Raw genomic sequence first — 70,444 nt, forward strand, 5'->3', positions numbered from 1 at the left:
ATGGGCGTGGACATGTCTGAGAAGGAGTAAATGATTGGGAGATGCCTAAAGTTAAAAATCACGTAAGGAAAGAATATAAGAATATAGTCCGAGAAGTATATCATTCTCGGATACAATGAATATCAGTCAAGCAGGTACTTGGGCGGTTTGTGTAACTTTCCAGGAAGTTCCAACGATAAGGATGAACTTTAGGTACGTACAAATGTGATAAAAATAGAGAAATATCTAAAAAAAAAGTTGCTACCACCGCATTAAATGTACTGCAGCAACTTTTCTGGCTACATTTATGTGGAGAAAACCCCTGAACAATGCAGTCTTANCTGTGTGCAATCAAGAGGAGAAGAATCTCAGCTAGAGGAAACTCATTTTTATATTAGCTTCTTGGAAGTACTTTTTTTCTTCCTTGTTAAAAAAAAAAAAAAAGGGCCTGCATTGTTAAGAAAATGGCATTATCAACATCAATGATGGATGCTGGCTATAACCATGGCTGATTAGCTCATTGATGAGATTGTTGTAATATTGCAAACCCTTTGGATAACTGCTCCTCTTCCACTGAAAGTTAGACAATCAGAAGTTTAAGCGTGAGAGAAAGAACAGAAATAACTTATTTTTTTGTTTAGTTAAAGTGAGTGACAGTTATGTGATCATACGTGGGATAAGCCGTGACCATGATATGGAAAACCTATAGGCTTCCAACCCATGTCTTTCATTAGCTGAACATCCTCCTGCAGAATTAAATGAACGTAGTCATACATATAAGATTATAAGGTGTGTTTTTGACAGTTGATTATGCTTGCTTGGTCAGGACATAACCATATAGTTGTTACAAAATATCAGACAGAGAGAATGGTTAGCTTCATGTGTAAACCAAAAGATGATTAATTAAGCTCAATATGTGATCGGTTTATGGTAAAAGACCTTTAAGAAAGGCCCTTACATAGACTGACCTTGTATTTATGGTACCCATCACATGCTATGTCCCCACTGGCTCCGTGCATATTCCCTGAAATATGAGTTGGGCCATTAGGCAGCCGATTCTCAGATATAGCCAGATATGTCTCAACTTATAATGGACAAGTCCATTTGAGGAAAGAGGCTTGCTTTTTCTTCTATGCCGCTACCACAAGTGCAACTGAATCATTCCATTTTTAAGTTCTGACAAAAAGGCATGGTTTGTGACAAGGCAGGCTAGTAATAAGTCTTACATAGTTAAGCCCATCAGACCAATGATCATTCTTTTACTAATTAGTATATTTCACCAAGCTTTATGTTGTTCAAGGATCAAATAAATTACACTTACAACTATCATTTTAGATTATTTTTTAATTGATAGAATTATTAGTTACATCTCATGACGTTCTCTCATAACAATGTGATGTATATATTTCCATGTGTTAAAATTTTCACAATGACGGTTTGTATCAGGTCTTGTAACCAGGTTCTTAATGTACTTTAAACCAAACAGCCCCCCCCCCCCCTCCGCTGCGCTTGTTCATGCCTTAAGTTACTTACAAGATGAGTTGTGTCGCTGCGCTTGTTCATGCCTTAAGTTACTTACAAGATGAGTTGTGTAAGAGAGATTACTCACCCAAAAGAGAGACAGACAGAGAAGCTAATTAAGCTTGACGAAAAAGACAAATTGTACGTTTGTTCTTCATAGAAAAAAGATAAAAAAAAAAAAAAAAAAAAAACAAAATGTAGTTCTCATCTTCATAAATATATAACTATAAGTTCCTCCTAGGGAGCCCCAAGCTTTAAAATAAAGGATAATGGGAGCCCCAAGCTTTAAAATAAAGGATAATGTATTAGAGTTCATTTTTCTTGGACACATTAGGCTATTTGTTTTCCTTTTACTTTTGCAAAACTCTTATTCCAACATGTCATCAGCCACTCCACTCCTTTTACCAACAATTTTTCCTCTTTTTGTAATATTTAATAATAAAAAAAATATCTATGCTACATATGATATGTAGGTTTAGTAATAATTTGTTTAGTTTCCAACTTTTCTCAGTTTCTTAACTCTTACTTCCCGTTGTTCCTCCAACTCTTTATCTCCCTATCTTGACTCTTCTTCTCCCCCATCTTCTTTTCTATAAATTTCCTATTACTTCCTCTACACCTCTCCCCCATTCCATTTTCTTCCCAAAACAAAAAGGCAATTTTTCTTTTCCTCTCTCTTTATTGATTTTTTTGGGTGGATTTATTATTGTTTTTGCCACATTTGTGGTGAATTTCTTATTCTTTCTTGCAGTTTTGTTTTAGGTTGATACATTTTGGCGTTCCGATTCCCCATCACAAGCTCCCTCTCTCTTGAATTTGGTGGGTCCTAAAAGTGTTTGTTTCATTTTTTTTTTCCTTGATTTATATAAATGTTGATAGGCAATTATTTTTGTTTGAATTGAGAAAGTTTGGATTTTAAGAAAATCTGTTTTTGGAAGTAATTGTCAATTCCTAAAGTGCTTTCACGTATGCATAAACTTTTGTAAATAATGTTTGTCTACAAATAAATATTTTCACCTTACTTTTCAATATAAAACATAACAATATTTGAATATAAAAATATATTAACATGTGCTGACCTGCGTGGGCGAATGTATCCCATATGCTGGGGGTCCTTCCATCTACGTTTGCTGCACTTCAACCTTTCACAAACGATTGAAGAAACAAAAATATAAATAATAATAAAAAAGAAGAAGATATTTACTTGTTATTTACATTAGAATGAGTAAACCAAAAAATATATATATCATTAACACATAAAAAGAACCAAAAGGAATTTAAGTGATTACCTGATAAGCTGAGGAAGCAGCACAAACACAAAGTCAGGTGGGAAATCATCTCTGCTAAATGTATCAGTGCCTAAAACTTGTGCTGCTAAACTTGTCAGCAAAACTAGCCTTAACATTTTCCTCCTGTTTTAGTAGAGGAGCCTCGCAGTACTCTCTCTCTCTATATATACATATATGTTGTTAAAGAACGTACGCAACATAGTTTTAGATGCCTATTGGATTCTTTAAAAAAAAGAATCTTATTGGGTTTGTCCATTCATGAGCCCTAAGGTCCTACCGCATACACAGCTTTAATTTATGGCCAATTTTATTTTATTTATTTGACTTTGAGAAAGCATGGTAAAGACAGGATTGAATTGTACTCTATGCTTGGTATTATAAGCCTCTACTTGGATTAACTGCAACCAAGTACTCTATATCTAGTACTCTAAAAAAAAAAAAAAAAAGGTACTCTATATCTATATATTGGGTAAATTCCATTTGGGCTAATCCCAACCAAGTCTAAAACTTTTCAAAACTAACCAATTTAGTCTCTAAAACTAGTTTAATCCCTAAAACAGTTGAGAAAAAAAACTGACTGTTTAGGGACTAAGTTGGCTTTAGGGACCAAACTGGATAGTTTTGAAAAGTCTTGGACTTGGTTGGCATTAGTCAAAACCTCAGAGTATGTCAGTGGAATTTATCTCTCTCAATATTTTTATTAATTGAAACAGTAATTTGAGTGAGAAAAAAAATTTCAGATATATATATATATATATTTTTTTTTTCATAATTTTTGACTTGGTCTATTTGATTGATGCACAATAAAAATGGTGTTAGCAGTGAACTTATGTGAACCATGGTTTGCCAAAAGTGATAAATTTTGTCCAAAAATTTTATTTAGCAACAAAAGCACCATAAAATAAGCCTGTATTTTTTTGGACCAAAACAAGAACTCACAAGAGTTGGTCATCCTCCCTTGCACTACCCAGCGTTGCCATCTTCAGTTTCTGACAAACCGCACAAGAAAATATAAAAAAAGTTCATACTTTTAACCCATTTTGGTTCATTTGCATATTTCATTCAATCCAATACTCCCTCATAAATAAGCTACCAAAATATAAGTTAGCCAAACACACATGGAGAAGGTCTTGTGTAATGCGTTGTACTAGAGCGCTCCACGTATCAAAGTAGATGACTTTTGAAGAAGTGAATAGTTGTTGTCTTTGAAATTGTCGGCAATATCAGAAAGGGCCTCTATCTTTCCCACTTAAACATAGAGAAAACGTTCTATCAGGCTGTGGCGTAAAACTTGTGTATTACTTCAGCCAATAAAATCCTGCCACGTGTATAATAATAAGTTCCCACTAAAATCCAAACCTATCTTCCATCTTTGCTTGCCCAAACCTCCACCACACCACACATCAAAGCTCACCGTCACAGAGGTCGCCGGAGCTGTGCGTGGAGCTTGGAAACATATCGGAGCCGCCGTGAGCCAGGATCCTAAGGTTTGTTTTTCATGATTTTACCTTTTTCCCAATTTGGATTTCGAATTATTGATGGGTTTTTCTGTTTTCTGGGTTTATGGTTTCGGTACAGTTGTGTTTGGGATTTTGGGTTTTGGAATTGGAGTTTAAAGGTTCTAGGTATTGCTAGTTTTGTGCTAATATTGCTCATTACTAATAGCTTGAGGTTTTGTGCTAATTTTGTGCTAATTTTGGGTTTTGTGCTAATATTGTAGTCTTTGAATTGTTATTGCTAGGTGTGATATTGAGAAGAGAAAACATTATTGATGGGTTTTTCTGGGTTTATGGGCTTATCAAACCTGTGGATGTTTAAGGAGGCCAGGGAATATTGGGGATGTTTCTGTGTATGTTCCTGGTTTTCGGATTCCTAAACCTGTTGATTTCTCCCACTCATTGGGTGATCACTTGTCCAAGAATTTAGTGGAGCACCTATCTGCTCTGAGAACTCGTATTGTCATAGAAAAAACTTGATATTGCTTTACTAATTGTGAGACCTCAGTTATTGAAACATTGGATAATTTTGTTGTTTGTAGGAGGTTCAACCTTAGCCGATCTTCAGTAGGCTCTGGAAGATTTCTTGCCTGTTCTTTTAGGACTAGTTAAAGATGGTAAAGTGTGTATTAGTGCCACTATGATTTGAATGTTTTAACTGTTTTGGATAATTCATAATAGTGGCACTTATCTGGTATTTGCAGGAAGCCATCTACAATACAAGGTACAATTTGTATGGGTAAATCAGGAGGATGATGTAGAGGTGGGAGTATAGGACTAATCTATCAAGTTTCAATTTTCTGTTCTGCCTTTCATTTCTAGTTGTCATTACATCCCCCTCCGTTCAGTGGAATTGATATTTTTATATGGATCAATACTTTTGCAGGAAACCGGCATGTCTAATGCTTGGTATGAGGTGTTGTCAGTTTTGCACTTGATGGCAATGCTATCATTATCACAGGCCAACTTATTACTTCTCCCAAGAACATCTTCCGATGGTTACCAGCCAAAGGTATCAGAAGGTAGTTTTACTGCAAAACTTTATGCTTGAGTTATTGTGACCTCTAATTTTGTTATTTTTTTTGTAAAATTTACATTGGCTATCATGTATAAACTTATAATAGAGAAACATCTGGTTCCAAATTTATAATAGAATTATTTTGGGACATTTTTTTTATATATATAAAGTTTTCTCTTTGTTCAACATTTCCGAAGAGTAATATCAAAATTTTGAACGTATTTTTATTCCTAATAGTCTTCAATGGTTTAGGGAAATTTTTTTTCATCTAGTAAGAAAATACCATACCAATTAAATTTCTCCTTATGTGATGGTTGGTCTTTCAAGCTTGGAGGCTGCTTATTCATTTTAATTTGTTTCTCTTCCTTGCCATAGATTTGTGGGAACTATAGTTGGTGTTAAGGGTCCATCTGTTATTTTTTTCCTTTAATTTTTATTTTTGTTTATTGAACCCTTGGATCTCATTTTGTTTCAATTTTGATCTGTCTGATGACTAAGTTTTATTGTTAAGTATGAAGCTTGCTGATTTTGCTTGGGTTTTAAAATTGGGATATTGGCTATGGCCAAATATGCAGTGATTGAACTGAAAGTGACCTGCTTGTAGTTGGTGTGTGTATAGGTCTCTTGGCTTTGGCATTAACCGAGAGTAAGTTCCAAATTTCAGAACATTGGCTGATTTGAATGCCTAATGTGAGTTTGGCAATCATTAGGATCATAGTTGCAACTTGAATGAGCTTTCATATGTAATTGTTTCTTATTAGGATACCCCTTTGCTTATATGGACAATAACGATAGAGATAAGTAACCACACATTTAATGGCTTTGAGTTATCAATTCTTGAGCTAAAATATTTATTTTTGTTGTAATTGTATTAGTATTCTACTAGATTTTGTGGTGTTTGTATCCCTTCCTTTGTAGAGTTTGTTAATAATTTGAATTTTAGCTTGTAATTATTTAGAGTCTTATGTATGTTGCCTTTATATAGATTTTCTTGTTACTAATACAGTTAGTATCACTTGTCAAATAATAAGTTTACTAATATAGTTTGCTGCTGACTTGAGTTTGTATGATCTCATGCTTGAAGGTGACTACTGATCTATTCCTAGCTCTACAAAATCCAGAGAAATGTCTTTGCCCCTTTTGGAACATTGGTTGAAGACATCCAGTGGAGAGCATCACACTTCAAAAAAGTTTTTAGTTTTACAAATTCTTTATGTAATCAAGCAGCTCATGTAATAGCAAAGGAAGCTCTCAAGAGACATTCTAAGGGAATTTGGGTGGAGGAATGCCCCCTTTCCTTCTTAATTCTATATAGATAGACAAATATATGGTAGACTAGGGAGATATTGTATATGCTCTAGAACATGTCTTGTATGCTAGAGATTTGATATTGTTTCAAAAGCCTTTTAGTCGGAGGTATCTTATATTGTACCGAGCAAGTTTGCTCCTAGTGTATAGTTTGCATTGTTTTGAAATTTTTTTTTTTTTAATCTTTGACATAGGTTGTGGACAAATGCTCTAATGATTATTTATATATCAATTGGTTTGATAATGGTGTACTAGTGTTTTGAGTATACTTTGTAGATTTGAATATATGGAATTAGGATACATTTCAGGTTCATAGCTTGTTTTGAAGCAAAAGATCATAAAAAGAAAAATCTCAATGCAAATCATGAATGGAAACAACAGGAGGTTTTTTTTTTTTTTTTTGGGAGATATGACTGAAATTCATTCAACAGCAAAGAAACAGTACAAAACCAGTCAACACAGCAAATTCAGAAGCAAGGAAAAACAAAAGGACTAGCACCAATCTAGACCATAACTAGACTTAATTACAAAGAGACCTTAGAGCTTACAAAAGTTACTACCAAAAATCTCACTTGTTAAATTCATAGACAGGTCATGAATTTAGAAATAATACAAGCCAACTAATACTTCTGTACCATACAAACTAAAATTTGACATAATAACAACTCAATTTAGAATAAAAATTGAAATAAAACCTATCACAATTTAATTATAATAAAACCTGTTATGATTTAGAATACAAAAAGAGAATTATAAGATTACAAAGACATCTGAAATAAAACCTGTCACAATTAATTTTTTTTTTTTTTAGAAAAGTTTATAATTGAGAATACATTCACCTAAAATAAAACCTGTCACAATTCAATTCATAAAAGATCACGTAATTGACCATACATCTTGAAATAAAATTTGTCACAATTCTTTGGGGAAATTTCTAATTGAGAATACATTCATCTAGAATAAAACCTGTCATAGTTCAATATACAAAAAAGAAGACCCTACGTTGGGAATACAAAAAAGAAGATGGCTCTATGTCTATTCACCATAATTTAAACATTATATAACCAAAAAAATATTTGCTTCTCAATCCCTTCTCTTGGACACAAAACTTGTTTGTACATCAACTTTCTTGGAATTGTTGTAATGGATACCAGTTGTGTCCCAGAGGCTAAAGTTGACAGCGGAGAATTCAATAACCACAGTAAGTAAACTTGTTGGGAAGGCACCTGTAAGAAGCAAAATTGAAAGAAATACAAAATCCAAGGAAAAAAAAAAGGAAACAATTCAGTCAAGGTTTAAAAAAACAAAAAAAAGGAAACACAAATTGAAAAATTGAAAGAAATATATATAGGAAACAATTCAGCAATCCTATCATACAATAAGTAACATTCTCTTGAATCTTCTAAAACTGGGTTAGGTAACTACCAACCTAAAAAAAAAGGAAACAATTCAATCAAGGTTTTCTTAAAAAAAAAAAAGGAAACACAAATTGAAAAATTGAAAGAAAAATATATATAGGAAACAAAGCAATCCTATCATACAATAAGTAACATTCTTTTGAATCTTCTAAAATTGGGTTAGGTAATTACCAACCCAAAAAAAAAAAAAAAAAATCAGATTCAATTTGGTCAAGTAAAATTGTGCATAATTAATGTTAAATGACAGTCATCTCCTACACCTTATGCCATGGACTTGAGCATTAAGCTGTCATAGCAAAGCCATACACAACAAACAGGACTAAATAAAGATATAATGATTTGCATAAAAAAATAATCAAACAGGACAACATAAAGATATTTGAGCAAACATACACATGGTATTCATTAGCAGATAATAGAAACTATGGTCAAAATTTTCCCTGCAAAATTTTCATTGGCAGATAATACTCTCTTAGGTATCAAATCAGCTATTACAATTCATTTTTATCAATGTTCTGCATTTGCAGAACATTTTTTTTAGTGAACAGTCTGAAATATGAGTACATTAACAGGCTATGAATTTTGGTGCCAACATTAATATAAAAGTTCCCATTAATAAAACACTATAATTTCCATTCATTGGTAAGTGAAGAAAAGATAGAGAGAGCATGCCTTTGCCATGACAGATACAAAAGCATTTAAAAGAAGATTAGTTGTTACAATTTTGATGGCATGTGAGTACCCCCAACCAAGCATATAAGCTTTATTCATATTATCTTCTAAATTCACAATCCAACTGACTCTTCCTTATCAACATATGTCCTCTAAAGTTATCAATATGGAGTTTCAATTCTAACCCCTCACCACACACACACAGAGACCTTAAACCAGTTTAAGGAATTCATAGAAAGAATAAGATGTGTTAACATATTAGAAATTTTTTTTAACTTAACCAAAAACAATTATAAAAAAAAAAAAAAAAAAAGAAAAGAAAATACAAATGTAACAGAAGGCTAAAACCTAATTTCTTGCACTATCTCTTTCCTCTTTAAATGGGACATGCCAAGAAACTGATTAGATGACAAAGATTGTAACATGCATCACTTCCATTCATACAAGATTTTCCCCAACTAGTTCTCAAAATTTCCTTGAATGTATCCCAATTCTTCATAAATCCAACAAGCAATAATTAATAGACACAACATATATAGTCAATACAATTTCTGAACCAATAAGATGACCGCTAGTTGAAATGTTGCAACATTTGGACCAGAGTCTTGGGTAAGGTATCTAAATTGACACAATAATTCTTGACAGGTCCAGGACCAATTGAAAACTGAAGAAATAAAAAAGCTAACTCTGGAGAGGATTACCTGTACATCTCCAGCAGCAAATAAACCTTCAACTAAAGTTTTTGCAGTACCCTCTACGTACAGCAATCAAAAAGCAATCAGAAAACAGAACCTTTAAACTCCAATCAAAAAGCACAAAATTAGCACAAAACCTCAAGCTATTAGTAATGAGCAATATTAGCACAAAATTAGCAATACCCAGAACCTTTAAACTCCAATTCCAAAACCCAAAATCCCAAACACAACTGTACTAAACCCATAAACCCAAAAAACAGAAAAACCCATCAATAATTCGAAATCCAAATTGGGGAAAAGGTAAAATCATGAAAAACAAACCTTAGGATCGTGGCTCACGGCGGCTTCGGTATGTTTCCAAGCTCCACGCACAGCTCCGGCGACCTCTGTGGCGGTGAGCTTCGGTGTGTGGTGTGGTGGAGGTTTGGGCAAGCAAAGATGGAAGATGGGTTTTCTTAATTCGTTCTCAAGCACAGCTCTGGCGAACTCTGTGGCAGTGAGCTCTGGTGTGTGGTGTGGTGGAGGATTGGGCAAGCAAAGATGGAAGAGGGAGGGCTGTGGCGGTGAGATTTTGTCTGAGTTTTTTCTTCGTTCTCTGTTTTTCAGCCTCTGTTTTCAGTCTGTTTGGAGTTGGATTTCGGGATTTTTTAGAAAATAACTACAAAACCCAAACAATATTATTAGTTAGGCAACGTTTCAAACATATTGCATTTCTAACAATTCGATTTCAGAGGAGTCGATTTTACTGTTCATATCGCCTATTTTTTGTGCCACGTAGATAAAGAAATCGAGTCCTTTGGACTCATTTCAAACACACAGAAAATTACTTCGCTGGAGTCGTTTTCTATACAAAGAAATCGACTCGACTCCAGTGAAGTCGATTTATATAGAAACCGAAATCCCAGGCGACCCAGTACAACTACAAACTGCAAATAGCCTCAATCTCCCTTCGGCGACCAATTCAATTCCAAAAAAAACGAAACCCAAACAGATCTGTGAGGTACAAAACCCAAACGAAACCCAAACAGCTTTCCTCCACGAATGACAAATCTGTTCTGATCTGATCTCGAAATGGAGTCGTCGTCGTCGATGTTTGTGGAACTGGAAGACTTCGGTCAGACTCGGCGGATCCGTGAGGTACGACGGTGCTAAAGGAGCTTATTCAGAACGCCGACGATGCAGGCGCCACCACTGTCCGACTCTGCCTGGACCACTCGTGCCCAGTTCCCAGTAGCTGTAAGTAATGAAGAGGCTCATTTGAAATAATAGACAAAAAAGCTTGATTCAGTGTTTGAATATCTATACAAAGAAATCGACTTCGCTGAAGTCGATTTCTTTGTATAGAAAACGACTCCAGAGAAGTCGGTTTTTGTGTATAAGAAATGAGTCCAAAGGACTTGATTTCTTTATCTACGTGGCGCAAAAAATAGGCGATATGAACAGTAAAATCGACTCCTCTGAAGTCGAATTGTTAGAAATGCAATATGTTTGAAACGTTGCCTAACTAATAATATTGTTTGGGTTTTGTAGTTATTTTCTAAAAAATCCCATTGGATTTCAGTGGGAACTTAATATTATACACGTGTTAGGACTTTATTGGCTGGCATAAAACACAGGTTTTACGCCACAGCTTGATGGAACGTTTTCTCTTAAATATATTGAAGAACATCAAAGATATCTATATACCATTTTTGAAAAATTGCTACAAAGTAGCACACCGTTGGTTCATATACTTTGACAAAAGGAAGAAAAAAAAGAAAAAGAATAATAAACAAACCATTATACAAAGTACATGTACATAGCCTAATCTACTTAAGTAAATAAGGAGAAACTGCAGAGATATTCCTCTGAAGTTCAATATATCCATCTGAACTGATGTTTTTCCCCTTCAAGAAATTGGATTACCAATGAGCAGAGAGCTTAGGTTGTCTTTTTAAATCCGGGTCATCCAAATCCACGAAGTATAGGCCGTAGCTTGATTCATAGCCATCCAACATTTCAAATAAATCCAAGAAAGACCATGTAAAATAACCTCTTGTATTTGATCCATTCCTTCCAAGATTTTAAGAATGGTGAGATAAAAGTAATCACATCAAAATTTAGTAACTATGTATCAATTAAAAAGAAACAACCAGAAATATAATTAAGACCTATCATATGATTTTTTTTGTAGGTATAATAGACTTTGAAACATATGGCATTTACCAATGAGCAGAGAGCTTAGGTTGTCTTTTTAAATCCGGGTCATCCAAATCCACGAAGTATAGGCCGTAGCTTGATTCATAGCCATCCAACATTTCAAATAAATCCAAGAAAGACCATGTAAAATAACCTCTTGTATTTGATCCATTCCTTCCAAGATTTTAAGAATGGTGAGATAAAAGTAATCACATCAAAATTTAGTAACTATGTATCAATTAAAAAGAAACAACCAGAAATATAATTAAGACCTATCATATGATTTTTTTTGTAGGTATAATAGACTTTGAAACATATGGCATCCATCTCATATTGGTTTATTTGACAATAAGAGACTTTACTAGATGAGATCATTGGAATCTACATATCACGATACCCTTTTAATTGATCAAGTGAAGCAACTAATTCCATTTGATTAATTTTTGTAGCACTAATTAGTCACATCAAACTCTCTTTCCAGAAAAGATAATACAAATATTAGGTCATAACATCTACATTAATCTTACTTTTGAATTCAGTATATATGTGAGATGGAATCATCAAATCATGAGCCACTGGTATGCTAATTATCTTCAAAAATAAACTTGGCAAATAAACCTAACAGTAAATAGGAATTTCTGTCAAGGACTGCAAACAAATCAAAGAAAATTATGACAAGACTCTCACATCATCATGTGTTAGGTTTATTTAAGGCCTACAGACATACCTCAATGCATCAAGCAAACTGCCAATATATCCATGCAAATATTTTACCCTAGGCCAATCTTCCAGTGTTGAATTACGTCTTGTTCATTGACCTGCAGAGAGATACATGTCATGTCAGATTTCCTCAATTGGATGACCAACCTAATGCAAGCTCTATACTAGAAAAGTATGCCCAAAGAAAGAATGAGCAATATTTCATCTAGAAATAGGAAGAAAAGTTGAAACTTTTCTATAGTTTTAGTTAATTCTATCAATGCATTGGTTGATTATTTCAAACTGTGCCAAACCATTAGTTTGTGCATTATGGTACTTTTCACTATTCCTACCAATAGATATTTCAATAATCTATTAAAAGTTTGTCACATTTTGCCACAATAGCCTTGTGTATTACAGCGTAATTCCAAATCATACTCTCATATGGCTTTTCATATTTTTTTTTCTTCTTTTCTGCAATTTGATTTCCATTCATCCTATAGAGGATGTTTTCCTGATTCCACACCCAGCTATTGAGTATCTCTATAAAAATTGACATAACTGCTCCAAAAATGAAATTAGAAAAAGAAGTTACAATGGAAGGAAATTTTAATACTTTATATATTTGCAACGCAAGTCTACAGCTTGAGAAAATATACTTTGACAAGTGATTTTGCTGCCCAGTTACAATTTAGTAAAACTTATCATTGATCTTTTTTAAGTGAAACTGTGATCAAATTCAAACCGTGGAATCAGAGGCTAAATATACTAATGCAAAAATTCTTGTAAAGAACTACTTTGACAAGATGAAAAGCAAATTGTCATGTCTTGTAATACTACAATGAAGCTGAAATGATCTGTAGTGCTACTGCAGAGAGAGAGAGAGAGAGAGAGAGAGAGAGAGAGAGACCATTTTCATGAATGTAAACAGGAGGGTTCCCATAAAATTGCTTGATATACTCCAGGATTCCTTGCAGACCCCAGGGTGCAATTGGATACTGAGTCAAACAAACTGATTAGTAATGCACTAAAATAACAAGACAAATCAAACTGGCCTTAAATTTTTATGTTCAGCCTCTCACCTCAAATATGGATGTATCATTTCAAATTCTTGCCACAACCAAAAACTTGTGAGTAATTGCAATTCCATATCTAAACTGGATGAGCATAACTACAACTGCTTAACACATAGGTTACATTGACCAAGACTTCAGTGTGGCATGAAATACAGGACATGTATCCAATGCAGTACAGAGAAGATGGAAGTTTTGTCAATCAAACTAAAAAAAAGTGATGTAATCCAAGACTTCATTTGTTTATCACTATCAACCTATTCTACTAAAATCCCAACAATGTGTCAAAAACATACTTGTAGACTGTACCGCCATGTCTGCCAAAACATCTCTATCTTCCATATTTAGGCTGCTCGGGTTATCACTGACATACATTGTGATGCAATGATTCACTCCAATCAAGTCAAATGAACCCTTAACCTGACTGGACTCAGCATAGGTAAAGGATGGAAGTCTAGAGCCTACAATCTTTTTCATGGTCTGAGGATAGTCTCCAAATACCAAGGGATCCACAAACCTGCAGCACAAAGCCAGGAACGGTTGCCAAAAGTTTGAATAAATTCTGAGATCCAATTCATTTGCAACTTACTAAAGGAAATTGGATAGAAGTAGTTTTTACAGCTCAAAACGAAATCCACAAAAACTTTTATTTTTTGTGCCTTCTCAGAAAGACATTAGACTTGACAGAATCCAAAATAAGATGATGAAAGCCAAATAGATAGAAAATCACACAAACAAATGAAAGAAAATAGATACCACTTCATATACATGATATTAGAACTTACCAACCCAAGTAAAAATTGTTGGCTCTTTGAGTGGCAATTTTATCTTCAGTACTGTTTGTTAAAGGAATGAACCAATAGGAAAAGACATTGAGCCCTATAACACCATGTTGCTTGTCCTGCATTGCCCATAGTTTCTCTAAAATGGCATTTTGATATAGTTATAACGTTCAAATTGATGTTTCCCAAATGAAAAATGAAGGCCTAAATGCTGTACAAAGAAGTAGTGGATTTTTAATCATGCTGGGATGCTCAAGCATGATAATTGTCCTTGAACATCAAATAGTAGGGAAATTTAGAAATTCGCTACATTGGTCAGAACGCTGACAATGAACAGATTGAATCATACCTAGTATCATTTCTTATATAATCTAGCAGCTGATGCATGTGCCAGCAGGATATGATGAGCTGCCATGTACGGCTCAGTTGAGGAGTTTCCTATAGAGCAGTTACCTCCATATAAAGGTGAACATCGCTGAGGAGGAAGAAATCCAGTATCATAACCCTCAAGCACGAAAACATTGGCCTCATTTATAGTAGTCCAATATGATATCCTGTCACCAAACTTCTTGAAGCACACATTTGCATATGTCGTGAAGTCTTTCCTGCATACAAATCTCGTTATTGAGTCACATTCCTAGCAATTATTTGTGCTTAGTGCAGGGAATGTATACACTTTTAAGTGCAAAGGAGTGGTGTATGATGGACAAGGGTTGGGAACCATACACAATCTTCCGACTAACCCATCCTCCATACTCATCTTCAAGTGCTTGAGGAAGATCAGTGTGGTGTAATGTTACGTGTGGTTGTATTCCTGTGTGAAATCAAGAAGTGAAAAACCTCAGCTAAGGGAACACATTTTTATATTAGCTTCTTGGAAGTACCCTTTCTTCTTTTTTTTTCTTTTTTTTTTTAATGAAAAAATGGCTGCATTGTTAAGAAATTGGCATTATGAACATCTATGATAGAAGCTGGCTATAACCATGGCTGATTAGCTCATTGATGAGCTTGTTGTAATATTGCAAACCCTTTGGATTAACAGCTCCTCTTCCATCTGAATGAGAGACAATCAGAAGTTTAAGTGTGAGAGAAAGAACCAAAAATAACTTATGTCTTTTTTAGTTAAAGTGAATGACAGTTATGTGATCATACTTGGGATAAGCCTTGACCAAGATATAGAAAACCTATAGGCTTCTATACCTGTGTCTTCCATGAGCTGGACATCCTCTTGCAGAGTTAAATGAATGTAATCATACATGTAAGGTGTGTTTTCGACAGTGAGTTGATTATGCTTGGTTGGTTAGGACTTAACCATATAATTGTTACAAGAAATATCATATACACAGAATCATTAGCTTCCTATGCAATCAATAAGATGATTAATTGACCTCAAATATGTAATTAGTATTTATGGCAAAAGATATTTTAGAAAGGTTCATTACATAGATTGACCTTATATTTATGATACTCATCACATGCTATGTCCCCATTGGTTCCATGCATATTCCCTGAAATATGAGTTGGGCCAATTAGGCTCCTAATTCTTATATATAGACAGAAATAAGTCTTAGCAATGTTTTATCCACTTATAATGGATAATTCAATTTCAGGAAAAAGGCTTGTTTTTTTTTTTCTTCTATGAATCATTCCATTTTCAAATTCTGACAAAAGGGTAGCAGCAGGCTTGTAATAAGTCTCACATTCCTAAGCCCAACAGACAATGATCGTTCTTTTAGTAATTAGTATATTTCACCAAGCTTAATGTGGTTCATGGATCATATCAATCACACTTACAACTATCATTATAGGTGAAAATTTTTAATTGATATAATTATTAGTTACATCTCATGACTTTCTCTTATAACAAGATCGTTAAGTATATATTTCCATGTGTCAAATTTTCACAATAATGGTTTGTATCGTGTCTTGTAAAATGGTTCATAATGTACTTAAACCAAACAGCCCTCCAACCCCAGAAGGAAGGGAAAAAAAAAAGAAAAAAGAAGAAGGAAAATAGATAGTCTTATGCTTGTTCATTCCTTAAGTTACTTACAAGATGAGATGTGTAAGACTACACACACGAGGAGAGGGGAAAATATTTTAAAGAAACTGATAATGGTGTATATCCAAAATGGCCTAACTCTTAAATACACAGCACATACTTTAAACATCTTTAACTCATTTATTTTTCAATGTGAGATTAATCCATTATTTCTTCTTTTGAGAATACTAAGTATTTTAATACAAATACACACAGGAGAGAGGAGGGAGACAGAGAAGCTAAGCCTGAAGTTATGTTGACAAAAAGATAATGAAAAAGACAAATTGTACTTTTGTCTTCATATATAAAAATAAAAAGACAAACTGTAGTTATCATCTTCATAAATATATAACCAAAAGTGTCCCCAAGCTCCAAAAAATAAGGATAATGTATTAGTATTAGAGTTAGTTTTTCTTGGTCACATTAGGCAATTTTTGGCAATATTAATAAAAAATAATAATATCTATACAGTATATAATAATTTAGGTTTAGTAATTAATTTTAGTTTTTTGGTTTTTTGTCTCCCTATCAGTCTTCCAACTCTTTTCCCTTTCTTTTCGTAGAGGCTTAAACCGGGCCTTTGCCCTCCACATCCCACAAGCACTAATACTTGTGGTGATAAACTTCTTCTCCCGTTCTTAACTCTTATTCTTCCCCATAATTCTTCAGTTTACCATTACTGTTACTCCAACTCTTCATCTCCCTATTTTGACTCTTTTTCTCCCCATCTTCTTTTTTATAAATTCTCTATTTTGACTTTTCTTCATCTCCTTATTTCATGTTTTTCCTACAATAAAAATGTGATTATTCTTTTTATCTATCTTTATTCGATTTTCTTCTTCTTCTTTTTTTGGGTGGATCTGCTATTTTTTTGCCACGTTTGTGGTGAATATCTTATTATTTCTTGCAATTTTGTTTTGGGTTGATACCTTTCGGTGTTTGAATTTCCCGTCACAGGCTCTATTGGATATGGTTTGAATTTAGTTTGGGTTAATGTGTGTGTCTATATATATATATATATATATTAATTGAATTTGGGTTCATATTTAGTTGTTTTAGAAGTGATAATTTGAGTTTAAATCATAACATACTCAACTTGGTTATGTATTAGAATGTGTCTACTGATTATTTGAGTAATTAATTATTGCAAATTCTATCTCTTATGGCTTTAAATTCATTTTGATTTTGGTTTGTCATAAATTATTGAGATACCTTTTCTCTGTTTTGGTTACTGGGGAGAGAGTATTGTACTTTGATGTAATTTTTTTTTTTTTTCGTTTTGAATTGTGTTTTTGTTGGGTTTTGGGTCCTAGAAGTGTTTGTTTCAATTTTTATAAAATGATTTATAAATTTTATTAGATAGGTAATTTTTCTTTTTCTGGATATAGGGCGAGAAAGTTTGGTTTTTAAGAGAAAAAAAATTTTGGGAAGCAATTGTCAATTCCTAAAGTACTTTCGCGATGCATAAACTTTTGTAAATAATGTTGTTTACAAAAGAATATTTTACCTTACTTTTTAATATAAAACATAACAATATTTGAATATAAAAATATGTAATAACATATGGTGACCTACATGGGCAAATGTATCCCATATGCTGGGTGTCTCCCTTCTAGGTTTGCTGCACCTTCAACCTTTCACAAACGATTGAAGAAACTAAATTGTAAAAAAAAAAAAAAAAAAAAAAAAAAAAAAAAAAAAAAAAAAAAAAAAAAGACAATATATATATATATATATAGAAAAGATAAAGAAATTTTGTAATTATCAGAGAAATTTTTTCTTTTTATTTTTTAACTATTATGAAAGATATTTGCTTGTCATTTTGCCTTCTTTTTTTGCTGGAAGCTTGTTATTTTACATTAGAATGAGTAAACCAAAAAAAAACACCATTAACACATATAAAGAAGCAAAAGGAATTTAAGTGATCACCTGATAAGCTGAGGCAGCAGCCCCAAACACAAAGTCAGGTGGGAAATCATCTCTGCTAAATTTATCAGTGCTTAAAACTAGTGCTGCTAAACTTGTCAGCAGAACTAGCCTCAACATTTTCCTCCTGCTTTAGTGGGAGCCGAGCAGAACTCTCTCTGTCTCTCTCTCTCTCTCTCTCTCTCTCTATATATATATATATATATATTGACAAAGAACATAGTTCTAGCTGCTTATTGGATTCCTTAAAAAAGAAACAATCTTATTGGATGTGTCCATTCATGAGTCCTACCACATATATGGCCACAATTTTTTTACTTTTTTTCATTTGACTTTGAGAATGCATGGAAAAGACAAGATTGAACTCATTGCAAGCTTCACCTAGGAAGTTTCTTTCAAGATTTAAGCCCGTTTATGTAATTGAGCTCAAATATGTAATTAGTATTTATTGTAAAAGACCTTTTAGAAAGGCTCATTAGATAGACTAACCTTATATTCCCTGAAATATGAGTTGGGCCAATTAGGTAGCTGGTTCTTAGATATAGATAGAGTTATGCCTCAACAATGTTTTATCTACTTATAATGGATAATTCGATTTCAGGATAAAAGGCTTGTTTTTTCATCCATGCTGCTACCACAAGTGCAACTGAATCATTCCATTTTTAAGCTCTGACAAAAGGGTATGGTTTTGTGACGAGGAGCAGGCTAGTAATAAGTCTCACATATCTAAGCCCAACAGACCAATGATCATTCTTTTACTAATTAGTATATTTTACCAAGATTAATGTTGTTCAAGGATCATATCAACCACACTTACAAGTTACAACTGTCATATAGGTGAAAATTTTTAATTGATATAATTATTAGTTACATCTCATGACTTTCTCTCATAACAAGAACGTTATGTTTATTTTTCCATGTGTTAAATTTTCACAATAACGGTTTGTTTCATGTCTTGTAACAAGGTTCATAATGTACTTAAACCAAACAGTCCCCCAACCCCAGAAGGAAGAAAAAAAACAGAGGAAATAGATTGTCTTATGCTTGTTCATGCCTTAAGTTACTTACAAGATGAGATGTGTAAGATGAGATGTTCATAATGTACTTCGAGAGGGAGGTTTGACACGGTGGGCTGAATGAAATGAGAGTTGTTAAGGGAGATGGAGAGTGGGTTTTCCGGTGAGAGATGGGAGACTTGGTGCAGGAGAGCGAGAGTGAGACTGAAAACAAGATGGGTTCATTACTTATATTACGAAGAAACTCAAGTTTCACGTGAAATTTTTTAATTAAAAAATCTAGTTTAGTGGGTGCCAACGTGGCAGATTTTAATGGAACTTGAGTTCTTGGAACTTGAGTTACATAGTAAACTCGAATTTGAAGAACTCAAGTTTTAAGATAGTGGTAGATTACTAATTATTTCACAAATAGTAGTAGAACACCAATAATTTCGGCCAAAGATAGTATTTGGCCATTTTTGCCTACACATTTATCCTACTTTCTTTGTTCTTTACGTTGTGTGAATATTAAATTTATTGATTTATTGTTAGTCACTTTGTTGATATTCCATATGCTTCTTGTTCCATACAAACTTATAGTGTTTTTTTGTTACCTCCCAACAGGAATGTGTGAATTATCACTTATTGGGCTTTTAGTTCATTATTTTATATATATATATATATATATTTATTTTTTTTCCTTTTCTTTTCAGATCAGTTATTCAGATTTATAGTCATAAGAGGTTGCTAGGACATGATCCCTCTGCTGATGGTGGATATCTATTGAGATTCAAGAACATATATAGTTGTTCTTGAAGAAATTTCTAATGTGTTAAAATTTTTAAATTTAATTTAAAAAATTTACTTTTGTGGAGAATTAATTGGGATTCTTATTTATGTTTGAACCTTGTGGAATTTAAATAATTTGGAGATTAGATGAATTACTGTGTGATTTGATTTTAAGGCTAAATTTATTTCCGTAGGGGATTTCCAATTGCAAGTTAAATATGCACTTTTTAAATGAATTAAAATTTTGGACTTTACTCTTTTGTTCTTTTTCTTTTTTAAAAGAATCATTTTGGGCTGTACTTAAAATATTTTTAAAACTGGGTATTTTCAAATAATTTACTAAAATAGCTATTTTTTCAGAAAAGCCGACCCCTTTCAAATTGATCATTTTTTTCTTATTTATTTTTTTAAATTAGATATTAATATTTATAATTAAAAATAAATATCCAAATAATTAACCATATATAATTATAATTACACTGGATTAGCATCATCAATTGTTGTAAATTTTGATCCAGCCCATATAATTCTAAGAGAACTTCGGCTTTGGCTCCTGTTCTGTACTCTAGAGAGAAGAGTCTCTTTGTCTAATAAACTATCTTGTTTATCACCCCAAAATACCATACAAAAGCTGAGTTTGCTTGTGGAAACACAAAGGATTGTTAGTGTGCAACAAAGTTCAGTATCTCTCTGTTCTTGTACAACATTGAAGAGATATTTGCACTCAGGTATGACCATTTCATTTATGTCAATAGTTAGAGTTAAATCAAAACTCCTCCCACACAGGATTAGCTTTAACATTGTCTGTCTTATGAATAAAGCAGATATATTTCTAAACATTTTAGCTTCAACTAAATGACTGAAAACTGTGTGTGTGCATGTGTGCATGCACATGTGACTAACTAAATGAGGTTGGAAAAACCTGAATTATGTTTTTGAAATTGAAACTGAAGGAGGTTACAGGTTATTTTATCACAGATTTTTTTAAAAATAAGCTCTAAAGTAGCATACTGGTAAATAATATAATTTTAGAAACAATAAACAGCAGCAGCACCAGGTCTACTAGCACACCATTATGCAACAAGGAATGGCAGAACTACCGAGAGAAGTGAGCATGGGAAAATGCAGTCAAATTCTTCTCAAGTTTGATAAACCCATCTGAGCTGACACCTTTAGTCTTCAAGAAATGGGAGTACCAATGAGCAGAAAGCTTTGGTTGCCTTTTTAAATCCGGGTCATCCAAGTCTATGTAGTATAGGCCAAAGCTTGATTCATAGCCATCCAATAACTCTAATACATCCAAGAAGGCCCATTGAAAATAGCCTCTTGTATTTGATCCATTCCTTCCAAAATTAGATTGGAGAAAGAGAAAAAGAAGGCGGAATTATGTCAGAGAAGTAAAAACCATATATCAATGCAAGGAAATATTTAGAAACTTATAATAATTCTCTCCAATGTATAAATTAGCTGATGACTTTTAGTCTCTAGTACAAATAAATTTTGCTAGCTAACTTAGTTTTGAGGAAAACATAAAGGAATATACATATCAGATAATCCATCACTCCTGTTTTACAAGTGTATGAAATGGAATTAATTGTGATGATTATGTATACTAAATTGGTGTGACAACTAATTATACGCCACAACTTGAGACTTTAGGTGATAAATTTGTTAAATTTTGTGTTGGAAAATTAGACAACAGTGAGTTCAGTTTTATGAAATTTTATCTCCTCGCTGCATGTGTTGTGGCAGAAAAATATAAATATCTTGCTGTGTTATTTGTATTAGACAAGAGACAGTTAGAGAACTCTTTTGATGTATTAAGTTTTGGGTTCTGTTAGTATTTCACTATTTTGAGCCACTTTTATGTTCTCCCTAATTTGTGATGTGACCACTGAGATAGGATCAGGATGTTTAGAGTTGCAGACACTCAGATTATAGCGAAAGCAATATTTAAAAGAATTTTAGATTATTTAAAAGATTTAAACAGAAATCAATAGAAAATGGGCATACCTCAGTGCATCAAGCAAAGCCCCAATATGTCCATGCAAGTAGTTCACCCTTGGCTCATCTTCCAATGATGAATTGCGTCGTGTTCTCTGTCCTGCAAAAACATTACAACCAAGATTAAGTTTCTCCCTAACAAAAAAAGAAAAAAAAATTAAGTTTCTCAATTAGAGGATCACATAAAATGAGAATAAAATTGGATTTTGAACTTATCTACCTGCTACCCCAAACATGAACAACAATCATAAGTTAGAACAAATGGTATTTCAGAGGGCAATGGAAGAAAATATGAAAGATTCAATTAGGGGTAAAACATTTGAAAGTGAGAGTAAAACAATTGACGTTCTATCAAACATTTAGTTCATGGATATTGATTCTCTATGCAGGCTACCAATTGAATGTTGTTTCGGATAATGTATTATTAAATGCCACATTGTGATGGTAGTCTGTATATTTCTATGTCCATCTATCAAGTCCATGTACCAAAACTAGCAACAGCTTTTACAAATATTAAAATTGAAGATAATGTAAAAGAAATTCTTCTCATTTGCTACTAAGTCAGTCAATAAAGGCTTATTATGCGCTCTTTAGTTACCTAATATTTTTGTTTCAAAATGAGGAAGCAAGATTCAGTTTTAATATAAAGAAACTTATATTATGAGGACTAAAATCATTAAAAGAAAATTGTGTGTGTTAAAAATAATATTTCTATCGAAATGCCCTCTAGCATTACTTTGATGAATTATTCTTCAGTTCCAAGGGAGGAAGAAGAACACATACAAACAAACTCTTTATGCATGAGGACACGTGTGTTTGTGAGAGAGAGAGAGAGAGAGAGCGAGAGAGAGAGAGAGACCATTCTCATGAATGTATATAGGAGGATTTCCATAAGCTTGCTTGAAATACTCCAGCAGTTCTTGCAAAGCCCAAGGCGTAGTTGGAATCTGAGTCAAATAGGCTAGTTAGTATTACACCGATATGACCTTCACAAGTAAACCATCTCTGCATTTTGTGCTCATGTTCTCACCTCATTTACAGATGTATCATTTTGAATAGCTGCACAGTAGGGAAAGTAGTATTCTACTTCAGTTTCATCTCTAAAGACAGTAACAAAATGGTGAATTTATTAAGGACCATCATGTATAAAACAATAGAATGAATCCCAGATTGGAAAATTCAACAATAGACAAAGAGAGTTGAATTGGTAAGCAAAGAAAGGCTATAAGGTAATCTGATCACTGGTGAAATTAGTCCCCATTTTGATGGGTCTATATATAATAAAACATACCTGACAAGTCTATTGCCATGTCTGCATCAAAGTCTCTGACCTCCATGTTTAGTTTGCTGGAGTCATCCTTGATGTAAAGCATGGCATAGTAATTTAATCCTAGAAAGTCAAATGAGCCCTTAACCAGATTTGATTCAAGATTGGTGAAGGCTGGAAGTCTTGAGCCTACATTTTTTTTCATTACATCGGGATAGTCTCCATAAACCAAGGGATCCGCATACCTGCAAGGCCAAGCAGATCATGATAGCCTAAAACATTATGAATTCTGAACCTGGCTTATATACGACTTATATTCCAAAAATTAAAAAATCAGATGTTTTCACATTAAAAAACAAGCACAAAAAACTAAAACAAAAGAATCTCAAAGTTTGTAATCACTACTTGCTTTAGGGTCATACCATATTCACATTACACTTCATAGATGCCACAATAAGATGACAATGTGCAACGTCAATTTGTTCGTGAATGTGTAACTTACCAACCAATCAGGAAGTCCTTGGCTCTTTGAGTGGCAATAACATCTTTAGTTTTGTTTGTTAGAGGATGAAGCCAGAAAGCAAAGAGATTGATTCCTATAAATCCATGCTGCTGGTCCTGCATTGCCCACACTCAATTTGTTCATAAATACGTTCCCAATTTTACTTTACCTTTTTTCTTTTTTTTTTACATGGTATGTGTTATTCTAAAAATTTAGGACAAAGGCATAAAATTACTAAGAATAGGTTGCTTCTTTCTTCAGGCTGAAAAACCCAAGCATGATCTTCATTTTTGAACATCATATAGTTAAGGCATAACATTGATTAATTCATTAAATTGACCAAGCCACTTGAAATGAATAGCTTCTATAGTACCTGGTACTTTTCCTTGTATAATCTAGCAGCTGATGCATGCGCCAACAAGATATGATGAGTTGCCAAGTATGGCTCGGTTGAGGAGTTGCCTCTGGTGCAATTAATGCCAAATGGAGAAGAACAATGCCCAGGTGGTAAATATCCCCCATTGTAACTCCCAATAGTGAACACATTGGCCTCGTTCATAGTAGTCCAATGTAACACCCTGTCACCAAAATTCCTGAAGCAGACATCTGCATATGCAGTGAAGTCTTTCCTGCATCCACATCTAGATTATTAAATCACATTCCTTGCCAGGTTTTCTGCTTACCACACAGAATGTGGATACATACACTCAAGCATAATAGTTGTCTACAACAGACATGAAGGATGAGAACCATACACCATTTTTCGACTAAGCCATCCTCCATATTTGTCTTCCAGTGCTTGTGGGAAATCACTGTGATGTAATGTAACATGAGGTTGGATTCCTGCTTGATCAAGAAACAAATTAGCATACAGAAGGATTCAATCAATGCCAAGAAAATTGAACTATTGTCATTTATGATGGGAATGGACAGTAAACATTGCTGGATAGTTCATTGATAAGATTGTTGTAATATTGTAGCCCCTTTGGATTGACACGTCCTCTTCCATCTGAAACATTAGAAAATAAGCAGCTTAAGCATGAGAAAAAAATACTAAATCACTTCTTGTTCGGTTAATGAAAGAGATTTGTAATCATACTTGGAATAAGTCTTGACCATGAGATAGAAAATCTATAGGCCTCCAAACCTGTGTCCACCATGAGCTGGACATCATCCTGCAAGAGTGTGATCAACCATACTCCTATTACTAGATGGTTCAAATAAAATGGGCATGTAATTAGTTGGTTATGTCATGGGCCGTATAATTTGTTATCTATCAGGCAGAGCACAGCCAATCAAGGAATGAGTATTTGTCATGCAGAATACCTTCATTTTGTTATAATTAATTATGGTTTACCATTTGCTAACAACTTAAGTTTTGGGACAACTTATAATTTATCATGGTATTATAAAAAGTGGAGCTAAGTTTAAATCATGTTTCCACTCTATCTCAATTTTAAAAAGTTAAAAATACTACGTGTGCAAATATTGGTAATATATTGGAGGATAAATACTGTTACACACATCCTGTAACACACAAAGAATTAGTGTTAGACTTACCTCAAATACTTTTTTAACTAGACATGTCCTTTTATTTTAAATATACAATGGCAAGTGGTAATGAGTTTTAATTTCTACCTTTTATTTAGTTAGTGAGTGATGTGGTAGCCTCTTAATAAAACAAAAAGAGATTCATTTTTAAAAAGTATTGAAAGTAAGTCAAACTCAAAGAACTATTGTACATACCTTGTATTTGTGATATTGATCACATGCTATGTCACCATTAGCTCCATGCATTTTCCCTGAAAATTTAAAATGTGTTAATCCCCATAGTGGTTTTTCACTTCGTCACTAGTTGACTACATTATTTACTTCACTTCACTTCAATTATTATTGGTGACTTATTTATTGTGGTTACTTAACCGAAAGTAAATTTAAATTCATAATTGGTTAATGTGCAACGTTGGTTAATTTCCGCATTGTGTTAAAGATATTGGGTATATATCTATCTAATGGCCCAAAAGGCCCATTATTGTAAGTCTATGTAGAGCTAATACTAGTTCTTTTATATATCTTACTAGAATTCATTGAAATCAACAATTAAGAACACAATAAAGATGTAGCCCCTCAAGTTTTATCGTATGTCAAGTTGAACTACGTAACTCTTGTATTTTTTTTTTCTCTCTCTCTCTCTCTATTGCTTTTGCTTCTCTAAATTATTTAATCCTTGTCTTTCAACAGGGTCTAAATAGACTTAGCTTAATTATATCTCATCTCAGTTCAAATTTATCAATTCACGTGATATAGTCATTCACTTCATATGGAATAGATGAGATTTTGATTTTCTAGCACTTGAAAAATGGGACTATTATAAGCACTAATAGTACTTTTGATATACTAATCAATTTGAATACAAATAATCTCATTCATATTTAATAAACAAATACCAGGGAATAAACTATTTCATAAAAATGTAACTACTTATTAACCAAGTTAGTTTATATACTTATATTAGAACACTAATATTTACTTTTTGGGGGGGAAAATGTTTAGAATATAACTTTAAAAGACAATACTAATTATAAACAAGCTTACCAGAATGGGAAAAAGAATCCCATATGCTAGGCCCCCTCCCATCTTCATTTGCTGCACCTTCAACCTTTCATATATAAACATTTTTTCAAGGATATGAAGTAATAAAGAGAATATTAATTATCTATTAGAAATCATCAATTCTTTACAACTTTTAGTAATGAAATAACCAAACAAATAGCACTATTTTTTTTCCCTCTTTAATAAAGCTATGTTTAAGAAAAAAATTGAAAAGAATGCATTAAACCATTAATTAATAAACAGACCTGATAAGCCGAGGTCCCAGAACCAAACACAAAGTCAGGTGGGAAGTCATCTCTGCTAAATTTATCAACCCCTAGTACTTCAGTCACTGATATGTTTATCAGAAGAAATAGAAAGAAATAAGAGAGAATCAACATTTTTTTCCCAAAGCAATGCTTTGAAAGCATGCTTGTATATATTATCCTCTAGCTTGACCCAAATCAATGGCTTTAATTTATAGCCAGACAATGAGTGTATCCCAGTAGAAAATCGACATGCAAAGGATTGGTTCTGCATGCATAAGTATATTGAGAAGAGACAAACTTGTCCTTGTTGCTGACTTAGGATAATGGACGTTTTACAAATGTTAAAGGAAAGTTCAAAGGAAAGTTACAGAGTATATTGACACTTGCATTCGTGGAGTTTGTCAGTTTGTTTAGAGCCCGAAAACAATGGTTAACCAATTTTAAGGCCAAACAGCTTTTGGTTAAGTCATGAATAACACCAATATTGTAAAAACAAAAATAAATGTGGTGGAAATATACCACATAATATGGTTCCAAAGTAAAAAACACAAGGAGGGCTTGACCTTACCAACCCTGGAAGCAAAACTGAAACCACTAACCGAATTGAAGTTTTACAAAATAAAATTACCAAATTTTAAATTGCTACAATTTAGTAGTACTTACTAATTTTACCCAACACAGTTTTGAATTCATGGACTCTTCAATTATTGAGTTTGTTGCATGTGAAACTTTGTCCACAACTTCAAACACTTTTGGTTCAGCATTTTAACTTTTGGAATATGCAACAACTTCAACACCACCCGTTTTGAATTTTCTTCAAGCTTGATCACCAATATAGACTTTTGAGAGCAAGAAGTAGTGTACCTTCAAGTTTACAATCAGTAGCTCTCTAAAAGTCTTTTTCACTTGCTCTAGGTTTTTCTTATATACTTTAAGCTTAGATGCATGAAACCGTAGTCACTTGATGGGCTGAATGGACTGAATTCACGATTTTCACCTAACACATTTTGATTGATCCAAAATGAGCTTGATTGATCGAAATCTTGGCTATTCGATCGATTGACTAGCTATCAAAAACTATCAAACTTATAGAAACTGGAATCTTTGATATGCTTGTCTAAAAAAATACACTTCCAAAGCAAATATAAGCCACTTTTGTTCATGATTTGCCAACCTAAAATATAGACTCAACAGTGTCATCTGCCTTGCTGCTTGTTATAAATTATAATATGTTGCTTGAATTTTAGGTGGATGCTATAATATGTGATATGAATTTGAGGTGCACCAAGTTCATATGTTATTTGTTACATAGAATCATTACTTAGAAATCCCACTCCTGTCCTGTGTGCCCGACATTGATTTTTTTTTTTTTTTTTTTTCTTGTGACATTGATTGTGCCATTTACCAACCTTTCGTCTTTTTTATGATAAGGTATGTCAAACCTCACACACAAAAAGACGCGTGGCTTTCTGGTTGTTTTAGAAAGAGAGAGAGAAAAAACAAATTTGGTCCTAGGCACATCAATTATTGGAGAATAAATTATTCTTGTGGAGTGTTAGCTGTGGTGAGAGAGACCCCTATGAGTTGTATTTGGAGTTTTGAGTTTCATGGGATTTTTAGTGATGACTAATTCTATGATATATTTATTTGTAATTGCTGGTTAATATTCCATTGTAATGTCTACAGTATGGTTGTATTACACACAGCAAAATTGAAGGGTAAATAAAGTGTTATGTTTAAAATTTTAGAGGTTTTTTTTTTTTTTTTTTTAGTGAGAAACCACATAGAGGTTTTGTATAGTTTCTCCTTTCTTTTTTTCTTTTTTCCCCGGAATTCAGTTGACGATTAGGCTAGCTCCATATAACTATGTGTGCATGCCGAGTAACTTTTCTCCTCAATCTTCTCATCCATGTCAACCATGATATCTACATTCCTCAATATTCAATGCACCCAACTACCATTTTCCCAAGGATTTTAACATTTAATTGCTTATGTGCTTCAATGCACCCAACTACCTTTTTCCCAAGGATTTTAACATTTATAATTGCTTATGTGCCTTATCGTGGGTCGATTCAACGTCAAATAATCTTTCCTTTGTGGCTAAAACCAAGCATTCATTTCACCTTACTAAGAGCATTCGCATCAATGGATGCAAAATTTTTTTCATTTTACAGATTTAAAACTTACTTTTTCTATTTTACACATTTATTTTTACAAGACACTCACATCAGTTTATCTATTTTACACATTTATTCAATAAAATATACATTATTTTACATTTTTTTTATTATTTTCTCACTTATGGCCTCTCTCTCTCTCTCTCAGACCCAACCACCGTATCATCACCCAACCACCATCAAGCCGAAACCCAGATCTATTACTTGCTTTGTGCTTTTTTTTTTTTTTCTCATTCTCACGGTTGATCGGAGCCGAAACCCAGACCCATTCTCATGGTTGAAGAAAGAAGAACGAAAAAATGAAGACCCATTCCTCCTGCGGCTGCAAAGACCCATTCTCATGGTTGATCAAGCCGAAACCCAGACTCATTCTCATGGTTGATCGAAGCCTCCTTCGACTCTTGCTTTAAGAAAGAAGAACGAAAAAAATGCTTGAAGACCCATTCCTCCTACGGCTGCGAAGACCCATTCCTCTAAAAAAATGCTTGAAGAAAGAAGAGCTTACAGATGAGTGGTTGAAGCAAAGAGTGAATGAGGAGTGAGAGAAACGGAAACCAACTACAGACAAGAGAGAGAGAAAAAATTAATAAAAAAATAAATACACGAGCTATAGTACCCGTGTAAATTTACACGGGTACTGTAGCTTGGAGATAATTTTACACGATTTTAAAAGATTTTAAACAGACTGATGTGAGCTATTTTTGAACAAAAATATGTAAATTTGAACATTTTTTCTATTATACACACTTATACACAAATTGATGTGAATGCTCTAATTAGTAGTTACCCAATTTGAAAAATAAATTTAAGTCAACCACAAAGATCGAGGCAAACCTTAACCCCCTAAGCAAAAGCACTCAGACTAGAGAAAGCACACTTTTAGTAGATAGCAAGCTATGACTAGCAATGCAGAGAAATCAATACTAACAGAGGTTTTTTTTTTTTTTTTTTTTTTTTTTTTTTTTTTAAATCACACACACATGAATAACTGGAGAGAAAACATCATGAGAACGAGGGGAAAAAGCATCAGTGTGCCTTGCCTACCTCACCTAGATTTCAAAAGCATACTGTCAAAGGCCAAACACACATACGTCTGATTATGTAACAAAACCCTATTTGCCCAGAGATGCATTAACAACAAATTAAGAAAATCAGTTAACTTTATTTTCAAAAAAAAGGGAGGTTTTTTTTTTTTTAATACAAAATAGTAGTTACTATCAACTATAACTATTTTGTTTATTTGCAATGGGGCAAATGAATCTTCCAAGCAACAAAAAAATCTTTTACGACAAGAAGCAACTTGCCAGTATAAGTTTGGCCAGTTTCTTCTAGTGACATCCAGACTACTTAATAGTTATTTAAAAATACATATGACAAATTGACAATTAAATAAAACAAATCATCCAGGCTACTTTAAAGTGTTTCTTTTGAGGTCTTTTACTACATTGCTTTTGTTTGAAGTGCCTGCAAAGATGGGGAACTTTACAATAAAAGCATCAGTATCTTAACATGAATACTCTCACCAAAAAAGAAGAGCTTATGACAGAAAATGGAAAACTGAGGACTACAATTGATAAGAAGCACTCAGAAGGGACATATCATACAGGAAGCCTATCGGCTTCACTAAACTTGTAAGACCTTTTGCATTCAGATATCAGCAAAACCTGACCTAACAAAATAATTTTGGCACTAAAGGAGTAGAATCCAAGTCTTTAATCACATACAGTAAGCCCACCGAAAAGTTCCCAGTGCTAATACGCTGTCCTAACTGGCATGAGCAGAAGAGACAACTGCTGGAAGAGTATCTTCAAGTAAGACTCTGCCACCCATCGAGCCATCTGTGGCAGAAGTAGCTCGCTCTGTGAGGGGGACTTCTTTACTACCCTCCTTCATGCGAACAACTTGAGCAAAACTCTTTGACATCTGCTTGATAAAATCACCGGATAAAGCAACAGCATTTCTGTGCTCATTGTCTCCAACTACTCCGACAGCCATCAGGCCAGCTTGCTGTCTGGCCTTCCTTTCTTGCATGGCTTTCTGCCGCTCTTCATAGTTTTTAACAGATTAGAATCTTTTAAATCCACGTTGAAGTCTATTAACATTATTACATGTAGAACACTATAATGAACCTCAGTCTGAAAGATAAGATTGAGGTCATATGACAAGTAGGAAAGAAGCAACAAAACAAAATTTAATCTGGGGAATCATCTACAATCTAAAGTATTAAAATTTCCTTCCATTGTAACTTCTTCTTCTAATTTCATTTTTGGAGCGGTTATGTCAATTTTTATAGAGATACTCAATAGCTGGGTGTGGAATCAGGAAAACATCCTCTATAGGATGAATGGAAATCAAATTGCAGAAAAGAAGAAAAAAATAATTTATAAAAAGCCATATGAGAGTATGATTTGGAATTACGCTGTAATACACAAGGCTATTGTGGCCGAATGTGACAGACTTTTAATAGATTATTGAAATATCTATTGGTAGGAATAGTGAAAAGTACCATAATGCACAAACTAATGGTTTGGCAAAGTTTGAAATAATCAACCAATGCATTGATAGAATTAACTAAAACTATAGAAAAGTTTCAACTTTTCTTCCTGTTTCTAGATGAAATATTGCTCATTCTTTCTTTGGGCATACTTTTCTAGTATAGAGCTTGCATTAGGTTGGTCATCCAATTGAGGAAATCTGACATGACATGTATCTCTCTGCAGGTCAACGAACAAGACGTAATTCAACACTGGAAGTGTGAAAAGTACCATAATGCACAAACTAATGGTTTGGCAAAGTTTGAAATAATCAACCAATGCATTGATAGAATTAACTAAAACTATAGAAAAGTTTCAACTTTTCTTCCTGTTTCTAGATGAAATATTGCTCATTCTTTCTTTGGGCATACTTTTCTAGTATAGAGCTTGCATTAGGTTGGTCATCCAATTGAGGAAATCTGACATGACATGTATCTCTCTGCAGGTCAACGAACAAGACGTAATTCAACACTGGAAGATTGGCCTAGGGTAAAATATTTGCATGGATATATTGGCAGTTTGCTTGATGCATTGAGGTATGTCTGTAGGCCCTAAATAAACCTAACACATGATGATGTGAGAGTCTTGTCATAATTTTCTTTGATTTGTTTGCAGTCCTTGACAGAAATTTCTATTTGCTGTTAGGTTTATTTGCCAAGTTAATTTTGGAAGATAATTAGCATGCCAGTGGCTCATGATTTGATGATTCCATCTCACATATATACTGAATTCAAAAATAAGATTAATGTAGATGTTATGACCTAATATTTGTATTATCTTTTCTGGAAAGAGAGTTTGATGTGACTAATTAGTGCTACAAAAATTAATCAAATGGAATTAGTTGCTTCACTTGATCAATTAAAAGGGTATCATGATATGTAGATTCCAATGATCTCATCTAATAAAGTCTCTCATTGTCAAATAAACCAATATGAGATGGATGCCATATGTTTCAAAGTCTATTATACCTACAAAAAAAAAAAAAAATCATATGATAGGTCTTAATTATATTTCTGGTTGTTTCTTTTTAATTGATACGTAGTTACTAAAATTTGATGTGATTACTTTTACCTCACCATTCTTAAAATCTTGGAAGGAATGGATCAAATACAAGAGGTTATTTTACATGGTCTTTCTTGGATTTATTTGAAATGTTGGATGGCTATGAATCAAGCTACGGCCTATACTTCGTGGATTTGGATGACCCGGATTTAAAAGGACAACCTAAGCTCTCTGCTCATTGGTACTCCAATTTCTTGAAGGGGAAAAACATCAGTTCTGATGGATATATTGAACTTCAGAGGAATATCTCTGCAGTTTCTCCTTATTTACTTGAGTAGATTAGGCCATGTACATGTACTTTGTATAATGGTTTGTTTATTATTCTTTTTCTCTTTTTTTTTTTTTTTCCTTTTGTCAAAGTATATGAACCAACGGTGTGCTGCTTTGTAGCAATTTTTCAAAAATATAGATATCTTTGATGTTCTTCAATATATTTAAGTGGGACAGATAGAGGCCCTTTCTGATATTGCGGACAATTTCAAGGACAACAACTATTCACTTCTTCAAAAGTCATCTACTTTGATACGTGGAGCGCTCTAGTACAATGCATTACACAAGACCTTCTCCATGTGCGTTTGGCTAACTTATATTTTGGTAGCTTATTTATCAGGGAGTATTGGATTGAATGAAATATGCAAATGAACCAAAATGGGTTAAAAGTATGAACTTTTTTTATATTTTCTTGTGCGGTTTGTCAGAAACTGAAGATGGCAACGCTGGGTAGTGCAAGGGAGGAAGACCAACTCTTGTGAGTTCTTGTTTTGGTCCAAAAAAATACAGGCTTATTTTATGGTGCTTTTGTTGCTAAATAAAATTTTTGGACAAAATTTATCACTTTTGGCAAACCATGCTTCACATAAGTCCACTGCTAACACCAATTTTTACTGTGCATCAATCAAATAGACCAAGTCAAAAATTATGAAAAAAAAAATATATATATATATATATATCTAAAATTTTTTTTCTCACTTGAATTATGGTTTCAATTAATAATGAGGTAAATTTCATTAACATACTCTGAGATTTTGACTAATGCCGATCAAATTCAAGACTTTTCAAAACTATCTAATTTGGATCCTAAAGTCAACTTAGTTACTAAAGTGTTGTTTGGATTTTGAGATATGAGTTAACAAAACTAACTTATACCTCAAAATCCGTGAGCTCCACACGCATGAAGTTTGTTTGGTTTTTTTGCGGACGTGAACTCAGTTAACAAATCTGAAAATTTTGAGACATGAGTTATCAAAGTAGGAAACTCCGGAGGGCTTGTTTTCAGTTTTTTTGAGTTTTGAGATTTGTTAACTCATGGCAATTTTCGTAATTATTCAGCACAATTGGGCCCCACGGTCAGAGTGTTGTCCCATCAGTCTCAGCTTTACTCCTTCCAACGGTCATAAATCACTTTTCTACGCAACCATCTCTTCCTTTTTTTCATTCTTCACTTTCTTCTAAAGAAGCTCCCAAATCCACTGCAAAAGCTCCTCCCAGTCCGGTCTTGCACAGCCATCTGAAGGAGAAATTTGGAGCTGAAGGAAATCTCCATCTGACGTGCTCCTCTGTAGTGGTGTGTTTTGGATACTCTTTTATTTTATTTTGCAAGAGCATCAATAGTAAAGTAAACATAAAACAAACTAGAATCTACAGTTAGATGAACTCATCAATCTACAATACTACTTGATACAGAAGAAGTAATGAACTTCATGTCAACAATCAACTTAATTCCTTTGCCATTTTCTCACCCATTTATTTCCTCAACAACAACACCCATATGATTTGTAAATTCCAATCTCTACCCAGTACTCCCTTCCCACATGAAATCCCAACCGAAACCTTAAAATTTGAAACAATACCACATCAAAAAAAAAAAAAAAAGTTTATTTTTTCCCTAAAATTTCAAAAAAGATGTGGGAAAAATTCATACACTAGTCTTGGTAATTTTCCTTTGGAGCCGTCGGATTCCTCTTGATGTGAATGCTACCGCCGTCGGATTCATACACTAGTCTCAGAATACTCTCTGTTTCTCTTTGTTACAAGCTTTCAGCCTCATTATCAAAGCTCCAGTGCCGTCGTTCACCGAAAACCCCAGAAAATCAGCAGAAAAAAAAAAAAAAAAATATTTTTTCCCTAAAATTTCAAAAAAGATGTGGGAAAAATTCATACACTAGTCTTGGTAATTTTCCTTTGGAGCCGTCGGATTCCTCTTGATGTGAATGCTACCGCCGTCGGATTCATACACTAGTCTCAGAATACTCTCTGTTTCTCTTTGTTACAAGCTTTCAGCCTCATTATCAAAGCTCCAGTGCCGTCGTTCACCGAAAACCCCAGAAAATCAGCAGAAAAAAAAAAAAAAAAAAGCAATAATGCGCAAGCAACAGAGACAAAGAAAGGGGCATGAACAACAACAGAAAAAACAGAGCACAACCAACAGAAAGAAAAAAAACGAAGTGGAGAGGCAAAGAAAAAAACAGAGCACAACCATCGGCGCCGCAGGTCCAGACCGTGATTTTCGTCGCTGGGTTCGCGGAGGGGTTTGGGAGAATAACAGGGGAAAGACGAAGAGAAAATCATTGAAAAACGAAGGGAGAAAAAGGGGGAAAAACAAAGAGACAATCACAGGAAAACAAAGGGGAGAGGCAGAGAAAGATAGTAAGGGGAAAAAAAAAAAAAAGGAAAGAGGAAAGTCTCTGACATGGGTCAGTGCGTGGTTCCCTTTTATTAGATTTTTATGGTTGAAACCATAACTGAGTTATATGTGACAAACAGATGCACATCAAAAATTGAATTATTTTGAGTGATGAGTGATGAGTGATGAAAAAAAATTAAACAGGCCTAAATAGTCAGTTTTTTTTTTTTTATCAACTGTTTTAGGGATTAAACTGATTTTAGAGACTAAATTAGTTAGTTTTAAAAAGTTTTAAACTTGGTTAGAATTAGCCCAAATGAAATTTACCCAATATATAGATATAGAGTATTTTTTTTTTTTTTTTAAAGAGTACTGGATATTGAGTACTTGGTTGCAGTTAATCCAAGTACAAGCTTCTAATACCAAGCATAGAGTGCAATTCAATCCTGTCTTTAAAGCTGGCCATAAATAAAATTTGGCCATAAATTAAAGATGCGTATGCGGAAGGACCGTAGGACTCATGAATGGACAAACCCAATAAGATTCTTTTTTTTTAAGGAATCCAATAGGCATCTAAAACTATGTTGCATACGTTCTTTAACAACATATATGTATAGAGAGAGAGAGAGAGAGAGAGAGAGTACTGCGAGGCTCCTACTAAAACAGGAGGAAAATGTTAAGGCTAGTTTTGCTGACAAGTTTAGCAGCACTAATTTTAGGCACTGATACATTTAGCAGAGATGATTTCCCACCTGACTTTGTGTTTGGTGCTGCTTCCTCAGCTTATCAGGTAATCACTTAAATTCTTTTTGGTTCTTTTTATGTGTTAATGATATATATATTTTTTGGTTTACTCATTCTAATGTAAAATAACAAGTAAACATCTTCTTTTTTTTTTTTTATTATTTATATTTTTTGTTTCTTCAATCGTTTGTGAAAGGTTGAAGGTGCAGCAAACGTAGATGGGAGGACCCCCAGCATATGGGATACATTTGCCCACGCAGGTCAGCACATGTTAATATATATTTTTATATTCAAATATTGTTATGTTTTATATTGAAAAGTAAGGTGAAAATATTTATTTGTCGACAAACATTATTTACAAAAGTTTATGCATACGTGAAAGCACTTTAGGAATTGACAATTACTTCCAAAAACAGATTTTCTTAAAATCCAAACTTTCTCAATTCAAACAAAAATAATTGCCTATCAACATTTATAAATCAAGGAAAAAAAAAATGAAACAAACACTTTTAGGACCCACCAAATTCAAGAGAGAGGGAGCTTGTGACGGGGAATCCGATCACCAAAATGTATCAACCTAAAACAAAACTGCAAGAGAGAATAAGAAATTCACCACAAATGTGGCAAAAACAATAATACATCCACCAAAAAAAAATCAATAAAGAGAGAGGAAAAGAAAAATTGCCTTTTTTGTTTTGGGAAGAAAATGGAATGGACAGGAGAGAGGTATAGACGAAGTAATAGGAAATTTATAGAAAAGAAGATGGGGGAGAAGAAGAGTCAAGATAGGGAGATAAAGAGTTAGAGGAACAACGGGAAGAATAAGAGTTAAGAAAGTGAGAAAAGTTGGAAGACTAAACCAAAATTAATTACTAAACCTACATTATTATATGCAGCATAGATAACATTTTTTTATTATTAAATATTACCAAAAAAGAGGAAAAATTGTTGGTAAAAGGAGTGGAGTGGCTGATGACATGTTGGAATAGAAGTTTTGCAAAAGTAAAAGGAAAAACAAATAGCCTAATGTGTCCAAGAAAAATGAACTCTAATACATTATCCTTTATTTTAAAGCTTGGGGCTCCCTAGGAGGAACTTATAGTTATATATTTATGAAGATGAGAGCTACATTTTGTTTTTTTTATCTTTTTATCTATGAAGAACAAAAGTACAATTTGTCTTTTTCGTCAGGCTTAATTAGCTTCTCTATCTGTCTCTCTTTTGGGTGAATAATCTCTCTTACACAACTCATCTTGTAAGTAACTTAAGGCATGAACAAGCGCAGCGGAAGGGGGGGCCTGTTTGGTTTAAAGTACATTAAGAACCCAGTTACAAGACCTGATACAAACCGTCATTGTGAAAATTTTAACACATGGAAATATATACATCACATTGTTATGAGAGAAAGTCATAAGATGTAACTAATAATTCTATCAATTAAAAAAATAATCTAAAATGATAGTTGTAAGTGTAATTGATTTGATCCTTGAACAACATAAAGCTTGGTGAAATATACTAATTAGTAAAAGAATGATCATTGGTCTGATGGGCTTAACTATGTAAGACTTATTACTAGCCTGCTTCTTGTCAAAAAAACCATGCCTTTTTGTCAGAACTTAAAAATGGAATGATTCGGTTGCACTTGTGGTGGCGGCATAGAAGAAAAAGCAAGCCTCTTTCCTCAAATGGACTTGTCCATTATAAGTTGAGAAATATTTGTCTATATTTGAGAATCGGCTGCCTAATTGGCCCAACTCATATTTCAGGTAATATGCATGGAGCCAGTGGGGACATAGCATGTGTTGGGTACCATAAATACAAGGTCAGTCTATGTAAGGAGCCTTTCTTAAAGGTCTTTTACCATAAATACCGATCACATATTGAGCTCAATTAATCATCTTTTGGTTTACACATGAAGCTAACGATTCTCTCTGTCTGATATTTCTTGTAACAACTATATGGTTATGTCCTGACCAAGCAAGCATAATCAACTGTCAAAAACACACCTTATAATCTTATATGTATGACTACGTTCGTTTAATTCTGCAGGAGGATGTTCAGCTCATGAAAGACATGGGTTTAGAAGCCTATAGGTTTTCCATATCATGGTCACGGCTTATCCTAAGTATGATCACATAACTGTCACTCACTTTAACTAAACAAAAAATAAGTTATTTCTAGTTGTTTCTCTCATGCTTAAACTTTTGATGGTCTAACTTTTAGGTGGAAGAGGAGCAGTTAATCCAAAGGGTTTGCAATATTACAACAATCTCATCAATGAGCTAATCAGCCATGGTTATAGCCAGCGTCCATCATTGATGTTGATAATGCCATTTTCTTAACAATGCAGGCGTTTTTTTTTTTTTTTTCAACAAGGAAGAAAAAAAGTACTTCCAAGAAGCTAATATAAAAATGAGTTTCCTCTAGTTGAGATTCTTCTCCTCTTGATTGCACATAGGAATACAACCGCATGTTACATTACACCACTTTGATCTTCCTCAAGCACTTGAAGACGAGTATGGAGGATGGGTTAGTCGGAAGATTGTGTATGGTTCCCCACCCTTTTCCATCATGCGCCACTTTCACTTAAAAGTATATACATTTCCTTCACTTAGAACAAATCATTGCTAGGAGTGTGAATTAATAATTAGATCTGGATGCAGGAAAGACTTCACAGCATATGCAGATGTGTGCTTCAGAAAGTTTGGTGACAGGGTTTCATATTGGACTACTATGAATGAGGCCAATATGTTCGTGCTTGGGGGTTACGATCTTGGAAGTCTGCCTCCTCAGCGATGTTCACCTCCATATGGAGTTAACTGCTCTATAGGCAACTCCTCGACTGAGCCGTACATGGCAGCTCATCATATCCTGCTGGCACATGCTTTAGCTACTAAATTGTACAAGAAAAGATACCAGGTATGATTCAATCTGTTGATTGTCAGCATTTTGACCAATGTAGCAAATATATAAATTGCCCTTCTATTTGACGTTCAAGGACAAGCATCATGCTTGATCATCCTAGCATGTTTAAAAATTCACTACTTTTCATTTAGGCCATCATTTTTCATTTGAGAAACATGAATTTGAATGTTATGACTATATATATATATATATATCAAAGTGCCAATTTAGAGAAACTGTGGGCGATGCAGGACAAGCAGCATGGTGTTATAGGGCTGAATGTCTTTTCCTATTGGTTTGTTCCTCAAACAAACAGTACTGAAGATAAAATTGCCACTCAAAGAGCCCACGACTTTTACTTGGGTTGGTAAGTTCCAATTTCATGTATGAACTGGTATCTGTTTTCTCTTCGACTTTCGTCATTTTAGTCTGGAATCGACCAATTCTAATGTCTTCTCATGTCCAATTTCCTTTAGTAATCTGCAAATGAATTGGATCTCAAAATTTATTCAAGCTTTTGGCAACCATTCCTTGCTTTGTGCTGCAGGTTTGTGAATCCCTTGGTATTTGGAGACTATCCTCAGACCATGAAAAAGATTGTAGGCTCTAGACTTCTGTCCTTTTCCTGTGCTGAATCCAGTCAGGTTAAGGGTTCATTTGACTTCATTGGAGTAAATCATTATTTCACAGCGTATGTCAAGGACAACCCGAGCAGCGTAAATATAGAAGATAGAGATGTTATGGCAGACATGGCGGTACAGTTAACAAGTATGTTTTTGACACATTGTTGGGATTTTAGTGGAATAGGTTGATAATGACGGACAAATGAAACAAAAATTATTAACTTTAAAACTATTTTCAGCTTGGATTTCATTACTTTGTTTTAGTTTGATTGAGCTTACAAAGTCAATTCTGATCACCCATCTATGTATTAGCCTTCATTCTAATATTTGTTTATGGTGTCCTGTATTTCTTGGCACGTGAAGTCTTGGCCAATGTAACCTATGTGTTAAGCAGTTGTAGCTATGCTCATCTAATTTAGATATGGAATTAAAATAACTCACTAATTTTTTGGTTGTGGCAGGGATTCGAAATGATACATCGACATTTGAGGTGAGAGGTTGAACATAAAAATTTAAGGCCAGTTTACTTTTACTGGTTATTTCAGTGCATTACTAATCAGTTTGTTTGACTCAGTTTGCAATTGTACCCTGGGGTCTACAAGGAATCCTGGAGTATATCAAGCAAGTTTATGGCAACCCTCCTGTTTACATTCATGAAAATGGTCTCTCTCTCTCTCTCTCTCTCTCTGTGCGCGCATCACTCCTTTAACTGTGAAAATTTGTTAATAGTAGCAGTATTGATAATTTCAGCTGCAATGCAGTATTATAATTTGTAAGGCATGATAATTTGCTTTTGTTTTGTCAAAATAGTTCTCTACAAGAATTTTAGTGTTAGTACATTTGACCACAAATTCCACATTGAGAATTTGACCATAGTTTCACTTAAAAAGGATCAATGATAAATATTACTAAACTATAACATGACAGCAAAATCAATTGTCAAAGTATGTTTTCGCAAGTTGTAGACTTGCATTGCAAATAAATAAATCTTTATAAAGTATAAACATTTCCTTCCATTTTAACTTTTTTTTTAATTTTATTTTTGGAGCAGTTATGTCAATTTTTATAGAGAAACTCAGTAGCTGGATGTAGAATCATGGAAAACATCATCTAAGGGATGAATGGAAATCAAATTGGAGCCCAAAAAAAAAAAAAAAAAAAAAGGAGAAGAAAGAAAAAGAAAAAAAAAAAAAAAAATGCCACTATGAGAGTATGATTTGGATGTATGCTGCAATACACAGGGCAACCGTGGCAGAATGTGACAAATATTTAATAGATTATTGATATATCTATGGTAGGCATATTTAAAGTATCATAATGCACAACTTAATGGTTTGTAACAGTTTGAAATAATCAACCAATTCATTGATAGAATAACTAAAATTTATAGAAAAGTTTCAAATTTTCTTCATGTTGCTAGTTGAAATATTGCTCATTCTTCCTTTGGGTAAACTCTTCTAGCATAGAGCTTGCATTAGGTTGGTACTTCATCTAATTGAGGAAATCTGACATGACATACATCTCTCTGCAGGTCAACGAACAAGACGTAATTCAACACTGGAAGACTGGCCTAGGGTAAAATATTTGCATGGATACATAGGCGGTTTGCTTGATGCAGTGAGGTATGTTTGTAGACCTTATATAAACCTAATACATGATGTGAGAGTCTTGTCATAATTGTATTTGAGTTGTATGCATTCCTTGACATCTTATACTAAAATTTCTTTTGCTCTTAGGTTTATTTGGCAATCTAATTTTGATAGATAATTAGCAAGGCATAGTGACTCCCGATTTGATAATTCCTTTCACACATTTACTGAATTAAAAACTAAGAATATTGCCTATGTTATGTACTAATATGTGTATTATCTTTTCCTGAAAGAGAGCTAGATGTGACTAATTATTGCTAATTTATCAAATGAATTAGTTGCTTCACTAGATGTATTAAAAGGGTGTCATGATATGTGGATTCCATACATCTCATCCAGTAAAGTCTCTTATTGTAAAAAAAAAATATATATATATATATTATATGATAGGTCTTAATTATATTTCTGGTTGTTTTTTTTTAATTGGTACGTAGTTACCAACATTTGATGTGATTACTTTTCTCTTACTACTCTTAAAATCTTGGAAGGAATGGATCAAATACAAGAGGTTATTTTACATGGTCCTTCTTGGATTTATTTGAAGTGGCGGATGGCTATGAATCAAGCTATGGCCTATACTTCGTGGATTTGGATGACCCGGATTTAAAAAGACAACCTAAGCTCTCTGCTCATTGGTACTCCAATTTCTTGAAGGGAAAAAACATCAGTTCAGATGGATATATTGAACTTCAGAAGAATTTATCTGCAGTTTCTACCAACTTTCAGTAGAATCTGCTTTCTACATATACTTTATAACAGTTTCGTGTAATATTCTTCTTGTTTATTATTTTTGTCAAAGCATATGAATAACCAGTGTTCTGCTTTGTAGCAATTTTTCATTTTTATACTATAATATTTCAATTTCTTTAATGTTCAATATAATTAGTGAGAGAGACAGAGGCCCTCTATAATATTGCTGAAGATTTTAAAGACAACTATTCACTTCTTCAAAATCCATCTACTACGATAAGTGGAGATCACTTGGAGCCTTTTTTCTGCTTGTGTGTTTGGCTAGCATATATTTTGGAATGGAATGCTATTTTAGGGGAAAAAATATTTACAAATTAGAGGGCAAAAATATCATATATGGCACTAAATAGAAATTCATTAAAACAAATTATCTATCAAATTTGTCCATTCTGTCTAAACATTCCCACCAAACAAATAAGGAAAAAAAAGGAGAAAGAAGGGTGCAATTTTTTTGTGATCTTGATCATGACATGATTCCTTAATCAAATCACTGACAAATTATCTAAACTCATATTCTCCTATTCTTTCTAATCTTCTCGACAACAATATAGAATGGTATCCTCTTATCAAAAAAATATAAATGGTATCCTTTTGAACCAAGGAAAAAAAGAAGAAGATTCATGATCAATTTCTTCAATTATACCAAAGGAGTTGGAGACAGTTATATAAGCTCATATAAACCTTAGCTGACCCTAGTGGAGGCTTAAGCAAGTGCCACCAACCCAACATACAGTATGCCAGTCATGCCTTAATTTAAGAACAGGACAAAATCACTCATGCACACCATTTACTTGTTATGGTCTCTAACAACCTGAATAACTTAGAGCAGAACAATCTATCATGGTATTACTATTTCCTGACTCCTCTCTAGCTAATCAACCATAATTTACTTGCCTGCATCATGGTTCATCTTCCACAAATATAACTTACGAAGAGAATAAAACAAGATCTTTTTTGTTGGATCACAATAATAAATTTCCTTTCTTATTCTCTTGAGCTCTCTGCTTCAAGTGAATCTAGCTAATATGCCGGAACTGCATATTCCAAAAAAAAATGTAGATGAGTATGTAAAAAGGGTCCACTGATTATATATATAGTATTTACAACTTGAAACACCCCACAACCCCACCCCGTTAGTAGCCTTGCTCCAAAATTGTTTTCTTTCACATTTGCCTTTCTCTTTATTCTCTTCTCGATGCAGAGGTAAAGGCAGGAAAACACCCCAAAAAAAAAAAGCGCGTAAGTTACACTACATGCTACATAAAACAACAATTAAACCTTAGTCCCAAATTTTTTTGATACAATGATGCTACATGCAACACGCTTCACTTAATAAAATGTCTAGTAAACTTTACTAGATACTCCAAAATCTGTCATGATACATCTAGGTCATGTACCTCAACTTTGACTACTTTGATCTGATGAAGCACCATGCTTACTCAGCTTCGTCAAGATGTATGCCATGGCAACTTTAGCACCCAGGCTAGAGTGACCACGAGAAAGGCAGATTGCACCCCCAAGAAGAAGTAAACCATTGGCTAGCAATTTCCTTGAAGGCCTCTTAGAGATTTTCCTCTCTTTGGCTTCACCAGTTTGCCCACAAAAGGCAGTTGCACTGGTAGATTCAGAAGAGGTCCTGTTCATGGTATCTAATCCAGGTGGCACCTGTGTGGAGGAAATTGTTAACCATAAACACAAGCAAAACAATTGATATGTAGTAATCCCCTAAAATTACTGAAACCATTAGTTCTCTGTCTCACCAATGCATAGTGGTAGGCCAATGTTTCAACTAAGATTTGCTCAACGCTGTCAAAATCACAATTTTTGATTATCTATTGACATTTTTGATGAACATCACAACATTGTAAAACAACTATGATTTTCACAATGTTCAGTTTAGAGGCCATAAAGCATCACATGGAGACTAACCAACTTTCCGGTGAATCTAACATAAAAATACAAAGATGGCCTCTGAATATCCTAGTAGTCCAAGAGCTTTAACCTCAACAAATACTTTCAATAACAACCAAAGAATACAAGAAATCAGTGAAATGTGAATGGACAGTACCAACCTTCTGAATTAGAGTGACAGCTGAGCTTGATTGAGGATGGCTGATCCCAGAGTATTTGCGTAGTGCACTATCCATCTTACACACATAACTCCAAATCCCCTTAGCAAAAGCCAACTTTGCCATCTCGACATTCAAACCAGCATCTTCTTGGTGAAACATTTTGATCTCACAAGCATTTCTCCCAGGTACTGTAAATAGATAATTAAAAATCACAAAACTATCGCTTTTCATTTTAAGAATAAAAAATCAAGCTTGCAATTCTCATGCACCTGGGTTGACCAAAAGATCAAATTGAAGTACAGGCAGAGCTTAAGTATAGAAGAGATATATATTCTGTTTATCCATCAAGGGAATATGATACATGCCAAAGATGATCTTAGTTGAAATATGTATCACATGATTTTCAACAGGTTCAAAGTTTAAATCAACATAGGCTTCATAGGGTGTCACATTCATATTTCAGTTTAGCATTGAGTATATGACCAGACATGAAAGCAGGTTGAGTAAATTCATCATTTTCTAGGACAAAGGAAATTAGGGGGAAAAAAGATGGGTGAGGGCAGGGGAGATAAAAAAGAAAGTATTAGGAACTTGCCTTTCCTTATCTGCCAACCAGATCTGAAAAATCTAACACGTACGAACTTCTTCTGTCGTGGTACTGAAGGATGTTCGCATTCCTATCACCAAGAATAAAAAGAACTAAAATCTCAGGTAATTGTTAAAAATTGCAGAGAACTTCTAACAGAAACAAAAGCATCAAAAGTTAGAAAGGTTTAAATTCTACTAAAAATTAACATATGTTCAAACCCCTCATATAAGTATTTAGCAAGTTCATAAGCATCAAATGGAACAATGATAGTTATTCTTTTCTACGCCAACCTTCGACAAGGTCTTTTGGCATTGATGACACCATTTACTGAAGAAGAAAGATTAATCCTTTTCATTACATCCTGAACTCTCGCTCAGATGTACCTACTTGCTTCCTTAGGTACATCTAGAATTCTCCCACAGAGAGTAGAGAGAGATTGTTTCAGAAGCAAGGATGTTACAGACTTGAATACCAGTGGCTCCAAGAAATAGGATATGCCAGGAAGAAACAAGATCTTTAATGAGGGTACTTTATTTCTCTGATGTAGGCATAACAATTAGACTGATTTCCTTCACCAGTTAAACTACTAGGCACATATTGACCAAACAAGTAGTTCAAAACTTAAGATAAGCCAATTTCATGACAACCTGTGAAGAATTTTTTCATGTGTCACAATCATGAGCTAAAAGATCAACAAGTGCCAAAATTGCATGGTTTCAGGTATCGAAAGTTTAGTTATCCAGTAGGCTTGACTGTGCAGTATTACTCATACAATTTCAAATTAGCTAAACTACAGCAATGTACAAAAGCATTTGCTTGCTAATAGTGGACCTTAGGCAGTTATGAAGTGTCACTTCCAAGCCCAAAAGTTCACAAACCAAACTCGCCTCGTACCATAGGTGGACAAAGTGTAATTTCCCCCATAAATTTATTTATCTCAGTGCAGAGCAGCAGAGGCAGTTGAAAATTTTTAAAACCAATGACAGAATATAACTTAAAACGAATTGAATAATCAAGAGGACAGGTTTATATCCATAAATACAGTTCCAGATCCAATCATGTGCTGTATAAAACCTACGACCACAAAAATGCCAAAAATGCTATGGCATTTTTACCATTTTTTTTTTCCCTTAAGAATAATCCTTACTTTCACACATAAGAGCACATGCTATAAACTACAGTAATTTGCAGAAAAAGTCTAACTTTCCAGCATGTTATCAAATATTAGGAGACTCAGATCACCCCCAGAATATTGAAAGTTACTTATCTAGGTTAAAAAAAAAAATTGCTTTAAGAAGCTTAATGAATTTTCTTTTCTTCAAAGCCAGTAATCTTGTCACTCAATAGCACATGCAATAATGTTGCCAATACTTACCAAGATATATGAAAGCGGAATAATCATATCTCAGATTCATATCAACTTATATATATGGAAGATAGACTGGGTGGTTTGCCTATATGTATGTGCTCATGAAGGTATATGTTGCTATATACACCATTTTACATCATTAGTCCAAGAAAAATTAAAAAAGTAACCAGTCCTATAGTGTTCAAATTTATGTTAATGGTTTGGATTTGTATATAATTTCACCAACTAGAGTGAAAGGGGATCGTGCCCAATTCATCTTGACAGATCACACCTCCGCCATTGATATTCCTATTTGTTCAAACACACATACACACAAAGATGCACACATCAAAATAAACCAATGGCTAGATGAAATTCTTAAAAGTCAGTGCAGTGTATTCAAGCCTACATGGATTTCTTCTGTTGTTATGAATCCCAAATTTCTCAACCAAGATGAACATCTTAATTATCTCTGTGTGGGTGTGTGTGTGTGTGTGTGTGTGTGTGCACTTATGTGTGTTTATGACAAGTAACATACTTCCCTTCTTCTAAAAGGATTTTCCAGTTGTTCATACCAAAAGAAGAAAAAGAAAAGATCCACAGCACAACCATGTAGAAAATTACAATCAGAAGAAACTAAGCAATGCCTTTAACTAATAACTTGCATATAAGACCACATTTAGGTTACAGTTACCTTAAGAAAACAGTAGAATGTTTTATCCTTCCCTTCCCACAATCTCCAAGCTAACACATATTCTCTCGGTGTCAAGAGTGGAAACTTTTTTATTGTACGACCAATTTCAACTCCATTAATTTTATCCACCTGCAGCTGCTCATGCTCAACCACGGTCTTGTCCCACTGCTTTCTATAATCATTGTCCATGTAGAAGTTTTTTAACATCTCAGGAGAACAGTTCTCAAATACTGTCACACTCAAGTATTTTAAGGGGCCATCCTGCAAGAAAAAAGAGAGATACACTAAATCAAGTCCTTAACCAAGGAATGGCTAAACCATTTGAATAAAATTGGACACAGGCCCATGTCAATAGAGATTGCAAACTAGGTGTAAGCCTATTCAGGTGTCATTACCCAGAGGACAGTAACTGGATTTTACTTTTGGAACCTAATTTGAATCTGTTTTTTTGATATGTAAGAAATATATAAATATATATATATATATATTTTGATAAGTTTAATAACACTTTTTTATTTATAAGATAAGAAAAGACGGTTGACGTGCTTATATTAATTAAAAGAACTGAAGTTTCCAACAATCTAAAGAGCAAGAAAGGAAGTTATAGTGACTAATTTTCAACATAGATTGAGCTGTAACCTTAGGCTTGCAGCATTTTGCATTGTAGGATAGAAGATTGTTTCTTTTGTCTATGACTTGTTCCCACTTCTCACTTTCATTGAGCTTCTGATCCAATTTTTCAATTAAAAACTTTAAATCAGCATCTGAGACAATTTCCGAGATTCTACAGGAGTAAACAGAACTTCCGAGTCAGTAATAAAATCACAAAAGCTGTAAGCAATGTCAATTTAGAACATTGCAAATTTTTTTGATAAGTTGTTGAAAACTAATGCACACCATTTAGGTAAGTCAAATTGATCCAAGTAATAATCATATTTGAAAATTGGAAACAAAGAAATCACCCACAACAATGAAAACATGAAGTACCCCATCACAGATTCTTCCAAAAAGCTAGCAACTTCATTGACAGCATTAGGATTAAGGACCCAGTTGTGATAATAAACCCAAAATCCATAAAACAGAGAAATGGCCCACAACAAAACCAACTTTGTTCAAACCCCATCACCAAATAGCTTATAAAGCAAGAAATTGAAGCGAGAGCAATCCAGTTGTTACCAGTTGTGAGTATAAACCCAAAATTCACCCAAAAATAAAAAACACACAATACAAAACAAAACAACAACAAAATCAAGTTTCAGAAAACCCACCACAATTTCAATGAACAAGTACCAAATTGAAGAATACTATCAGTGACCCAATTTACCCTGTTGTGATGATAAAATTCCAAATTCATATAAAAGATAAACAAATGACCAATCACCCAAATTTCAACGAAACCAATGAAGAAGCACCAAATTAAATAAAAACAAGAGTGACCAAATTCAAATTACACAAAACCCAGAGAGAAAAACACAACGACAAATCTGAATTGGTAACGAATCCTAGACTCCTAGTACAACCATAACAACAAAATCAAACATTGTGAAAAACCCATCACCCAAATTCCTCAAAACTCAATGAAGGAGCACCAAAGTGAAGAAAAAGACAGAGACAAACCTGAATCGGGAATGAATCTTAGTACAACCATAACCATAACCAAAAAAATCAAACTTTGTGAAAACACCACCACCAAAATTTACAAAACTCAATGAATAAGCACCAAATTGAAGAAAAACAAGAGTGACCCAATTGAAGTTAAGAAAAACCCAGAAAAAAAAAAAAAAAAAGTTCTCACATTTTACATACCTGAATTGGGAATGAATTTTAGTGCTACCAGAAATAGCAGTGGTGGTGGTGGTGGTCGGATTGGAAGGTGAGGAAAATCTAAAAGAGAAGGTCTTGGAACAGTGCCAAACCAAGATGAGAGACAAAGCAATAAGAGTGAACCAACAACCACCATGCCTGTTTTCCCGCCAAATTTCCTCCCATGAACCCTGGAACAACATGGTAGAGTCCCAGATTTTCAACATGTTTATCTCTCTCTCAGTCTGTATGTCTCTGTGTCCTGTCTGTCTGTGTGTGTATTTTCTGTTATATATGAATATGAGAAAAATATATATATGAGAATTTTACTATGTATGAACTGAATTCTGGGTATCTCAGTTTGTTTAGAGCCCGAAAACAATGGTTAACCAATTTTAAGGCCAAACAGCTTTTGGTTAAGTCATGAATAACACCAATATTGTAAAAACAAAAATAAATGTGGTGGAAATATACCACATAATATGGTTCCAAAGTAAAAAACACAAGGAGGGCTTGACCTTACCAACCCTGGAAGCAAAACTGAAACCACTAACCGAATTGAAGTTTTACAAAATAAAATTACCAAATTTTAAATTGCTACAATTTAGTAGTACTTACTAATTTTACCCAACACAGTTTTGAATTCATGGACTCTTCAATTATCGAGTTTGTTGCATGTGAAACTTTGTCCACAACTTCAAACACTTTTGGTTCAGCATTTTAACTTTTGGAATATGCAACAACTTCAACACCACCCGTTTTGAATTTTCTTCAAGCTTGATCACCAATATAGACTTTTGAGAGCAAGAAGTAGTGTACCTTCAAGTTTACAATCAGTAGCTCTCTAAAAGTCTTTTTCACTTGCTCTAGGTTTTTCTTATATACTTTAAGCTTAGATGCATGAAACCGTAGTCACTTGATGGGCTGAATGGACTGAATTCACGATTTTCACCTAACACATTTTGATTGATCCAAAATGAGCTTGATTGATCGAAATCTTGGCTATTCGATCGATTGACTAGCTATCAAAAACTATCAAACTTATAGAAACTGGAATCTTTGATATGCTTGTCTAAAAAAATACACTTCCAAAGCAAATATAAGCCACTTTTGTTCATGATTTGCCAACCTAAAATATAGACTCAGCAGTGTCATCTGCCTTGCTGCTTGTTATAAATTATAATATGTTGCTTGAATTTTAGGTGGATGCTATAATATGTGATATGAATTTGAGGTGCACCAAGTTCATATGTTATTTGTTACATAGAATCATTACTTAGAAATCCCACTCCTGTCCTGTGTGCCCGACATTGATTTTTTTTTTTTTTTTCTTATGACATTGATTGTGCCATTTACCAACCTTTAGTCTTTTTTATGATAAGGTATGTCAAACCTCACACACAAGAAGACGCGTGGCTTTCTGGTTGTTTTAGAAAGAGAGAGAGAGAAAAAACAAATTTGGTCCTAGGCACATCAATTATTGGAGAATAAATTATTCTTGTGGAGTGTTAGCTGTGGTGAGAGAGACCTCTATGAGTTGTATTTGGAGTTTTGAGTTTCATGGGATTTTTAGTGATGACTAATTCTATGATATATTTATTTGTAATTGCTGGTTAATATTCCATTGTAATGTTTATAGTATGGTTGTATTACACAGCAAAATTGAAGGGTAAATAAAGTGTTATGTTTAAAATTTTAGAGGTTTTTTCTTTTTATTTTTAAGTGAGAAACCACGTAGAGGTTTTGTATAGTTTCTCCTTTCTTTTTTTCTTTTTTCCCCAGAATTCAGTTGACAATTAGGCTAGCTCCATATAACTATGTGTGCATGCCGAGTAACTTTTCTCCTCGATCTTCTCATCCATGTCAACCATGATATCTACATTCCTCAATATTCAATGCACCCAAATACCATTTTCCCAAGGATTTTAACATTTATAATTGCTTATGTGCCTTATCGTGGGTCGATTCAACGTCAAATAATCTTTCCTTTGTGGCTAAAACCAAGCATTCATTTCACCTTACTAATTAGTAGTTACCCAATTTGAAAAATAAATTTAAGTCAACCACAAAGATCGAGGCAAGCCCCCTAAGCAAAAGCACTCAGACTAGAGAAAGCACACTTTTCGTAGATAGAAAGCTATGACTAGTGTTAGAAATGTTCAATGATTGTATTGTATTTCTTAATGAAAAAATGTATATAGATGCCTTTATATAGGAGGCATATGTGTACAGTACAAGTAAATATGTGTGCTATACAAGTAATCTAACTAGGCCTAAAGCCCACAACACTATATATGTTAACAACCCCCCCTCCTCAAACTCAAGGTGGATGTGAGACCAACTTGAGGTTGTCAACCAAAGTACGAAGGCGTCCCTTAGAATGTGACTTGGTGAAGATATCTGCAAGTTGATCTTTAGAGGAGACTGAGATCAGTTTGAGAGCACCATGGACAAGATGAAAACGGATAAAATGACAATCAATCTCAATGTGTTTAGTCTGTTCATGGAAGACATCATTGTGAGCAATATGAATAGCACTCTGATTGTCACAATAAAGAGGAGTAGCAGAGGATGTAGACACACCTAAGTCTTTGAGAAGCCATCGTAGCCAAAGGAGCTCAGATGTGGTATCAGCAAGGGCACGATATTCTGCTTCAGTCTTGGGGCGGGCCACATGAGTTTGTTTCTTGCTTCGCCAAGAAATCAGAGAAGAACCAAGAAGAAAGCAATAACCAGTGGTGGACCTGCAATCAATAATACTAACAGAGGTTTAAAAAAAAAAAAAAAATCACACACACATGAATAACTGGAGAGAAAACGTCATGAGAACAAGGGGAAAAAGCATCAGTGTGCCTTGCCTACCTCACCTAGATTTCAAAAGCATACTATCAAAGGCCAAACACATACGTCTGATTATGTAACAAAACCCTATTGCCCAGAGATGCATTAACAACAAATTAAGAAAATCAGTTAACTTTGTTTTCAAAAAAAAGGGAGGGTTTTTTTTTTTTAAGTACAAAATAGTAGTTACTATCAACTATAACTATTTTGTTTATTTGCAATGGGGCAAATGAATCTTCCAAGCAACAACAAAATCTTTTACGACGAGAAGCAACTTGCCAGTATAAGTTTGGCCAGTTTCTTCTAGTGACATCCAGACTACTTAATAGTTATTTAAAAATACATATGACAAATTGACAATTAAATAAAACAAAGTCATCCAGGCTACTTTAAAGTGTTTCTTTTGAGGTCTTTTACTACATTGCTTTTGTTTGAAGTGCCTGCAAAGATGGGGAACTTTACAAATAAAAAGCATCAGTATCTTAACATGAATACTCTCACCCAAAAAAGAAGAGCTTATGACAGAAAATGGAAAACTGAGGACTACAATTGATAAGAAGCACTCAGAAAGGACATATCATACAGGAAGCCTATCGGCTTCACTAAACTTGTAAGACCTTTTGCATTCAGATATCAGCAAAACCTGACCTAACAAAATAATTTTGGCACTAAAGGAGTAGAATCCAAGTCTTTAATCACATACAGTAAGCCCACCGAAAAGTTCCCAGTGCTAATACGCTGTCCTAACTGGCATGAGCAGAAGAGACGACTGCTGGAAGAGTATCTTCAAGTAAGACTCTGGCACCCATCGAGCCATCTGAGGCAGAAGTAGCTCGCTCTGTGAGGGGGACTTCTTTACTACCCTCCTCCATGCGAACAACTTGAGCAAAACTCTTTGACATCTGCTTGATGAAATCACCGGATAAAGCAACAGCATTTCTGTGCTCATTGTCTCCAACTACTCCGACAGCCATCAGGCCAGCTTGCTGTCTGGCCTTCCTTTCTTGCATGGCTTTCTGCCGCTCTTCATAGTAATCAAAATCATCCAGAATGGACATATCAGTTTCATAATTCTTGAAAATATTCAACATCTCAATACCCTGCTCCAATTTCACCTGTAATATTTAAAATTAAAACAGAGTTGCAGAAAAGAAGTTGTAAGTAATTTAACCTTGAAAAGAAAAAAATGTTTATTCAATTTTTAACAGATTAGAATCTTTTAAATCCACGTTGAAGTCTATTAACATTATTACATGTAGAACACTATAATGAACCTCAGTCTGAAAGATAAGATTGAGGTCATATGACAAGTAGGAAAGAAGCAACAAAACAAAATTTAATCTGGGAAATCATCTACAATCTAAAGACTTCGAAAGGGTTCCAAAGGACAAGACAATAACAATCAGAATGCATATTTAGCTTTTCTGGATTCTTTTCTGGTAAAGATCTTGGTTTTATGAGTATCATTTTTGGCTATTCAGAATTGTAAATAAGAACCAAAAATTTTTTCTAGTTAATGGGTTGAATAGTTGTGAGACTGAAGAAAAAATTTGTTAATATTAAAAACCATTTTTTCCTCTGATTGATAACCATCCCCTCCGCCCAGTGGCAATGTCAAATGGATCTAAAGAACAATGGACCAATATCAAAAGTGTCACTCCTAATTGCTATACATCAAACGAGTTATGAAAAATGCCTACCTCCTGGGTGTCTCGACTGTTAGTTACAGGCTTGTTGTCATTGTTTTCAAGTACAATGTGACGAAACTGACTATTAGGGACATCTTTGATTATATGCCATTTGACAGGAAACTGCCCACTCCATTTATCTTGCTGCCAGTAAGTTACACTCTTGTCAAAGTCGACAGGTCCAACCATTTCAGCCACCCCACAGAACTGAGCACTGGCATTCACCTGCAAATAAAAGCATCATATATAATTGGTGCACAAATTTTATGAGTGGGGCCTAATAGAAACAAAATATAAAAAGAAGCAGATACCAAAGAATCTGAATATAGGACATAACAGTACTCATATAGTGGCACAAACTAAATTTTCTTCTAGCACTACAGCATGGTATCAGGCTTGAGGCATATCAAGATCCTGCCAGAATAGTAAACACAAATAAAAAATAAAAAGCACATCTCCAATCAAGTAGAATGAATACAAAATTAATGCACACCATCATTAGCATAGACCTTCAAATCCTCATTGACCTCTCAAAAGTTAAGTATAAATGGTGAAATTAACAACATTTACAAGAAACAGATTGACAGGGGGGGACCCAATTGATTATAAATGATCACATGACCAATCCACATGCCTAGAATAGTAATTTTTACTTTATTAACTGGTACATATAACATTCCTCTAACATGGGGGGGATCCCATAAGTGGGATACCCACCCCAATATGAGATAGATGTTATATATATCCCCGTTACACCAAACATCACCTAAATAGACGATAACATATTGCTCACACTTGGGCACCACATCCATTTTCCATTTTCAATGCAAAAATGGAGCAGGTAAAATATCTGACAGTAATCCTTTACTTGGAAAGGACATGTAATACAACTGTGGTTTTTCAACCAATAACAACTAAAATGATAAACATGGAAGTCAACAAACTTGACAAAGGTGTATCAAATAGATTGCTTTTCTGAAAGAAAAGCATCCCTCAAAATAACATAAATGTGACACAGAAATGGGATCCTATACAACAAGTTGCATCATGTCAATTGGACTGAGCAAATAAAAACAGGATTTTTTTAAAAAGCAGCCACAACAAGGTCAGGGATAAAAATAAATAAATAAAAACCTTCCCTTTTAATAAAAGGAGCTTAAGAAAAATCATATGCAACCCCAAATTCATGCCACCACCAGAATTCACCTAATTATAGTCGTCATCATAGTTTCAATAATTCTTTAGCAGCCCTAGTTGACAATAGAAATTTGACAGAAATACTATCACAAAGTATCAAGTACTTACCGAAAAGAATAGAAAGACCGTGCAAGTATCTTGCTTCTCCTTAGCTTCACGATAAGCAGCATCTAATTTTCTATTCCCATTTGGTGTACTGGCCCAAACACTATATTTTATACTCTTGTGAACATTATCTTCGCTGTAAGATTTAATGATGAAGAACTTAGCATCCTTGTACTCTGTGACAAAATCTGGCCTGTTGTATAAACCGTCATGGAGCTTGAGGCTAAGCTTATTATTGTCAACAGAAGAATTATTGTCAGCTGTAATTTGACTCTTTGGCTTTGAGGCTCTTGGTCCTCGATTCTGCTCACTAAGGATATCAGGAGTACCATTACAACTGCACAGAGAAGCACTGCCCCTGAGATGTCTTCTGCTATTTTCAAGTGAAAGCCAGCTTCGACCATTTGATCCCAAACTGGAAATGGATGCACTCCCAAAGCTTGAGCCCTGATTGAAACCACTGGGCAAATAGCCTCTATTATAGGAGTTTGAACCAGATCCAAACCCATACAATGATCTTTGCTGTTGAGAGGGCTGAAAAGAAGTAGATAGCATTTTCACTTTAGATTCTGAGATTTCACCTAAGTACAGATGTCAATCAAAATCAATTCCTACCAAGTGCGAAAGACTGACAACAATGACATGGTAGCTCATACACGGAAGATAAGCAAACATTGCCTTAATAATCAAAGGAAAACAATGATGGCAACCTTGGGTTGCCAGTTTAGCTCCACATTAATGGACATCCAATTAAGAAGGCTCAAATTAGATCTTCATTCTTTAGTCCTATTTAGATAAATTTTTCATTTTAGGATGCACATTGATTTATGGCATGGATAAGAACACGTGGATAGATATTGATAAACTACTGCTAGTACTAAACTAGTAAAAGCTTAAGCTAATAACAATGGGTGATGTTAAAAACTTCACCAGTATTCTAACAATCCCTCTCACATATGAGCCTAAACTCCCTCTCAATAATGGGGACCAATATGTGGAATTTCCAACTTTTACATGGGAAGTAAAGCATAGACAGGATTTAGACTCAAGACCACCTACTCTAATACCATCATGAACCTGCTTGTACCAAATTCTTAAGTTGACAAGAAAGGAAGAATTTAATCACCTAATCATTATTCTAACAGATATCATTTGGAGCTTTCAGATTAAAAGTAATCACATTTTGAAAATGCTCAATTAGAGGATATATCAACTTGCACCTATGATAATATCTAAATTCTCACTTTCTCTTGAATTTAATATAAGAAAAGGATCCCATAAAAAAGGTAAAAAAATATATAAATATATATCCACAGGTCAGATAAATTGTTGGCAAAGAAACAGTAAAATAGAATGAGATCTTTCAACAGAATGTCCATAATAGATAGATATGCAGATGTAAGAGAACAAACCATTCCAATATTCTGTCCAAATGAGCCATGAGGGCCAATAGGCTGTGGGGATACTGCTGGCGAGAATGGCATCAAAGACCTCTGCCTGTCTGAAGGTTTAGACCAATCTGACCAAATTCCTCCAGATCTTAACCCATCAATACCATGCTGAGCATCATGAAAATTCAGACCACCAGGACTTCCAGGAAAATTGGCTCTACCAAAGGATCCCACAGGAGGATAACCAGGCCTTTGTCCAAAAACCATGCTATCGCCTTGTTGATCAAGGCTTACTAAGCTGGCAAGCTCTGGCTGTGAAACTGGAGTTGGTGAAGTAAGATATGGCATGCTAGGAGGAACTAACTGCTGGTAATAAGGTGGCCCGGAGAACGGATATTGCTGGGGGGAGTATAACTGTGCATCTCCACCTACTGAAGGCAAAGGTGTTGTGACCGGGGAATATGGTCCATATGGCATTTGTGGGTTGTAGCCATATCCAGAATGGAACAGAAGAGAAGGATTATCATTGTAGACACCCTGATTAATTTACAGTAAGTTTAATCTAACAGAGAAATGTCAATATGAGAGGAAGAGAAATACTTTTTTTTTTTTTAAATAATTCAATACTTGGGTGTTGGGGGGGGACCCTGGATGCTGTTGGAAACCCCAAGAAGTGTCATAGAGCTACAAACTCTTAAGATGAAGAGAAAAATACTTACAGGAGATCCGATTTCCAGTCCCTCAGCATTGACATATGGAGGATATTCATCCCATTCACCACTGGCATTTTCATAACCTGGAGTTCCACCACAGATAAGAAAGTGGTATCTTATTTTCTATAAGGATAAGATAGAGCACAATTTTAGGTATACAATGCATTGTCATTGAAGCTCTAACCATAATACAGCCTTAAAATGGTATCCTATTGATTGCACTAACCATCTTGACTAGATATTCTATCAACATGCATACAAAGTAATAATTTTTTTTTAAAAAAAAATCAGAATTAATATCACTAAAAGCAAACTTTAGGTTGATGTAGCTGCATCTACACCTACATAGAGATCTGGAATATTATAAGTATTTAATAATAATTAAAGCGAGAATTGTTGTGTAACCATAAATATTCAGGGAGGTGATTTAACAAAAAAAGAGGTAAATATTCAGGCTCATTTAGCTGCAGCAGCCGAATTTTATGTTTTCCATCCAGATCCCAAGGAATCAAGAACTAACCTCGATAGTAGAAGGGCTGAGCTTGGGGAGCATAGACATTTGGCGGGTAAACAGAGTGATCTCCACCTGAAGCCAAAGATCCAACTTGAGCAGCAGCATCCCTTGGATGGACTATAGCGGTAGCATCCTGGGAAGCATCAGGAGAAACTGGCCTCTCACTTTTCACAGAATGAGGCTGAGAACATATATACAGATGAAGGATTATCACTAAAATATTTTCATCCAACTATCTAGATAGAAAAGGAAATAGAATGGAAGAGTTTGCCACGGGTTGACACCTACCTGTTCCTTCTTGCTATCCGGTTCGGCAGGTTTCTCTTCTGCATCCATGATCAGTATGCTCAGTGACTTAGTAGAGTCTTAGAAACACAGGCAGTACAAATTATTGACCAACCAAAGCTAAATTCGGGCATAGGACAACTTGAAGCTATAAATATGTGCGCACAAATCCACGCGTGCACACCTATGCACACATGATAAATGAAGAAATGAATATTTTTAAAGTTAAAAAGTTGTCAGTATACATCAAAAGTCTCACTACTAACTCATAATGAAGAATGACAAGATTAAAGATGAGGGAACAGATCCCCTATAAAGTACAAAAAGAGGTGGAATTTTATTTCTAATATATTAACCTAGCAGAAAGGGATGACAATGCGGCTGAATGATGAGGGAAAACACTACACCAGATCTACCTACATATACTCATAGTCTCATGCTCAACCATGTGTTTATAGGTCATTTAACCAACCTCATGAGCCACATACTTATGGAATTTCCAACTGTCATTTTAGCAGTTTCAATTTAATAGATCCTCTGGAGTCTGGACTATGCTATGCATTCTCTCACCATGTCCACAATTTGTGATACCCATAAACTCTCTTAAATACAAAAATCTCAACCAACCATAATGACCAAAGCAAACTAACATACCATAGAAAATGTAACAAACTTTCTCCTCAACTTGTTGAAATACCAAACCTTCACAAAAAACTCCTCTTGCAGTTCCCCACTTCATCCATATCATACTAATTTTTAACGAACAACAGATATCCCCTTCCCCCTCTCAAATAAATCATCATAGTGAAGGCAAGCTGTAGAATTAGCAACAGGCTAATGCTCCAAAGAGGGTTATTCTCTCTTGTTTTGACCTCACATAGAATTATTTTCCCATTCCAATTTACACAGTTTGACATCTAATGCAACTTCACATTGACAATACTTTGTGTAAATAACTCTCAAGTGTGTACCTAATATACCAATTTATTGGAGCACCATTTCTGGCTCCTACTATATTGAAAACCAATATCTATTGCCACTTGAAATAGTTTCTATAAACTGTGAACTATCATAGCACTATATCTCAATATTGACAGTATCAAAATAACACATCCACACTACAGGACTAATATTTACCTACCACAAATACCAATTATTTGACCAAAGTGATCTACAAAAAAATTCAAATAAATTGAAAAGAGAATAAAAGTATTAGAAGAAGTTCATAGATGATCAAAAATCACCCAAAACTTGCAACAATTCCTGTCACCTTCCAATACCCAGATCCTAGATCTCAAAATAGATTACGCCTTACCCTCCCAACAAAACAGATCAAAAAACAAACTTTACAGACAAACCCCAAAAGTGTCAAATGATCCCATCAAACCCACCACACACACACACACACACAAAATTCAATGAACAATCCAATTCCAAACAACAAAATAACAAAAACCCATATTCATTTGACTTCCCACAAGACTCATACCATAAGATTACAACAAAATAACAAAAACCCATCTACCAAAACACCCAACAAGACCAATAAAATTAAAAAAAAAAAAAAAAAAAAAAAAAAAAAAAAATGGAATTGGAAGAGGTACCAGCTGTACGATCTGGACTTGCCGCCATGAATGAAAGCAGAGGCAAAGATCTTCAGAGAACCTAAGCAAAAAGCAAGAAAAAGAGACACACAAAGAGACAGACAGATAGTAGTATCTATCTAAACTATCTCAATTGTAAACGTCAATCTAAAGCACATAATGATGACTTATACGTACAGTGTATCCTATATTTATATATATTCTGCAGAACCCAGATGAACTTTCATGCTTTCTGATTTATAGTTGAATCTAGTAAGTCTTTTAAAAATAATAATAATAATATATAATTTTTATATTGGAAAAATTGTAAATATTAATATAAAACAAAATCAATTATCAAAAGGTAGTAAAAAAAGTGGTGCAGTAAATGTAGAAAGAGACTCTGGCAGTCAGGCTGAACCTTTTCCAAGGCTTGTTCAGAATGTTTGAGTAATTTTCTATTTTTTATTTTTTATATATGAAAATATTGTGAAAATAAATATTTGTATATTAATAAATGTTTTTTGTTTTTTGTTTTTTCATTAATAAATGTTGATAAAAGCTAAATTAGAGAACAGGCTAAATATAATTTATTTAAAGATGACGCAACTTATAAGGGATAAAACTTAATGGTAGTTATTATCATAAATTTTCTAATTAAATTCAACTACTTGGAAATGTGTAATGGTCAATAATAAACTAATAAAAGTTTTATCAGTATTATAAATATGATATTTTTTTTCTCTCATATAAATTGGGAATTTATTCTATTTTTTTTTTTTTATAAAAGTTACTTCAAAAATAGTTAAATTTTACTAGTATAATTCAATATAAAACTCATATCATATGTTATTATTGGTTCGAAAGCTTATATATTAGTATAAATAAATATTATCTTGTTTTCAAAAAAAAATTATCTCTAAATTTATTTGAAGCAATCTTTTTTAATCTGTTATATGATGATTTATAAAACTATTTATATGTATTATTTAAATAAATTATATGGTATTTTTAACCTTCATATAATGAGTTTTTTTTCTTTTTTTTAGGAATCATATAATGAGTAAGGGAAATATAATATCGCGCTCAACTTTTTTCTATTAATGTTGGAATAACTCTTTATAAAAGTAAAGAATGCCTCTAACTTTAATCACTTAATATTATTAGAGATTAGATGCGTTTATTGGTTTATTTATTACGTTACTTTTCTTAATTTTAACATTTCTCTTTTTTTATTTTACTTTCTTTTTGGTTTTTCAATATAAATTTTGATGTGCACGTTTTTTTTACCAAAATTGAGCAAGAAATCTTTCTTCAGTTTTTAGGGATTTGACCTCAGCAACTAAATTTGGTGTTTGCTTGTACCTACTGCACTGCACGTCAATGTCACAACTAAAAGTAAAGAAAAAGAAAATATTAATGATAAGGGAAAAATATATAAAAACACTATTAGGGGTCAGATGAAGGATGCCTCGTCTTCGTTGTGTCTCTTTTCCGAAGTGGGAAAAACTTTTGTTAAGGTGGTAAAAGGATTGGTCGAGTTAAACACAAATTTGAGATATTTTACTAACCCTAATGAAATGACTTTAACACTCGATAAATGGAAAATAAAGAGAAATAATGACCATGAAATTTCTAAGAGAGAAGCAAAATCAAGTGTTTTGAAGATAGTAATAGAATATATATATATATATATATATATTAATATGTTAAATATGTATATTAAATAAAATATGTATATATACATTCAAGGTAGAGTGAGGAAAATCCCTCTGCACTTCATCAACTCTTTAGAGTGAGGAAAATCCATAGGAGGTGGAGTGGTATAGGGGGGTCATGCGGGATGGATCGTTTTTGCCATCCTTTAAGTGGTTCTCCTGTGAAATTCCTTGAAGTTTTGAGTGTAAGTGTGTAGATCTTAAGTTCAGCAAAAAAAAAAAAAAAAGTGTAGATCTTAAGGTATTATTTATGTATAAATCTTTAAACATCCATGAAAATAAACAATAAGTTGTTCATGTTATGACTGTGTTTATATATATAAAAAAGTACCATTGAGGGGTTTTATGCTATATTTACATTATGCTCAAAACCTTTAAAGACGTTGAGTGTTCATAACTAAGAACCTTGTAACTCAATAGTGTAGTATAATTTTTCTAACAGAGACATTTAAGTTTCAAATCCTTCCTCTTTTACTTAAAATGTGTATATATATATATATATATATATATAAGTATTTACAATGGTTGGCACCTTACAAATAACAGTATAAGTTTTACAGTCAAAACTTTAGAACATCCACAGAAGTGGAGCTAAAAATTTAGCTATTTAGCTCCACCAAAAGTTACTTTATCTATTTTACTTATACACATGCTGCAACAGTAGATCTATTTTAGTTTTCAACACAATAAAATAATATAAACAACATAATAAAATAATATAAATATCACAATAAAATAATATAACCACTACAATAAAATAATATATATCACTACTCAAAAAACATCTACAGCACCAACTACAACCACATCTACCATCAGTCATAGCCACAACCACCACCACCACCATTCCATAGTAGGAAAAAAAAAATCCACCAACCCAAATCTCCAATTTTTTCCCTCAACCCAGACCAAACAAAATCACCAATCACCAAAAAAAAAAAAAAAAAACAAAAAAAAAAACAAAAACGCAACACAACCACCACCAACATAGCATCACCAACAAACCTATAGCCACCACAAAACAAACCCACAGCCACAAATCACAAATCGAACCCACGCCGATACGATCCACCGCCAGCAAAACGACCCACCACCACCACCATCTCCATCGTGACCCTTGAAATCCAGCTACCCAAACGTCGAAACCACACACCGATCTCAACCCCGATACCAATGCAAACTGATCTCACCGTTTGCTTGAGAGAGTTTTGACATCGATCTCACCGTTTGCTTTAGAGAGTTTTGAGAGATGAGATGAGAGCTTTCAAATGAAGAGAGAGAGAGAGAGAGAGAGAGAGGCACAGCAACATGGGCGAGATGGGTCGACGGGGTGGGACGGGGACATGGGATGGCAACGTGGGTGATGACGATGAAGATTGACGATGAAGATTGGCGATTATGAAGATCCAGAATAGATTGGCGAAGCAAAGAGTAGATGAGGGAGAGAAAAAAAATGAGAAGGAAAGAGGAAGAAAGAAGAGAAGCTAGAGAAAGAGAGAGAAAAAGAAATAAAGAGAAATTTTTTTTTAATGGAAAAGGAGAGAGAAATTTAAATAAAATAATACTTTTTTTAGCTCTCATAAATAGTGCACATTTATCTATAGATAAATGTGCACTGTAGCAATGAAGCTAAAAAAAGAAGAAGATTTAGCTCCACTGCTGGGTGCTGATTTTAGGGTTTGAGGAGCTAAAATATAGCAATATAGTATCACTGCTGTGAGTGCTCTAAGAGAGTTTCATGCTCTTTAAGGAAAACCGCATGAAACTTTATATATATATATATATTTATTTATTTATTTCTAACCAACTCAATAAAAGGTGGACAAGTAAAGATAGGTAAGGTCCATTTGAGATTTGCTGATTTTGTTGAAACTGAAAACTTTTTACTGAAAGTATTGTTGATAAAAGTAAAAGTTAGTTGAAATAGAATAATGAAACTCATGAATAATATCAAAAAGTGCAGTGAGACCTATGAATAGTATCAAAAAAAAATTGAATAATAAACTAAGTTGGCAAAAATAATTTGTGTCAAACACACTCAAAGTGTCAACAAATTAGAACCCTTAAAAGTGGTACCGATAATATTTAAATGTTTTCTGGATTGCATAGGTAAGCGTCTAAGGGATAATATAAAATTTTTATAGAGTTGGTACCAGTAGAGGAGGTTCTATGAATTTTTAGTGTTTCTTCACTAACATAGGCTTCAATTGTGTAAGTGAAAAAAAGAAAAAAAGAAAAAAAGAAGAGAGAGAGAGATGTTATGTCTGTTGTCCAAAACATTTTTACAACAAATTTTAAATGAAAAATTGTTACGGGTTGTTATTGTTGGGGAAAAAAAAAATCTTAGTAGTAGGTTTAAATTTGAACTAGTAACAATGAATCACCTATAATTTGTTGTGAAAATATTTTAGATGTAACACTTCTAAAAAAAAAAGTTAATTCTACAAAGTTAAAAACTATGTAGCATAGTAAAAATATCATACAAAAGAGGAGCAATTTCATATCTAGTGTCTTCTCTGAATTCCAAAAGCTAGATTAAAGCCAACGAGTATGTGCAAAAAAAAATGTCTTTTACATCCCACATGCAGCAAGTTTTCTTACAGCAAAGCATCATTGGCCAAGTTTTTGACACCATCAATAGAAAGGAAAGCAAATGCAATGACAACCAAATTGAACCCAGCCTAGTGCTTACACACAAAACAAACTCTAGCCCATAACATCCAAATCATTGCAGCATTAGTGCATCAAGGACCCATGTACCTCCTTACATATACTATCAATTTTTGGTACCAAAAGACCTTTACATTTTTAAAATTTAAGGGACCAAAACCGAATTTTTTAAATTTGACGGACTAAAATCGAGCTAATCCCAAAATTCAAGTACTACAAAATATAATTTACCCTTTTTTTTTTCCTATTTGATGGAATTCATGAATGTATTTAAGTTTTATTAATGCAAGGAATGATTAGTTATATGATGTTATTTTAAATTAAATAACATCACAAGTGTTTTTGTTGGAGTAAAATATTATAATATCAAATCCATCATATATTTTTAAAATTCATATCAAGCAATTTACCTTCACTCCCTTGATTTTGAACGTTCAAACCCAAAAGCAATCTAAATTTTTTCGATGCAAGAATTTCCCTAGACTCTTTAGCAACAAGAATATTTTAAGCCAGAGACGGTCAATCTGAATTATGGCCGGAGTAGGTCTCTGACTTATGAGTCAAGAAGATTGGTGTGCTCCTTTTGGAGTTATTGGATTGCCATCTGTGATTTTAAGCAAGGACTTAAAATAGAAAACATGGTGTAAAAATAACAATTAATCCTTGATGGAAAAGAATATGCTTAACGTTTTGATTTTGACAATTGAGTACCCTCTACTACAAGTGAGGAAGCAAAATGTTGGCCTCTCTACCAATAATTGGTATGTGACAGGTAGATGTAAAATGTTAATGGTTGCTAGTTTGTACCATCAACTATGCAGAAAAATGAGTATGCATAACTAATCAATTATCATATGCGCAATGTAAATGTTGCATAATTGTCTAGCCATCGACTCCAACAGAACGAAAATTATGTACCCACAAATGGTAAATGAAATCAATATCTGTATCTTGCTTTTCTATTTTTTATTTTTACTTTTGGAGTTGGGGGGTAGGGTGGGGTTTGTTTTCAATGGACATACTATGCAACAGTTAGAGCGTATCTCCATACATTAGCTTAATGAAGGATGGATTCTCTAAGGTCTTTGTTACAGCCCTAAAAGTGCAAAAATACTGGCGCCTTCTACCATAAATCCGTATCTACCAACTAACATACTCGAGCTTACCAATAAACATACTCGAGCTCTTATAGCCAAGAGCCTTGTAATTTAGTGACATTGCTTGCCTGTATTTAAGAGAATCAAGTTCAAATCCCCCCATACTATTAAAAAGAAAAAAAGAAATTGATATTTTATAACATACATTAATTCCTAAGAAAATCAACAACAATATTCATGGTGATCATGTCTAGTGCGCATGTGACGTGATTGAGTGAGCAGACACATGCAAAGTCTTCTTTTAGTTCATGTGTTTTGAGCAAAAACAGATGCATAAATGCGACTAATGAAGCTGAAAATTTTTTTAGATCATAAGCATTCAGTAAACAACAGAAGGCTGAAGTTAAATTCTGTTATTCTATGATCTTATTTGAACAATCATTGTATAACAGGGGGTGAGCAGAATTTTCTGTGGTTAATTCTTAATTCATGCTGATTCAACAGTATGTTTTGGACTAGATACAGTATCGCTCAATTTCCGGCCCTTGGTTTCAAAAGGGAATAGCACTACACAAATACCTGAAAAGAATATTACAATCTCAAAAAGAAAAATGGATGCTGTTTGATGACAACCATGTACTAAACCAACTGCCACAAGAGGACATAACATTCCACCAATTCTTCCAACTGAGCTTGCAATTCCAACGCCTGTTGTTCGAACTGAGGTTGGGTATATCTACATTGCAGTGAAATCATATAAAGATTATTATCTTGCCACCAATTGGGACACTTTCATGGATAAGCATGCAAACTAACACTAACAAACAAGAGTAAAGATACAAAGAATCTAACATATTTTTCAACTGCCCATGACTCAAATTCCATATGAATGTCTCTTCCATAGGTTAAAACAATGAGTTAAGACAAAATAAAAGTTAAAGTTGTGAAGACCTTAAAGCATCTGGATGATATTGGATCCAAATAAAGAGTTCAGATGCAATCATCAGAATTCCACAAACAAAAGTAGATGAAAAAAGGTAACTTTATGAGATCCACAAGAAAAAGTGCTGTAAGGGCTACCTGTCTCTCTCTCTCTCTCTGTGTCAAGCACTGAACTAGACATTATGATACTTATTGCCTCTTAAAATGATAAACTAATTCAATGATTTACCTCAGGAGCATATATGTATACAATTGTGAATGTTGCTGTGATGCATATGCGAGCTCCAAAAAGAAGGCCTGTTGTTAAACCCTCAGGCTGATGGAATACCAATGGAAGTAGACAAAAGCAACACAGGAAGAACATAGCTGACATAGAAAGCTTACGACCAAGTCTATCTACAGTTGCGGCTGCTATGAGGAGCCCCGGAAACTCTTCAGGAAAATTATAGTTAAATGTCACTTGGCTACCTTCCAGCAGTATTAAATATATACATGCATTTATACAAATATATATATATATATAGTATTGAGATAAGTACACCAGCTTACCTGCAAAACTTGCAATGAATACATTTCTGTAGTTCACGTCCTGGGACTCTTGTGACTGCACTTTAGTCGGCATGCATTTACTATTCCCATTGTTCAACTCAGAAGTCAGCAACACAAGGCCATAATATGAAAAAGCGTTCCCAAAGAATACTACCCACAAAAGCAAGGTAGACCTAACTAATTTTGGTGAAAGAAGCACAAAAAGTGATGAGATGCCCCCTATATTAGAATCTATCCCCTTATGGGTTGCATTTTCAGTTCTTGGTGAGAGCAAATTTGCATCTTCTGATGGATCATTACTCTTTTCTTGTAACTCAATTTGGTGATCAGAAACAAGAGTGCCACAAGGGAGTTCTGTTCCATTCATTCTGGCTATTTTCTCCAAAACATCAATTGCTTCAGTTGTTCTACCCTTTAGGCATAAATACCGAGGTGACTCGGGTGTCACTCTATAGAAAATGAGGAGGAGTGATGATGGGAGAGACGACAATGCAAGTAGCCACCTCCAACCCAACCTTGGCATGACAACCTACAAATAACACAGCATAAAGATGAAGGTAGCTGACCAATGAATTTCTTTTTATTTGCAATCTGAACTAGGGAAATCCTTTCATCTGATTTATTGAAAGAATCCACAAAACACAGGATGAATTGCTAGGTTATTATGACCACAACACTTCTCACCACGTCAGGATTTCCCAAGTTATGATGACAATGATGAACAATTACCATAGTTAAAAAGAAAAAAAGAAATTGATATTTTATAACATACATTAATTCCTAAGAAAATCAACAACAATATTCATGGTGATCATGTCTAGTGCGCATGTGACGTGATTGAGTGAGCAGACACATGCAAAGTCTTCTTTTAGTTCATGTGTTTTGAGCAAAAACAGATGCATAAATGCGACTAATGAAGCTGAAAATTTTTTTAGATCATAAGCATTCAGTAAACAACAGAAGGCTGAAGTTAAATTCTGTTATTCTATGATCTTATTTGAACAATCATTGTATAACAGGGGGTGAGCAGAATTTTCTGTGGTTAATTCTTAATTCATGCTGATTCAACAGTATGTTTTGGACTAGATACAGTATCGCTCAATTTCCGGCCCTTGGTTTCAAAAGGGAATAGCACTACACAAATACCTGAAAAGAATATTACAATCTCAAAAAGAAAAATGGATGCTGTTTGATGACAACCATGTACTAAACCAACTGCCACAAGAGGACATAACATTCCACCAATTCTTCCAACTGAGCTTGCAATTCCAACGCCTGTTGTTCGAACTGAGGTTGGGTATATCTACATTGCAGTGAAATCATATAAAGATTATTATCTTGCCACCAATTGGGACACTTTCATGGATAAGCATGCAAACTAACACTAACAAACAAGAGTAAAGATACAAAGAATCTAACATATTTTTCAACTGCCCATGACTCAAATTCCATATGAATGTCTCTTCCATAGGTTAAAACAATGAGTTAAGACAAAATAAAAGTTAAAGTTGTGAAGACCTTAAAGCATCTGGATGATATTGGATCCAAATAAAGAGTTCAGATGCAATCATCAGAATTCCACAAACAAAAGTAGATGAAAAAAGGTAACTTAATGAGATCCACAAGAAAAAGTGCTGTAAGGGCTACCTGTGTCCACTAATATTTGGTTTGTCCAGATATCAATCAACATTTTTTAACAATTAAAGTGGGCTTGTTGACTGTAACCCGATTTTGGCTTTAAATTCTGAAGGTGGTCTCTCTCTCTCTCTCTCAAGCACTGAACTAGACATTATGATACTTATTGCCTCTTAAAATGATAAACTAATTCAATGATTTACCTCAGGAGCATATATGTATACAATTGTGAATGTTGCTGTGATGCATATGCGAGCTCCAAAAAGAAGGCCTGTTGTTAAACCCTCAGGCTGATGGAATACCAATGGAAGTAGACAAAAGCAACACAGGAAGAACATAGCTGACATTGAAAGCTTACGACCAAGTCTATCTACAGTTGCGGCTGCTATGAGGAGCCCCGGAAACTCTTCAGGAAAATTATAGTTAAATGTCACTTGGCTACCTTCCAGCAGTATTAAATATATACATGCATTTATACAAATATATATATATATATATATAGTATTGAGATAAGTACACCAGGTTACCTGCAAAACTTGCAATGAATACATTTCTGTAGTTCACATCCTGGGACTCTTGTGACTGCACTTTAGTCGGCATGCATTTACTATTCCCATTGTTCAACTCAGAAGTCAGCAACACAAGGCCATAATATGAAAAAGCGTTCCCAAAGAATACTACCCACAAAAGCAAGGTAGACCTAACTAATTTTGGTGAAAGAAGCACAAAAAGTGATGAGATGCCCCCTATATTAGAATCTATCCCCTTATGGGTTGCATTTTCAGTTCTTGGTGAGAGCAAATTTGCATCTTCTGATGGATCATTACTCTTTTCTTGTAACTCAATTTGGTGATCAGAAACAAGAGTGCCACAAGGGAGTTCTGTTCCATTCATTCTGGCTATTTTCTCCAAAACATCAATTGCTTCAGTTGTTCTACCCTTTAGGCATAAATACCGAGGTGACTCGGGTGTCACTCTATAGAAAATGAGGAGGAGTGATGATGGGAGAGACGACAATGCAAGTAGCCACCTCCAACCCAACCTTGGCATGACAACCTACAAATAACACAGCATAAAGATGAAGGTAGCTGACCAATGAATTTCTTTTTATTTGCAATCTGAACTAGGGAAATCCTTTCATCTGATTTATTGAAAGAATCCACAAAACACAGGATGAATTGCTAGGTTATTATGACCACAACACTTCTCACCACGTCAGGATTTCCCAAGTTATGATGACAATGATGAACAATTACCATAGTGTTATAGGCTACATACACCAATGCCAAACTTTGTAAGAAAATAGCTAGGTCCATTGTGTAAGGTTGACAAAATGTCCAAGGACATAAAAAATCTCAATATAAACTAGAGAAAAAGTTCCCTCTATATAAGGCCTTAAAAATTCTATGAAGTCCTTTCTTAAAAATTACAATCATATTATTTTAATAAAACTAGGATTACCTAACTGCCTTTTTGGTTAAATAGGATTACCCAACTACCTGAATCCAAATATAGAAAACTGAGAATAAAATGGAAAAATTAAAAATACCTAAATCTAGTAAGGAACTGCATGAGCAGACAAAATGAGAAGGTAATCATACCCATGCAAGAGAAGCCTCAAGAATAGTTCCAAGAGTCCAAAATGCTGAAAAAATAACCATCCAAGTGCCTCTACTAGGAGTAGGAATGAACTCTAGGAACCAGGATGAGAGTACGGGGCCACCTCCCAAACCAAGACCAACCAAACAACGAAGAATAATCAATGATGTATAATTAGGGGCTAAAGCACTCAGAAAACCAGCTCCACCAGTAACTGTTGCTGTGATAATGAATCCTTTCCTGAGAATAGAAGAAAGAAAGCAAACAAATAGCAAGCAAAATTATTAAGATTCGGTGAAAAAATGCATTCAATTAAAAAAATAAAAATATCTAGTTTAAGAAAGTAATGAATAAAATATAATTTCTGTAAAAAGTAATCTAAACTGAAGTTACTAATACGAGTGAAAAATTGTGGAAATCTGGAAAGAAAAAGATGTTGGAAGTCATGTTCAGAAAGAGAGAGTGTAGCAGCTGCACTGTCCACCATCCACCCCCCTCCCCCCCACCGCTCCACCCCTCTTTTTTTTTTTGTATTTTTTCCTTCCTATAGGAACAAATGCTTATATGCATCCCACAATGGGGGAGGGAAAATCGGAGGCTCTGGATCAAATCCACAGTGGTTTGTGGTGATCAAGCCACAAGGCTTCTGACTTGATAAGTGGCAGAAGCAAAAATCTTAAATGCTAATATTAAGTTTCAGAATGAGGGTGATGCTAAGTCAGATTACATATGAGGAAAATACACTCTCAAAACTGAATCCACATTCTGAGTCACCTTCTACACAAAACATTTGCATCACGTCATCTTAGAAGTTTTTACAATAAGTGGAGGTTTATGATGAATCAAGACTTGCACACTTCTAATATCAATCTCTAGTTGGTAGGAAGCATCCATACAAGATGTTGATTTAATATGCTATCATAATCATTTTGAAGTATTGAGAACTGATTATATTAATTTAGGACTAAAGCTGCCAGTGAAATAAATAATATGGTAGGAAGATTACAGAAAATGAAGACGGTTCAAATAATGCAGAGACTGTACATGACAAACAAAAAAATGAAAGGGATAACCTCCTTCCGTGCTTATCTGATACTATGCCCCATGTATATGCTCCAACTAGCATGCCGGCAAATACCACACTAGTTATTAAGCTCTCTTCATTAGAAGAAAGATCCCATGCAGACTGAAGTGCTGGTCCAACAAAAGAAAGTAGCATCATTTCCATTGCTTCTGAAATCCAACCCATGCCAGCATAAGCAAGCACCAGAATTTGGAATTTTCCAAACCCCATGGCTGCAATAGCTTCTTCAACGGTGTACTTTGGGGCTTCATCTCCCATCTACAAGCATGGGGAAAAGATTTGATTTAACTTAAAATAAAAGAGATGCACATTGAAGATTCATTAATAGTATATGATAAATGTTTTTTCTTTTTTTTAATCTCTTTTTGGTCATCAGATTAACCAGATGTAGAACACAGTAGCAGGCTTGCAGCCACAACTAGAAATCCAACACAATGATACCAAGACTGAGTGGATGATTGTTACAAGAAAAATAAAAAAGCCATAAGATCAATATCCCGATTAGAAGTCACTCCTATTCTATGATTATAAAGATACTAGTGATTGCTTGCAAGATGGACAAAATCTACAAGCAGCATTACTCCCTCCTACTGCAAATTCCCTAAGTAACTTCCAAGGAATGAAGTAATTAATCTTCTTAAGTATTTATAATGAAGTAATACCAATGCGATTGCTCAGATAAAGGAGAAACAACAGACATATGAGACAGACACACACTAAAGGAACACAAGAATGGAACAAGGTTTGC

At 34.1% G+C, this 70,444-nt stretch overlaps 6 protein-coding genes, 3 long non-coding RNA genes and 1 pseudogene across 15 annotated transcripts in view; 2 read left to right on the forward strand and 8 right to left on the reverse strand.

Moving 5' to 3' along the window:
- Positions 1 to 648: 648 nt before the first annotated feature.
- On the reverse strand, positions 649 to 2,681 carry LOC136070042 (uncharacterized). The gene is made up of 3 exons (XR_010631270.1): positions 2,580 to 2,681; positions 948 to 1,003; positions 649 to 725 (listed from the first exon to the last, which is right to left on the reverse strand). It is a non-coding gene; the product is annotated as an uncharacterized LOC136070042 (long non-coding RNA).
- Positions 2,682 to 3,879: 1,198 nt separating this feature from the next.
- LOC111992040 (uncharacterized) lies at positions 3,880 to 6,855 on the forward strand. 3 transcript variants are annotated; one of them, XR_010631281.1, is made up of 6 exons: positions 3,880 to 4,276; positions 4,531 to 4,638; positions 4,828 to 4,902; positions 4,990 to 5,048; positions 5,172 to 5,307; positions 6,388 to 6,855. It is a non-coding gene; the product is annotated as an uncharacterized LOC111992040 (long non-coding RNA). The 3 variants fall into 3 exon arrangements; XR_010631280.1 differs by lacking the exon at positions 4,531 to 4,638 and having other exon boundaries at positions 3,900 to 4,276; XR_010631282.1 differs by lacking the exons at positions 3,880 to 4,276; positions 4,531 to 4,638 and adding an exon at positions 4,649 to 4,742.
- Positions 6,856 to 7,506: 651 nt separating this feature from the next.
- Positions 7,507 to 18,218, reverse strand: LOC111994631 (beta-glucosidase 11-like; annotated as a pseudogene).
- A 2,568-nt stretch (positions 18,219 to 20,786) lies between these two features.
- LOC111994635 (beta-glucosidase 11) lies at positions 20,787 to 26,919 on the reverse strand. Of its 2 annotated transcripts, none has more exons than XM_065779349.1 (13): positions 26,511 to 26,919; positions 26,248 to 26,311; positions 25,399 to 25,454; positions 24,752 to 24,827; positions 24,596 to 24,661; positions 24,408 to 24,495; positions 24,026 to 24,281; positions 23,653 to 23,768; positions 23,175 to 23,395; positions 22,914 to 22,942; positions 22,743 to 22,830; positions 21,893 to 21,983; positions 20,787 to 21,222 (listed from the first exon to the last, which is right to left on the reverse strand). In XM_065779349.1, the coding sequence occupies exons 1-13, from the start codon at positions 26,673 to 26,675 to the stop codon at positions 20,976 to 20,978; spliced, it is 1,563 nt and encodes a 520-aa protein (XP_065635421.1). In that variant the 5' UTR covers positions 26,676 to 26,919; the 3' UTR covers positions 20,787 to 20,975. The 2 variants fall into 2 exon arrangements, with proteins under 2 accessions (XP_065635421.1, XP_023882295.2); XM_024026527.2 differs by having other exon boundaries at positions 24,590 to 24,661; positions 26,511 to 26,918.
- Positions 26,920 to 33,989: 7,070 nt separating this feature from the next.
- On the reverse strand, positions 33,990 to 34,392 carry LOC136070043 (uncharacterized). The gene is made up of 2 exons (XR_010631271.1): positions 34,208 to 34,392; positions 33,990 to 34,116 (listed from the first exon to the last, which is right to left on the reverse strand). It is a non-coding gene; the product is annotated as an uncharacterized LOC136070043 (long non-coding RNA).
- Positions 34,393 to 35,549: 1,157 nt separating this feature from the next.
- LOC111994637 (beta-glucosidase 11) lies at positions 35,550 to 41,699 on the forward strand. 2 transcript variants are annotated; one of them, XM_024026529.2, is made up of 13 exons: positions 35,550 to 35,699; positions 35,850 to 35,913; positions 37,420 to 37,475; positions 37,703 to 37,778; positions 37,877 to 37,948; positions 38,112 to 38,199; positions 38,317 to 38,572; positions 38,809 to 38,924; positions 39,105 to 39,325; positions 39,642 to 39,670; positions 39,755 to 39,842; positions 40,712 to 40,802; positions 41,318 to 41,699. In XM_024026529.2, exons 1-13 carry the CDS (start codon positions 35,583 to 35,585, stop codon positions 41,556 to 41,558), a joined length of 1,515 nt encoding a protein of 504 aa, XP_023882297.2. In that variant the 5' UTR covers positions 35,550 to 35,582; the 3' UTR covers positions 41,559 to 41,699. The 2 variants fall into 2 exon arrangements, with proteins under 2 accessions (XP_023882297.2, XP_065635422.1); XM_065779350.1 differs by lacking the exons at positions 35,550 to 35,699; positions 35,850 to 35,913 and having other exon boundaries at positions 37,456 to 37,485.
- Positions 41,700 to 42,645: 946 nt separating this feature from the next.
- Positions 42,646 to 48,436, reverse strand: LOC111994640 (uncharacterized). The gene is made up of 6 exons (XM_024026534.2): positions 48,089 to 48,436; positions 46,922 to 47,066; positions 46,283 to 46,543; positions 44,247 to 44,328; positions 43,652 to 43,839; positions 42,646 to 43,244 (listed from the first exon to the last, which is right to left on the reverse strand). The coding sequence occupies exons 1-6, from the start codon at positions 48,310 to 48,312 to the stop codon at positions 42,978 to 42,980; spliced, it is 1,167 nt and encodes a 388-aa protein (XP_023882302.2). The 5' UTR covers positions 48,313 to 48,436; the 3' UTR covers positions 42,646 to 42,977.
- Positions 48,437 to 51,286: 2,850 nt separating this feature from the next.
- Positions 51,287 to 58,645, reverse strand: LOC111994634 (YTH domain-containing protein ECT4). Of its 3 annotated transcripts, none has more exons than XM_024026525.2 (8): positions 58,424 to 58,645; positions 56,823 to 56,860; positions 56,541 to 56,715; positions 56,027 to 56,103; positions 55,329 to 55,844; positions 53,920 to 54,450; positions 52,627 to 52,839; positions 51,287 to 52,041 (listed from the first exon to the last, which is right to left on the reverse strand). In XM_024026525.2, the coding sequence occupies exons 1-8, from the start codon at positions 58,449 to 58,451 to the stop codon at positions 51,670 to 51,672; spliced, it is 1,950 nt and encodes a 649-aa protein (XP_023882293.1). In that variant the 5' UTR covers positions 58,452 to 58,645; the 3' UTR covers positions 51,287 to 51,669. The 3 variants fall into 3 exon arrangements, with proteins under 3 accessions (XP_023882293.1, XP_023882292.1, XP_023882294.1); XM_024026524.2 differs by having other exon boundaries at positions 56,823 to 56,899; XM_024026526.2 differs by having other exon boundaries at positions 56,823 to 57,003.
- A 5,640-nt stretch (positions 58,646 to 64,285) lies between these two features.
- On the reverse strand, positions 64,286 to 65,928 carry LOC112040915 (organic cation/carnitine transporter 7). The gene is made up of 3 exons (XM_065779351.1): positions 65,379 to 65,928; positions 65,059 to 65,261; positions 64,286 to 64,623 (listed from the first exon to the last, which is right to left on the reverse strand). The coding sequence occupies exons 1-3, from the start codon at positions 65,899 to 65,901 to the stop codon at positions 64,375 to 64,377; spliced, it is 975 nt and encodes a 324-aa protein (XP_065635423.1). The 5' UTR covers positions 65,902 to 65,928; the 3' UTR covers positions 64,286 to 64,374.
- Positions 65,929 to 66,343: 415 nt separating this feature from the next.
- Positions 66,344 to 70,444, reverse strand: part of LOC111994639 (organic cation/carnitine transporter 7-like) — a 5,412-nt gene continuing 1,311 nt past the window's right edge. The window contains exons 2-6 of the mRNA XM_065779352.1: positions 69,686 to 69,954; positions 68,615 to 68,852; positions 67,541 to 68,069; positions 67,217 to 67,419; positions 66,344 to 66,681 (exon numbers count right to left, since the gene is read on the reverse strand). Coding sequence (XP_065635424.1) covers positions 66,433 to 66,681; positions 67,217 to 67,419; positions 67,541 to 68,069; positions 68,615 to 68,852; positions 69,686 to 69,954 — 1,488 coding nt within the window. The 3' untranslated portion in view covers positions 66,344 to 66,432. The remainder of the gene's footprint in view (positions 66,682 to 67,216; positions 67,420 to 67,540; positions 68,070 to 68,614; positions 68,853 to 69,685; positions 69,955 to 70,444) is intronic.

The sequence above is a fragment of the Quercus suber genome, unplaced genomic scaffold, assembly GCF_002906115.3.
Source record: "Quercus suber isolate HL8 unplaced genomic scaffold, Cork oak 2.0 scaffold_206, whole genome shotgun sequence".
NCBI lineage: Eukaryota > Viridiplantae > Streptophyta > Magnoliopsida > Fagales > Fagaceae > Quercus > Quercus suber.

Coding starts and splice junctions, on each gene's coding strand:
- LOC111994635 (XM_024026527.2), bottom strand. CDS start 26,675: ATGCTTTCAAAGCATTGCTTTGGGAAAAAAATGTTGATTCTCTCTTAT. Junction 22,943..23,174: donor CATGGCAATAGACTTGTCAG/GTATGTTTTATT, acceptor CCTACTGTGCAG/CTATTCAAAATGATACATCT. Junction 21,984..22,742: donor TATATACATTCATGAGAATG/GTCTCTCTCTCT, acceptor ATGTTTTTGCAG/GACAGAGAACACGACGCAAT.
- LOC111994637 (XM_024026529.2), top strand. CDS start 35,583: ATGTTAAGGCTAGTTTTGCTGACAAGTTTAGCAGCACTAATTTTAGGC. Junction 38,925..39,104: donor CACGACTTTTACTTGGGTTG/GTAAGTTCCAAT, acceptor TTTGTGCTGCAG/GTTTGTGAATCCCTTGGTAT. Junction 39,326..39,641: donor CATGGCGGTACAGTTAACAA/GTATGTTTTTGA, acceptor TGGTTGTGGCAG/GGATTCGAAATGATACATCG.
- LOC111994640 (XM_024026534.2), bottom strand. CDS start 48,312: ATGTTGAAAATCTGGGACTCTACCATGTTGTTCCAGGGTTCATGGGAG. Junction 43,840..44,246: donor TGGTTGGCAGATAAGGAAAG/GCAAGTTCCTAA, acceptor ATCTATTTACAG/TACCTGGGAGAAATGCTTGT. Junction 43,245..43,651: donor CTGTCACTCTAATTCAGAAG/GTTGGTACTGTC, acceptor TCCTCCACACAG/GTGCCACCTGGATTAGATAC.
- LOC111994634 (XM_024026524.2), bottom strand. CDS start 58,451: ATGGCGGCAAGTCCAGATCGTACAGCTG. Junction 56,716..56,822: donor CGGATAGCAAGAAGGAACAG/GTAGGTGTCAAC, acceptor ATATGTTCTCAG/CCTCATTCTGTGAAAAGTGA. Junction 55,845..56,026: donor GACTGGAAATCGGATCTCCT/GTAAGTATTTTT, acceptor TAAATTAATCAG/GGTGTCTACAATGATAATCC.
- LOC112040915 (XM_065779351.1), bottom strand. CDS start 65,901: ATGCCAAGGTTGGGTTGGAGGTGGCTACTTGCATTGTCGTCTCTCCCA. Junction 65,262..65,378: donor ATTCATTGCAAGTTTTGCAG/GTAAGCTGGTGT, acceptor ATTTTCCTGAAG/AGTTTCCGGGGCTCCTCATA. Junction 64,624..65,058: donor TATACATATATGCTCCTGAG/GTAAATCATTGA, acceptor ACTGCAATGTAG/ATATACCCAACCTCAGTTCG.